General features: G+C 46.0%; 1 protein-coding gene across 1 annotated transcript; it reads left to right on the top strand.

Annotated features, from left to right (window-relative positions):
- The first annotated feature begins 24,018 nt into the window (after window positions 1-24,018).
- LOC130380919 (proteinase-activated receptor 2-like) lies at window positions 24,019-51,574 on the top strand. Its single transcript, XM_056588349.1, has 2 exons — window positions 24,019-24,384; window positions 50,439-51,574. The coding sequence occupies exons 1-2, from the start codon at window positions 24,156-24,158 to the stop codon at window positions 51,572-51,574; spliced, it is 1,365 nt and encodes a 454-aa protein (XP_056444324.1). The 5' UTR covers window positions 24,019-24,155.
- The last annotated feature ends 326 nt before the right edge of the window (window positions 51,575-51,900 follow it).

Raw genomic sequence — 51,900 nt, 5'->3', positions numbered from 1 at the left:
ATGTGGGGCGCATCTGTCTGCGTCACACAAATACCCGGAGCATTTACTGACGCAAATGACGTTCAGAAATGTTCATCGTAGTGTCCGAATTCTGTTCCCTATTCCCGATATAGTGCACTATATCATGTACACTATATAGGGATAAGGGAACCGAGTGTATAGGAACGATTTCGAACACAGCTTAGGTGAAGGGACCAGAGATTTTCAGCGACACCCGCGGACAGTCACGGGCTTCTGCCCGTGGCTGGAAGTAGCCAGAGTTATTATCTCTCACACGTGTTCGACACGATTCCTAGACTTTCATTCCATACCAGTTTTACCATACCGAACATGCCTACTTTAACAATAAGTCAGTTAAAGCTATCCCGGACTTGAACCTTTCCTTGAAGAAACTCAGCATTTGCAACGAACATTTCCAACGTTCTTGGAAAGAACTCGAACCACGCGGCCGTTGGACCGCATACAAGCTGGATGCAGGCGCCATTGAAAGGTAAACAGAACCTGTTGTTAATGACCAAACTCTGTAATGTTAGAATAGTAAACATTAGGCAAATAGCTTGTACTGCCTGTCTGGTTGCGTGGTCCCGGGTCTCGGCCATCCGATTGTAATTCAAACAGCCGTTACTTGACGGCCTCATATACGCTAACAGATTAAATTAAATAATTATATTAAGGAACGAAGGGCTAGGATTCTGTTTTTATGGTTTGTCGATAGACTGTATCCAATGTGAAAATCTAATGTGCAATTTTGATTAGTATACAACGCAGCCGTAGAGTGTAACCACGTGGTGTTAAAGAGACGGCGCGTCTTCGTGACGTGGTTTCCTTTGTCCAGACGTCCGCCACTTGGGTCTTGCGGGACCAAGAGCAGCGGGGAGCCCAACTACAGTGTTACATTCTCTCTCTCGCTCTCGCTCTCCCATCCCTCGCTCCCTCTTCCTCGCTCTTTCCTCTCTCCCTTTTCCTCTCTCTCGCTCGCTCTCTCTCTCTCTCTCTCTCTCCTCTCTCTCTCTCTCTCTCTCTTCTCTCTCTCTCTCTCTCCTCTCTCTCTCTCTCTCCTCTCTCTCTCTCTCTCTCTCTCTTCTTATTTTTTTCTCGCTCTCTCTCTCTCTTCTTCTGCAAGTACGGTAGGGGCCCTCTTGCTGTTTGTTAAGACTGCGTGGGCTCTGACCTGGGACATAGCAGACCTCTCTCGCTCTCTCTCTCACTTTGACATCTCTACCTCTCTCTCTAGAGATATGTTCTCTCTATCTCTCTCCAAGCACACACTTACAGAAGGCAACAAGTGTCATTTTTGACCTGGGTGCTCCTGCTGTTTGATAGGCAATGGTAGCCTGCACAAAGGGCCCCCGTGTGTTATGTCTGTCTGTCTGTCTCTGTCTCTGTCTCTGTCTCTGTCGTGTCTGTCTGTAGAAATATGTTCTCTCTCCATAATATATTCCCTTAAAATCAATCTGTTTCAAATGATAACAATGTTTTGACAGCTACTTATTCAGCAATGGTGCAAGTATAATTGTCACATTTCCTAGTCAATAGCTGGAAGTATTACCATTGTATATTTCATTCCAATATTTGAGGTATTTAGTTTGATTTTGATTTAAATCAATATCTAGTTCATAACTACAGTTTCCTCCGCACGCTCCTAAGTGCCATCATCCTCATCCTCTATGAATCAATAAATCCATAGCAATAAGTTGAAAACCATCGGTAAAGCAATAGTTTCCGACACATAATATTTTGGCTATAGTTTTGTAACTAATAGAATTCAACATCTATGGGAGTACAATATTTATGTATACATGTGATAAATCTGTAAATCCACTTTGTTTGTACAGACATATTACTTTTGGGCAACCAGGAAGGTTTTCCACAGTTTCAATATGGGATATGAAAAGTAATTAACGTTGCACAATCTTGTAACTCCCAATTCCTCGTTCTTTCTCTCTGTCTGCCTGCCTGTCTAAAGATAGGCCCTCCCTCACCCCTTTAATTCCTTCCCCATCCTTTAGTCCCTATCTCCCACCCCCCCTCATAAAGACCCCCCCCCACTTCCCCAGAGAATAGAATGAACCCCCACCCTTCCCACATCACCTCTCTCTATCTCTCTCTCTGTCGCTATTTTTAACAATGATAACTTCTATTTGTAGTTCCCCTTATCATCCAAGGATCTCATAGGGCTATCTGTGTACATATAAATGTACACAAAGCGCAGAAACAGAGTGTATTAAGAACACAAATTGCGGTTAAGTGGTAGCCTTATGCCATAAGGTACCACAGTTTTCAGCCGGACAGATAGAACTCTGAGAAGTTTCTGTAGTCGGCTGATACGTATTGTGGTATCCGGGAGTGAGGAATGCGCCGGGAGTAAGTGAAACACGTGGCAACGGATGGTTTAAGCCGACTTTCGGCGTTTATTTCAATAGCAAAAGAGGATAAGGGTGCGCTTGGGTCTCCGTGAGCCTCAAGCCTCTGCAGTCCATGCGTCTCTCTGCCTCTCCCGTCCATGCTTGTCTCTGCCTCTTTTGTAGTGGCTCCGGGCCTTTCTCCTCCCCGCCGCCAGGTGTCCCCCATCCCGCTGATTGGGGGGAAGGACCCGGTGCTCTCCGTCGCCGGCTGGTGGGTGGGGGTGGTACACCCCGTCCTTCACGGTTCCGCGGGCCCGTTCAGGCCGAGGCTTCAGGGGCGGGATGCCACACTCCCCCCCCGTTTGCTCAAGCCCCTGGTCTCCGGGGAACCCGCCCAGACAGGCATCCCGACGTGACAGGGCGTCGGCGTTGGCATGCTCCCGGCCCGGTCGGTGGTCCACCCGGAACCGGAAATCCTGGAGAGCCAGGAACCACCGTGTCACCCGGGCGTTTGTGTTCTTGGCCCCCGCCATCCACTTCAGGGGGGCGTGGTCGGTGACCAAGGTGAACTCCCTCCCCAGGAGGTAGTACCGCAACTTTTCCAGGCACCATTTAATGGCCAGGGCCTCCTTCTCCACGGTGGAGTAATTGCGCTCGTTGGGGAGGAGCTTCCGGCTGACGTAGGTTATCGGGTGCTCCTCTCCGGCCCGGACCTGGGACAAGACCCCCCCAAGTCCCACCTCCGAGGCGTCTGTGTGAACAATCACAGGGAGGTTAAAGTCAGGTGTGATTAGTACCGGTTCTGAGCACAGAGCCTCCCGGAGCGTCTTGAACGCCCGGTCCGCCGCCTCAGACCAGGTAACCCGGTCTGGTAAGGCCTTACGGGTTAGGTCGTTCATGGGGCTGGCCAGCGTGGCGTACCCGGGAATGAAGCGCTGGTAGTAGCCCACCAGCCCCAAGAACGCCTTCACCTGCTTCTTGGTCCTGGGTTGCGGCCAGGCCCGTATGGCGGCTACCTTGCCTTCCTGCGGCCGCACTGTCCCTCTCCCGACCCGGTACCCCAGGTACGTCGTCTCCTCTCTCCGAGGCGACATTTGGCCGGGTTAGCGGTGAGGCCCGCCCTCCGCAGCTCTCCCAGCACGGCCCTTAGCTGGCGGACGTGGATATCCCAGCTGGGGCTGTAGATGATGATGTCATCGATGTATGCCGCCGCGTAATCCTGGTGGGGCCTCAGGAGCTGGTCCATCATCCGCTGGAATGTGGCTGGGGCGCCGTGTACCCCGAAGGGGAGGACGGTGTACTGGTACAGTCCCCCCGGGGTGGAGAACGCCGTCTTTTCCCGGGCCGCCCGGGTCAACGGCACCTGCCAGTACCCCTTGGTCAGGTCCAGGGTCGACAGGTACCGTGCCGGGCCCAGACGCTCGATAAGTTCGTCGACCCGGGGCATGGGGTAGGCGTCGAACTCCGATGCCTCGTTCAGCCGCCTAAAGTCATTACAGAACCTGAAGGTTCCATCCGGCTTGGGCACCAGGACCACCGGGCTGCACCAGGCGCTGCGTGACTCCTCTATCACGCCGAGCTGCAGCATTCGGCGCACCTCGGCCCGTATGGCCTCCCTCCGGGCCTCTGGGATCCTGTAGGGCGGAACCCTTACCCTTATGCCTGGTGCCGTCCGGATGTCGTGGTGGGTGGCGGCAGTCCTCCCCGGCAGGTCGGAGAACACGTCCCGGTGCTGGAGGACGATCTCGTCCAGGTCGTGTCTCTGGGCCGGGCTGAGGTCCTCCCCCACCGGCACCTCCGGGATCTCCTGCCGGGCCGCCAGGGACAAGGGAGCGGGGTCGGCGGGTGTCGGCTCCCCCCCCTCCACTGCTTCAGGAGATTGATGTGATATAGATTCGTCGGCTTCCGCCTCCCTGGCTGGCGGACCCGGTAGTTCACCTCGCCCACGCGTTCCACCACCTCGTAGGGTCCCTGCCACTTTGCCAGGAACCGGCACTCCGCCGTGGGGACCAGGACCAGGACCAGTTCCCCTGGCTGAAAGGTCCTCAGCTGGGCTCCTCGATTATAGACCCTCGCCTGGGCCTGCTGCGCTTGCTGGAGGTGCCTCCGGACGATAGGCCACACCCGGGCCATGCGGTCACGCACCTGCTCCACGTGGTCCACGGTGGTGCGGTGGGGGGACGGCTGGTCTCCCAGGCCTCCTTGGCGATGTCCAGGATCCCGCGGGGCCTCCGCCCGTACAGCAGCTCGAAGGGGAGAACCCGGTGGACGCCTGGGGGACCTCCCGTACCGCGAACAGTACGTGGGGCAGTAGTTGGTCCCAATTCTTCCCGTCGGCCTGCATGGTCTTCTTAAGCATCTGCTTAAGGGTCTTGTTGAACCGCTCGACCAGGCCGTCCGTCTGGGGGTGGTACACCGAGGTCCGGAGCTGCTTCACCTGCAGGAGCCTGAGGACCTCCTTCATCACCCGTGACATGAAGCACGACCCCTGATCGGTGAGCACCTCCTTTGCTATCCCCACCCGGCTGAAGAGGAGCATAAGTTCACGGGCGACCGCCTTGGTGGTGGCGGCGCGCAGGGGAAGGGCCTCGGGGTACCGGGTGGCGTAGTCCACTAGCACCAGGATATAGCGGTGGCCCCGGCTGGTCTTGGGAAGGGGGCCCACGATGTCTAAGGCCAAACGCTCGAAGGGGGTCTCGATGATGGGCATGGGAATGAGGGGGTGTCTAGCGATGGCCCGGGGGGCTACCCGCTGGCACTCGGGGCATCCCTGGCAGTGGCGCTCAACATCCCGCTTAACCCCCGGCCAATAGAACCTGGCTAGGACCCGCTCCCGGGTCTTGTCCATGCCCAGGTGGGCCCCCAGGAGGTGGGTGTGGGCCATAAAAAGCACTTTACTGACGTAGGAACGGGGCACCACCAACTGTTCCCTCACTCCCCCCTCCCCGGAGGCTACCCGATATAACAGACCCCCCCTGGTGCTGAAGTGCGGGTGTGGTGTGTGACTCACCGAGTCTCGGGCCTGCCCGTCATGGACCAGGACGTGGCTCCAGGCGTGCTTGAGGGCCTCATCCTGGAGCTGTGCGGTGGCGAACTGGCCGGGTCGGGACGAGCCTCCCCCCCCCTCTGGTAAGAAGTCCGAGAACTCAGTAAGGGGGGAGCTCTCCGGGTCTTCCGGTGGGTCTGGTCGCTCGGAGGCTGTGAGGGTCTCCGGGTGTCGGGGGTAGGTTCCAGTGTCTCGCTCCGGACGGGTCCTCTCGCCGAGCGCGCCGGGGTCCCCGGTGGGGAAGGTCCGTTCCCCTCCGATCCCTCGTCCTCCGCCGTCAGCTCCCCCGGGGACGATGGGCGCCGGGTGGCCCCGTAGGCCTGCCGAACCCCCCGCGCCCCTCTGCGGGGAGGGCCTCTCCAGCTCCGTAGCTCCCGCGTCGGTCCCACAGCCGGTGGAAAATCGGGCAGTCCCTTCCGATTAACACGGGGACCGGAAGGTGGGGGACAATCCCCGCCCGGATCGTGAATACCCCATGGGTGGTGCGGACTACCACGTGGCATGTGGGGTATGTCCGGGTGTCCCCGTGGACGCAGGCCACCTCCATCGGATCCCCGGCCTTCCCGCCCGCCAGGTCGGGGCGAAGGAGGGTAACCGCACTGCCGGTGTCCAAGAGGGCCTGCGTGTCCTGGTTCATTACCCGCGCCGGGATGGTCGGACTCCCCGAGGTTCCCCGCGTCCAGCAGGTCGCCAACATGCACGTGGGGTCCGCCCCCGGGTCCGCGTACGCCGACGGCATCGACACATCACGTCCCCTCGGGCAGTAGCGAGCGATGTGGCCGTACTGGCCGCACCCGAAGCAGCGCCGCACCTCCCGGTTCTCCGGTACTCCGCTCAGGGGGGTGACGCCGGGAGCCGGGTTGCCGCTGGGGGGTCCCCTCGGGGCTTGGCCGGTCACTGCGCGCCGTGGGGCTGGGGCGGACCCGGCGTTCAGGAGCTGGGCCACCTGCCAGTTCTCCAGCTGGAGGACCAGGTCGTCCACGGTGGCAGGGTGATGGTGGGCCAGCACGCGGCGGGCGTCCGGCGGGAGTCGCCGCAGGGTGTGGTCAATGATCACCCGGTCGATCGGGCCGGGGCCCTCTCCCGCTGTCAGCCACCGCTTCACCAGCCGGCTGTGCTGGGCGATCTGGGTGCGCACAGCTCCCTGCGCGTCAAACCGCCAATCCTGCGCGCGTTGCGCGCGCGCCGCGAGGTTGTGGCCGTAGTAGGCCAGTATGGCCTGTTTGAGCGCCGGGTACTGGCGGGCGACGTCCGCCGGCAGGTCCTGGCTCGCCTGCTGGGCGGGTCCGGTGAGGAACGGCGCCACAATGTGCGCCCACTGCTCCTCTGGCCAGCCTTCCCTCTGTGCGGTCCGCTCGAAGACCTCGAGGTAAGCCTCCACGTCGTCTTCCGTCCCAGCTTCGTGAGGCGGCTGGTCGGGGCGGCGGTCGGCGCAGCACGGACGGCGTGCTGAGTCAGCCGCAGAACGGCTTCGCGGAGCAGGGCGAGGCTCTCGGTGGTCTCCTGCTGGTGTTGCTGGGCAGCCAGCGCCGCGGCTCCGTCCGGGTTCTGCATGGTGGGGTAGTAGTAGTGGGAACGCTCAAGATGCCTGCATTCTCCACCATATGTGGTATCCGGGAGTGAGGAATGCGCCGGGAGTAAGTGAAACACGTGGCAACGGATGGTTTAAGCCGACTTTCGGCGTTTATTTCAATAGCAAAAGAGGATAAGGGTGCGCTTGGGTCTCCGTGAGCCTCAAGCCTCTGCAGTCCATGCGTCTCTCTGCCTCTCCCGTCCATGCTTGTCTCTGCCTCTTTTGTAGTGGCTCCGGGCCTTTCTCCTCCCCGCCGCCAGGTGTCCCCCATCCCGCTGATTGGGGGGAAGGACCCGGTGCTCTCCGTCGCCGGCTGGTGGGTGGGGGTGGTACACCCCGTCCTTCACGGTTCCGCGGGCCCGTTCAGGCCGAGGCTTCAGGGGCGGGATGCCACAGTATGTAGTATGCACCGCAGCCATATTTGTAGTTCTTGGTAGTGCCCCTACTCGTTAACACGAGATTATTCCCAATTACATCTCAACATCTCCAAATGTACCACAAGTATATAACTATTATAAGTCCCAACTAGACGACCCCCAGCTTTCCAAGTAGCCGATCTCTTGCATTTGTACTAAATTTGTTCTCTTTTCTCGTCAGGCCTTGGCAACCCGAGCAGTAATGGATGCCCGACATTCATCATTTTTAATCGTTAACATTACTACAAATATTCTCTTTTCTAATCAGGGAGTGGCAACACAACGATCAGTTGCCCACGATCATCATTTTACTTCTGTGCATAAATATTAATTCTCTTTTCTCTTTAGGAGGTGGCAACACAAGCATTATAGTTGCCAAACACTCATCTTTTTACTTCTCTGCATTGATCTTAATTCTTTCTCTCTCCAGGAAATGGCAGTATAAGAACGAATGCCAAACACTGACAGTAGTTATTTATTTTTTTCAGGTTGCTGAGCCCTTCTGTCTATTCAACATGCAATTTGTGTAGCAAGACAAGTAGAGAACCAGGCTGGTTCAAATAGACACGGGGTTCAACTGCTAGAATAATATGTCGAATCAATAAATGGTGCACATGGTTTTAAACGGTGCCCAAGGAGGGAGTTAGCTCAACTGCGGTAGACACAATTACAATACGTTTTTTGCGAATATTAAATCTACATGGGTTAAATTCTGCTATAATCAGCTACTACATACGAATAAACACTGCGTGAAATGTTCAAAGGTCAACTATTGCCTCCATTGGAGCGATTGCAATAGATATAATATCGTACCACAATATGCATGCATTATCTTGTATTCAACAATTAGGAAAGCCGGATTCCAGAACCGAAAGAAGTCCTACAAAAGGGCACCAACCCAGGGGTCTTGCATCAACCAGATCCCTGTACGGCAGTTACACAGTGATCTTAAAATATAAATAATTATCTAGACTCCACATCATGAACGGTTAGCCTTTAAAGTTGTCCATAGCGTGCATACCGCTCGTCCACAGAAGTCCGGGGTTATCCAGGCCTGGGGATTCTTATTAGAAGAGTTCTGGGATAACCTCCAATAGAGGAGTCCCCCCCAATAGAGGATCCTGAGGACAAGCGGTAGAAATGCATAGTTCAACAGACCTGACGAGGTCCAAAATACCAAAATAAGAAAGAATATAATATATATTTCATTGCAAACTATGAAAATAATAAAAGTCTTCACGTAATCTATGGTTAATAATTGGCAATATTACAATTAAATTACATAAGTAATAAAATTAATCCATAATTCATCATAATTTTGATTAACAATATACGTGTTACGTTTTTTCTTTACACGCCAATACAGTGGATACGCGATTATTACAATATATCACAACCAGTTTAATGGTCAACCAAAACGCACAGCCGTACGTAACCCCGACTGTCCCCAACTGACAACGTTACGGTAACAACAGAAAGTATGATGCCTAATATTGAAATGGAGATTTTAATATTAAGATATTTTGCTAATGTTCAAATTTAAGTTTTGTATGTTTGTATTTTCCCATCTGGTCTTGTCACCTGTTATTCTGCAGGGTCCGTTCAAATCCTTTGAGGTTAGTGGAAATCAGTTCTCACTCTGTTCCTCTGTTGTCCAGTGTTGGTTTGGGGCCCGTTATCCTTGATCCCCATTGAAGCGCAGAGACGCAAGTGATTAAGGAACGGCCAACCCCATATTTATGACATCTTAAGGAATGATGACTTAGAAGACCATATGGTTAACAAAGGCTTTTGGTTTGTTGTGAGGCAGCTGTCCTCAGCAACACTTCTGAATGTGTAAGAACTCCTGGCCACTCAGCGGACCTCTCTGCGGACCCTTTAGAAAATGAAGGGCTCCGCAGGAAGAAATCCCATCTGAGGTCTCAAATTGTTGAATAATATGCTTATTTTTAGGTCTATTGATGCATGTTATGATGCATCTTCGTTTGTGCTTTTCTTACGAATGTGTATGTATAGATAAAAAATAAAATGAAAATAAAAATACGTAAAAATATAAAATGAAAACAAATGGTGGATTCATATACCATGTGTGAATGTCCTCTTGTGTGTGTCAGAGCCACCAAAATAATGGAGGTTACTCGACTGTTACATACACGAGGGGATATTGAAAGCATACCACATATAAAACTAAGATAATTAGAAAATGGTTCATTATAATTAACTTGCAATAACATTTGCTTCACCCAATAACTTCTGAATTTTTCTTTTAGGTTCAGGTTTTGTTTTGTTTTAGAATATCACCCTATATTTAATGCCCAGATGTGCATAATTCAGATTACTCTTATTCTACCTAGTTTAGATCGATTTGATGTTGACAAACAAAAAACTAGATAATTATAATAATAAATACTGTTCATGTAATGGTATAGTTAGGTCTGGGACCTGCGTAGCTAAAAAAAACTGTTTTGGAAATAGTAATGGACGTGTCCGGGACATGTATAGCTATAAATAAGTAAAGATAAAACTGCGTTTTACTTTACTTCACTTTGCTAAGACATATGCACGTTTGATGTGGTATGCAAAAGGCAGAGAATAAGGCGTATACACGTTTGATGTGGTATGCAATGTACATAGGAGTGAATCAAGTGTGGACAACATCAAATGCGAACAATACGTAGAATAAATGAAGATTAGGTCATCCAATATACATAGTTAGTGTAGGACAATCGGGTAGTATAATGAAGGTAACTGTTGGAACCAGATACGGTTACAAAGAAGTGATGTTGAACATACAAATTTTAACATTGTAATTTCCCTTTTTTTCATCATTTTGGGTTTATAAGATAAGAAATGGATTAGCAATACATCTGCTCGCCAGGGACAATATAGGCTCAATTTAGATTCAGAAGTAGTAGGTTAACCTTTCAAATGCCACTGCTACTGCTGTAACGCTTTGTTACAACGTCAGCGTCTCATAGTCTGATATTTATTTTACTCTGATAAGTTACGGCACACAGGTATACTGACTCATGAAACATTTACGGTTTACTGCATTTAACAACAGCGTGGTCTCAAGACGGCTGCATAGACCCACAACTATCGACCTTTGGTTTTGTATGTACTGGTCTTCATATATCTTCATAATGGATTGGTTTATGTACAGATGATTAAGGAAAGGAACTTCAACTTGGTTGCACTACACCGTTGTTAGGATTGGTTAATTCTAATGCGCATGGCTGAAGCAATGCGCAAGGAGGGATGTAGTGTGAATATTAAATCAAGGTTGAAGGTTGAAATCAGCTCAGAATAAGGAATGGGACACTCAAAACAAAAATTTAAAATCCGCACAAGCACTAAATAGATCAATTATAATACAAACATGTTTGAAACGCATACAATTTTCAGGTCCTATGTTTCCAGAAGCAAGGTGAGTACCGTGTATCACTCCTCTCTGACACAGCTAACTTTGCACGTAATGCTTACGGTTAGATTCATGCTTACACATACATTTCTAGGGTCCCATAATGGACTTCCATTAGAACAATTAAAAAATAGAATTATAGGAATGTTTTTGAACAACTAACTGCTGTACATGAGTTTGTATTTCTACAATAGAAACAAAAGTTCCAGAACCAGATGCAGACACACCCGGAGCCGATAAACTGCCTCCGCCGAGCAAGGAGTAACAGTCACATGAGGAGATCAAATAACGGCCAGGAGTTGAATTGGTTCTGTTTTGCTTGTCCACCATATAAAAATTATGTATATATATATTGTTTAGATAAATTACATGTATCATAATCAGCAACACTTCGTTCAGTTTAACAGATAAAGTTAAAAGAAATATATATAGATATGGAAATGTTATTGACAGAGCAAGGAGGGGTAAATGCGATGATAGGCACAAACGTGTTGTACTTTATCCCCAATAACACAGCTCTGGATGGGTTGCTGGCATAATTACAATCCCTCAGGTTAGAATTGGCAGAGAACTCCGGCATTAATGACCCTTTCACAGGATGGATGGAGAATATGTTTGGAGGTGGGAAAAGCATGATCCAGTAAGTGCCCGTCGCGGGAATAAATGCAGAGACCGTGTTAATTGGCACCGGCTGCCGTTGTATTCCTGTGCACGAGGGCTACTGCATCTGCTGATCCCCACAGCAGTGGGCGCTACAGAAGCGCCAAGTGCCATTCAGGCTTACATGGGGATCAGATATGATCCGATGAAAGTGAATGATACATCACCTGAGGGGCCCGACCATATCCAGCCTGTAATATGTACAATAGTCAACACCTATACTATTCTAGTAGAAGCGCCTGTATATAAGATAATCAATATCCCGGATTTACTTAAATAACAATTTCTAACAACCATACCAGGCTGTTTGTTATTGTATAGTGTTGTGAGTGCAACCCGTTATTTCTGAATCGCTGCATTGATAATGGTACTGTTTGATCTTTGAGACGGTTGTTTACAGGCCACCTGTTGCTGATACGACGACGACGGAGAACCTGTTTGGACATTCCCATGATGTAGGAGTAACCTCTCTGAGTTGAGCCCTTGACAAGGAGGGACGAGTCTTGGGTTCATGAATTACAGGCCCGACGGCGACAGAAAAAACAATGACTACGATAATAACATCGCACCAAAACCACCCACATGAACCGGCGCACCAATACACGAAGATCACCTGAACCCCCCAAATCCATGCTAGCCTATCATCATTTTGAAATTTTAAAATTGTATTATGACCACCAATTTTTACTTTACTTTTGCTCATGTTGAAAATTGTATGACCTTGTAGCACATTACCAAAAGTATTAGCTCAGGATTTCTATGGATAGTTTTGTTTGTGTGCTGTTTGGCCATGTGATTGTATGATAACAAGATTTATGTTCATTGTTGTATTGTTAAATAATGACCTGTATTTCCAATGAGACCACAAGGTGAATGCCGTCTCAGTATTATGAGCGCGTAGTGGTTTTTTTCCTCTATTCGAGAGTTTCTCCCACACGGTTGATGGTGTTGATGAATTATCCTACTTTGACTATGTTTTCGGTGTGGTAAATGGTGTTTATGATTTAAAATATTATTGTATGGTCATCTAAGATGACCAAGGAGGGATTGTTACGTATTTACGAATCTAAGCTACCCACACATAGACCCAATGAAGCAGGACCCAAACATATAAGCCGTAAATACTATACATAGCCACTAGGGGAGCAAGACCTTATTGAAGGCGGCTCCACCACAGAAGGCATCACCTGAAGAAGCCGAAGCCACCACGCCCACTAAGGCCACGCCCACTTGACGGTCCCTTACCTGTGCAAACTAGGTGAAGGGACCAGAGATTTTCAGCGACACCCGCGGACAGTCACAGGCTTCTGCCCGTGGCTGGAAGTAGCCAGAGTTATTATCTCTCACACGTGTTCGACACGATTCCTAGACTTTCGTTCCATAGCCAGTTACCATACCGAAACATGCCTACTTTAACAATAAAGTCAGTTAAAAGCTATCCCGGACTTGAACCTTTCCTTGAAGAAACTCAGCATAAGCAATAACATTGAACTGATTTTTTTAGGCCTACATACGTTTACTATGTTACTATGGTATTATATGGAGCAATCTTACATATTTATGAAGTTTCCAGATCAATAAAGTTCTATCTCTTTTTATTTGAACTGCCTGTATGTCCTCTTGATTATAGTATTACAGTGTGTACCTTGCATCACCTCTCAGCGCCTACCCAGCTGCATCTTATTCCATTTCGAAAAAGCGAGCATCTCACCAAGCAAAGTTTTGCTAATGCCTGCTCAAGTTATTTAAATACTTCATTCTATGGATATCTGAAAATATTTACAGATGGTTCTAAAGATCCCAAAGGACAATTGTGGTATTGGCATATATATTCCAGAATTTGAAAAAGGATATGGATATAGAGTGGGTGACTTTATCAGTATACTCAATCGAGATGGCCACAATAATAACCGCTCTTAGATGGGTTGTAGATACTAAGTTTTATAACAGATAATTCAATACGTGAAGATTTGGTGATAGAGGTAAAGCATCTTCTTTTAAATATTATAAGCCTTGGTTTAGTTATTCAGTTCTGTGGATTCCAGCCCACCATGGAATATATGGCAATGAAATTGCTGATAAATTAGCTAAAAGATAATAACCTAATTAGAAGAATTTAACCTTAAGTATATATATATATATATATATATGTATATATATTTTTTTTTATTCATTTCTTTTGTTTGTTTTATTTTGTTTCGTTAGTTTGGTTTTTTCTTTGAATTTATTTTTATGATTTAAAGTATCATTTGCCAACGTCCTTGTCACAAACTCCTGTGTAGTAGCAGAGCCCGTCTACGAAGAGCCTGGGCACTCCCTATACGCCCCATTGTACCGATTTTGGTTGTAGTTCCATGAGACATCCACTGGGGGTGATCGCGGGCGAGTCCAGATTGAATGGGAGTCAATGGGGCTAAACGGCTAATTATGCCTCTTTCACCTGCTTGTCGTTGAAATATCGCAAATGTTATTGTAGATTCCGCAAGTTCAATATAGATTATGGTTCAAAATCAAATGAGTGAGTACTTATGTCCTTTCGATTTCTTACAGTTTGGGCCGTTGTTGGCCATATACGCTAGCATTCTGCTAATGAATGCTGATTGGTCAGGGACGGACTTGCGACTGATTACGACCAGAGACCCCTCTTACGGCATCTGAAGCTGAAGAGCAATCTGAATCGTGTTAACTCAATTTTTGACTACTGTATTTATATTTTCCTGCAGGTCCTTTTATTTTTTAGATAGTATGTATGGTGAAAGTACATGGGCATCAATGGAATTTCTTCCATTTCATGTGTTCAATGTTCAATGTGTTATTCAAATTCAAATTCAAATTCAAAAAAACTTTATTTGTCCCCAGGGGGCAATTGAGGGCACATAGCAGCAGCATTACAAAGGACAGGGCCATGTCCAAACAAAAACAAACAAACAAAAACAAACAAAAACAAACACGGCTTCACCAGTCCATGTGGGGAGGGCACAAGCCCGGGTGGGGGGTTTAGGAGGAGTTGAGGAGGTGAACAGCCTTGGGAACAAAGGTTGCTTTTCTCCTCTGTGTCCTACAGCCGAGGCAGCGTAGTCGGCGCCCTGAGGGGAGCCACTCAAAGGCGGGGTGTAGAGCGTGTGAGGGGTCCTGCATAATTCTTTTGGCTAACCGGAGTGTTTGCTGGTCGTGGAAGGAGGAGAGAGTTCTTATTGAAAGTCCAATTATTTTAGAGCAAACTCTGGCCGTACTCTCCAGGCGGTTTCTGTTTTGGAGGGTGATGGAGTGGAACCAGCAAGTTATAGAAAATGTACAGATGCTTTCAATGAAGGAGTAATAGAAAGTAAGCAGTATGTTTTGCTGACTCCAAAGGAATTTAGTTTCCTTAAAGGTTGGGTAGGTGATTTGCGAAACGCCAGCAGATTTTGAAAATACACAACTCAAATGGTCCTACCCCCTCTCCTTCAACGCTGACTCTGACTCCACCCATTCCAAGTACCTGGACGCGCAATCATGCACGAGCGCGAACAGAGATGCGCGAGAGCGAGCCAGGCTAGCGTAGGTTTTCGTTTAACAACATGGCACTACATTCAGCTGTAAGTTGCACCCAGTACCGCGGAAGTAGGGGTGCTGGGGGTGCTGCAACACCCCCTGTCCGAGGCCCTGTCCTATCACAGAAACGATCATTTCTAAAAACTCCGGCCAGAGTGGAGATTTCTGAAAACGCCGGTTATGTGTTGTCGGTTCAACGGGGAGAAACGGGATTTTAGTTTCTGAAGCGTCACATTATGCACCAGGAAATGCTTAACGTCATGTGAGCGCCCGCTGTACCGTATTGGTCCGAATATAAACACAAACCCCATTGTAAGACGACCTATATTTGGAAAAAAGATTTGAAGACCAGATCCGGTTTTTATGAATAAATAAATTGTATTCATTGAAATAATATACGAAAATAAAAAGGCATCGAATAAAACACGGCATTGCCACTAAACAGTAGTGCAAATAGGCCGTACTGATGTGTACACCAAAGACTATTCCTGACACTCCTCTGCCCCGCTGTGTTCGCTCTGGCTGTGGTCGCTCCGAACTGTTTCGGCCCGTGGCAAAGCGAGTCATCCTCGCTGCTGTCCAAGGCATGTTGAGACGCAGCATTTATTTAATGCTCATATGACCTAGTGCTGAAAAAAGGTTATATGAAAAAGTGTGAGGGTAGCGGTGGTGCGCTAAACTTGTTCTGTGAGCAGCTGGATGTGAACGATCGATTTTCAACTGTGCGCGCATGCACTGGTGTAATTGAGCTGCGCTGCTATACATCTTTTTTTTATCAATGTAACGAGTTGCGAGTCTAGTGCAGGCTGAGTTTTTTTTTTCCCAGCACCCCCTGCTGAGAATACGTTCTCGCTGCTATGGTTGCACCAGATGTTATAAACATTAAACGGTCACATAAATCATTACTATTTTTAGAAAATGTATGTTTGTTTCATATAATTGTATTGGAAGTCCTGGTTTTCACTAGGGTTGCCGCGGTGTGGACATTTTCACACCGAGTAATACACTCGTCTCCACACCGGTATTACCGAGTATAAACGGTATAAACTTTGAAACTAGGTCAACCGCCACACAAGCATCGGTTTTTAGACCCTTCTCGTCCTTCAGTTGCCGCCAACGTTCGAAAGCAGCGCCTAGGATTATTCTTGATTTCAGTTTTTCTCTTTCAGCGTTTTTATTATCAATTACTCTCTGAAAAAGAGTTTTCCTTCTCTTTGCTGGTGGTGGTGGTGGTGGGGATGGTGGCGTCTTGTCTGCCATGGAAATTGTCTTCTACTGCTAGGTCCAAATGTGGATTAACTAGTTCCAGTAGCTACCGCAGGATAACAACAAACAGGAGCTTGCTCTGGGTCACGAGCTCTGGGTCACGAGTACTGCACGAAGGGGTCGCGCGCGGGGCGCGGGGGAGGGGGAGTGCAGTACGACCGTTTGATTGACGTACTTACTGTCCAATGAAACTCGGTGGCAATGGATATGATTGGCTGGAGTTTTTCGAGCCCTGCCCGTTCCACAGATGATTGACAAGTTTAATTTTCATGTCAGTACTTCTAACTCAGTGGCTGTAAGCGGGTTATGATAAGGATTTCAAGTAATTTTGCAAAAATGGCCAAAAAAGCAAATCACCTATGCAACCTTTAAGAGATACTTCCGCTGATGACACTTCCTAAGGATCTCTTCAGTGTTGGAGGAGAATTTCAACTGGCTGTCGAAGATGGTGCCCAGGTATTTATATTCCTCCACCAGCTCCACCGGCCTCCCGTGGATTGAGATGATGGATGCTGCGGCCAGCTCTCTCTGCCTCTTAGAAAAGGTCACCACCATCTCTTTGGTTTTACTCACGTTCATCTCAAGGCATGAGCTGTCGCACCACTCCACAAACTCCTGGAGAGCTGATCCATGCTGCTGTGAAGGACCTGAGAGCAGGGACAGGAGAACTGTGTCGTCTGTGTACTTCACCAGGTGACACTGAGGCTGTGTGGATCTGCAGTCATCTGTATAGAGGATGAAGAGCAGAGGTGAGAGCACACAGCCCTGAGGGGAGCCCGTCGAGGTGTGTCGGAGGTCGGAGAAGATGTTGTTGACCCGGACTCTCTGTGACCTGTCGGTTAGAAAGTCCATTATCCACCGGATGAGCTGGTCGTCTAGATGGAAGTAGGAGGTGAGTTTGTTCGACAGGATGTGGGGCTGTAGTGTATTGAATGCAGAGGAGAAGTCAATAAACAAGAGTCTGGCTGATGTGTTGGGCCGCTCCAGATGTTTGTGTACAGTGTCAATGATGAATGCTTTTGCGTCGTCCACACCTCTGCCTGTGCGGTAAGCATACTGTAGTGAGTCCATCAGGGTGTCGGTTACAGTGAGGATGTGTTTTTTTAACAACCCTCTCCATGGCCTTCATCACCAGGGAAGTGAGGGCCACAGGCCTGAGGTCGTTCAGAGTGTTGATGGTGCTTTTCTTTGGGATGGGGATGACTATAGAGTGTTTCCACAGCTGGGGGACTGTGCTAGTGTCCATGGATCTCTGAAACAGGGTTTGGAACACTCCCCCCAGCTGCTCAGCACAGAACCTCAGGACGCGGCCACTGATGTTGTCTGGGCCAGGAGAGCTGTTCTCCCTGGTCTTCCTGAGGGCTCTGACCACCTCCTCTGTTTTAAAGGTGAGTGTGGAGTCACCAGGTTTCAGTGTTGTTAATGTATCTGCCAGTTGGGTGGAGTTGTCAGTCTCAAACCTGGTGAAAAAGGAGTTGAGGTCGTTAGGGAGAGATGTAGAGCTACTACCCGCCACCTGGATGGTTTTGTGGTTGGTAGCAACGGTGTTAACAGCAGCCATGGTTTTGAGGCCCTGCCAGGCTGAGCGGAGGTTCCCCTGGATGAATTTTTCCTCAACCTTGTTCTTGTACTTCAGCTTAGCAGTTTTTATGGCGCGCTTAACTTCCCTGTTGACCTCCTTCTTTTCAAACTCTGAGCCAGTGAAGAAAAACCTTTTTTTCTTGTTAAGAATTTCCTTCAATTCTTTTGTAATCCAGGGCTTATTGTTTGGGAAGATGGTGACCGTTTTGGAGGGGATGATGTTGTCCACACAGAAGTTGATGTAAGATGAGACGGTGTCCACTTGCTCCTCCATGTCGTTTGAAGGGGTTAGGAGGTTATTCCAGTCAGTGGATTCAAAGCATCCTTGCAGCGCTTCGATGCCGTCGCTAGTCCACTGCTTGATGTTTTTAATAACCTTCTTTGCCCTCCTTATGACAGGTATGTAAGATGGAGCAAGCAGGATGGTGTCGTGGTCGGCAGTGCCAAGAGGGGGGAGGGCTATGGACCTGAAAGCATCTGGTACAGAGCCATAGCATTTATCCAGTGTCCTCCCACGGCGAGTGGTGCATGTTACATATTGTTGAAAGCCTTTGAGTGATTTATCAGGAGAGCAGTGGTTAAAATCACCCAGGATGAATTTTGGGGAGTCTGGTGAGATTTGTTCTAGTCTATTTAATGAGCTTTTGATGTGCTCAGTGGCAGTAACTGCGTTTGCTCTGGGGTGTATGTAAGCCAGGATGATAAAAAGTTGAGGAAACTCTCTGGGGAGGTAAAAGGGTCGTAGGGAGACAGCCAGGAGCTCGATGTCAGGGGTGCACAGTTTCTCTCTCACTACAACTGTGGAGCACCAGCGGGTGTTAACATAGAGACACACACCGCCCCCATGTTGTTTACCGGTGCGCTCACTGTCCCGGTCGAGTCTGAGAGGGGGTGCGAAGCCATCAATATGCGTCGTGCTTTCTTCATCGTTCTTATTTAACCAGGTTTCGGTGAAAGCAAGAATAGAGGCACTTCTGTATTCATGCATGTGGTTAACGTTGTCTTGTAACTCATCCATTTTGTTGCGGAGGGAGCGCACATTGGCCAAGATGATAGACGGAAGTGGCCGTTGTTTAAATTTCTCCCGTTTAAGCCTAGCTTTAATTCCTCCTTTTTTCTTTTTCATGTTATATACATGGTAGGTACGGTATGACCACCTTAAATAATACAGTCAATATCCCGCTCAATATCATTTAATCTGTCATTGTCTATTTTTCGAAAATAAAGATAGTTTAAAAAAGAAATGCCTCGTAAATGTGCAATGATAATGATAACTGCACTTACAGTGGAAACGGATTGTCCGTCCTTTCGTTTACCAAGGACAGAAAAACGTTCTTGCTTGCTCCTGTATGAATGGTCCTAGGCTACCTGAGGCTTCACCTGGTAAGGAAAGTTGCGCTGGAGCCCGGGTAATATCGCACATGGCTTATTCAAGTTGCACGCTAGACATTCTCTTAAGTGTCGAGACTCAAGCACTTAACTTACCTTAACCGATTGTTCCATACAAATGATTAGTTAACGATTTAACAACTTCAACATCTGCTATTACAGTCGTTATTTTTTTGTAGGACTTGGGCTAATGACCTTGCACAGAGGGAAAACCATCTACACCACCTGTCATTGATTTCTATGCATTCAATGATCTTTACAGATGGGTTTGTTTTAAGCCATTGAATATACCGTAATTGGTCTGCCATGCAACACATTATAAGCTACACAATGTTTGTTAAATGAGAAATATGGTCTGGGTCACATTGAAACAGTAACAGTTGTATAACAGTAATTATACAAACATTATACCAACATTGCAACAGGCAAGTTTATTCAAACATCACACTAACAAGAACACAATAAGAACAGTAACTAAAAAAAAAAGAGAAATGATTTAACAACACTGAACATACTGAACAGAGGCAGGGGAAAAGGACATAGGAAGAAGACTTGTCCGTTGTCACAGCATCAAGGTCCAACTGTAGAGATCAAGAAAATAAGAGGCATGAGGAGAACAACAGAACACTGCTCTCTAGCAGATTGTTTACTGATGTAAACTAAATTGATGCAGTCTTAAAATTATGATTCTAATCCAGGTTTCTATTTTAGGAGAAAGAAATGGCTCAAAATCGTTACTAAAAAAAAGTCTCTCTGTGAGTAACATACATATGTAAAACATTCGCGCGTTTCTTCTTTTTTTTACATTAGCTCACTAAAACTCTGTAACTAGGGCAAAAAGAAAGCCTTACCTCCAACAGCTGGTGTTATCGTTGCGGGACAAGGGAAGTGCTTTAGAAACTGCCGTAAAGCAGTACCTCTGACAGTATTACAGTGTGTGACGTCATCGCATGTTTTTAACGCCTTTTTAGAACAGATACGTGACCTTAAAAAATGTAATATTCAGCTGAGTTTATTATCTTAGCCCCACCCTTTGATAGCAACTTTAAAATTACTTGACAAAAAATTACATCGTGAGAAAAGTGGATTCTGAGGATAAAACCCCGTTGGCTCGCATTCATTCTGGACTCGCCTACGAGCGCCCCGCGTGGTCAAAGATTATTACTGCAACCAGTCCAGAAAACCGGAACTAACCCGCGAGTGCCAGTTCTCCTCATATTAGACATTCTCTGGTAGTAGTCAAGTAGGTGGCGGTATATGGGGAAAAACTATGATCCACCACTAAACTAGAAGAAGAAGAAGATCTCTGCATCCGGTACGTCACGGAATAGGTCACGTGTCTTGGCCCCATAACGCGGAAGCAAATCGCTCCTGTATGTTGCCCTGCGCCACTGAGCAGTTTGCATAGGAATGAATGGGCGGCCATTTTCGGTCTGTGGTCCATCCTTTAATATGTCCATGGTTTGTATAGGAATGAATGGGCGGCCATTTTCCAGTCCGTGGTCCATCCTTTATTATGTCCATGCTCGTTGCGCGCGACTGCTTAACACGCCATGACAGAGAATGCGTTCGTGAAGAGTGAGTAATATTGAACCACGTGTATCTACGTAATATATATGTTATATACATTCCGTAACTCGGTTCCTGATGGTGGCCGTGATTTGTGTGGATCTGCTGTGTTAATTGTTTCACTCACGAATTGGGTAGCTACGCTAGTGTATTAGCCTGCACCTCGTGTAGCATGTGTGCGTCACTCTGCCGCACCATGTCGGCCGTTATATTGCACTATTGCATTATTGTGTACGTGTGTATGTGGCAGCTATTTATGCCAGTTATGTTTATATAGCATTTATGGTATGTTGCTAGTACTAGAGCCCGGTGTTTTAGTAGGTAAATCTAGTAATAACTATTTGTCTATTTCTTATTCTGTCTTACAGAAAAAACATTCCTACATCATTCATACATCTGTTCATCCATTCCGTCATTCATTTGGTTACTTATTGAAGCCATCATTGATGTCATTCGTCTGCAAGAGATATAAACACTCTGAACTGTTCCCTGTGTATGCGTCTACTCTCTGACCGGAGTTACCGTCCTGGATAAAGTGATCCCAGCAAACACACACATACATTCTACAATAGTAGGAAAACATGTTTTATTCGTGATGTCATTTAAAAGTAGTACTACACTATCCACAATCCTAAAGTGTAACACAGATTGGCGGAGCTCGCTCTTACCATGGAATCGCACCCGCGAAAGTCAAGTCGCCGATGATTGCTACTGAACTCGATCACTTACCACAGCAATCAGGATTTAGATTAATGGAAAGTTTGGGATGTGGTTAGCTGTAGAGAAAATTAACTCTACATGTTGAAAAATATGATTACAGAGGATGTATGATAAAAAAATTATTTAGCACCAGCAGTGCTATTTAGTAATTTGGGTAGTAGGCTGGCCTATCACTATCAGCTATGAAGACATGTTGAATGAATACGTCACTGGAATACGAGACTGAATTCACATGAATAAAAAATGAGTAACTTTATTACCTTAGCGAACCCAGGGAGGTAGGGATGGGAATTGATAAGAATTTCACGATTCCGATTCCGATACTGCTTATCGATCCGATTCCTTATCGATTCTCTTATCGATTCTCATTGGGTGAGAAAATAAGTATAAATGTGTTTGTTTGCATTACATCTCTTTAATATCTGATCAATTGGTCTAGACGAAAAGATATATGTTTCGCTTTTTAAGCCCAAATGCCATCATTATGTGCCATACAACTAAAAACACAGACTGAAAACAGCCAAGTAAGAGCTTGTGCCTTTTGGAATTCTAACAGTGCTCATTTGCATTCAACTTGTAACAAAATTAAACTGACATAAACAAAATGAAGCATTGATTAGACAGAGATTTATTAGATGGGCCTACCTAATAAACCGTTGGAACACACAAGACCGGAAACCATAGCAATGCCGGTAAACAAACCCCGAGAAGCCCAATCTCTATGAGAGCTCCCCACGCTACGGCCATCCAGAGGCGACAGAGCTGTTGGCCGTGATATTATATATACAATTATAATATAGTATATAATATATTATATACTATTATATATAGAGCTCCGGGAGTCGCAAACTGCAACAATCACTTTCTCCTCCATTCCGCGGTTCACCCGGACTGCACTGCACTGAGTTTGACGGCTGAACGCGGATTGGCTGTTACGTTACACATGTCACTCAGTTATCACGCTGTTGAACGCTGATTGGCTGTCATCACGACAAAAACTTGTCATCGGTTTTCTCCCGCGAAAAACTCGCCCTTATACGCGTCTCTACGTTCACTTTGTATGGGATCTTGTCGCCCCGTCGCGTTTGGTGTGAACGCACAATGCGATTCTTCCTCGGCGGCGACGTGTTTGCTGCGTTCTGAACCAAATCAAAGCAGCGTGTGTGTGACGTCACAACGCATTTGCCGCGACCGGAACCGATAAGCGGAATCGTTAAGCAGGCTTGCTAACGATTCCAAGGAATCGGTTGACTCGGAACCGGTTCTGAACAAGAACCGGTTCTCGATTCCCATCCCTACAGGGAGGGGGGTTCGGACTATCGCCAGTTGGACCTTTGGCGCCCTCCTAGGTCCTTTGCGGCAGTGACATTTGTGTGGGGTGCAAGGGTTGGGGTAAACTAGGTGGCGGTGTGTTTGTGTAGTTGGCGTTTCCACCACCGCCACCAAGTAGATTGTTTAAGTGTGTTAGCAGAGTCACACTCTCACGGTGGAATAATAATTTTATTACATGACAAATAACTTCTCTCTTTAGTCTTTAGCCGTATAGCCTACTGGAAATTGGAGTGAACATTCCCTTATATGGTCACAGACATAGCGCAACAGCGCCTCCTTTTGGTTTTGAACAGGCAACTACAGTTACATGCAATCATACACATAGCAAGCAACATATCAGCAAAGTATGTTGTGTTTCTCTGTGTGTGTGTGTGTGTGTGTGTGTGTGTGTGTGTATGTGTGTGTGTGTGTGTGTGTGTGTGTGTGTTAACAATATCTGACAACTACACAATAATGACGAGAGATTTAGCAGTTAGATTCAGCATTTCGATTTAGGATTTGGATAAAGATTTATTATTTAGCTTATCGCGTTGTCCCGCGTGCTAATTAAAACTAACAAATGTAAAAGGATTTAATTGAAAGCTAGAGAGAGTCGAATTTTCTCTTTATATCATTCCTGGCGGCCCGCAATGACATACATAATTATGTAAGTTATAAAAAAATAAATAACTTTTTTATATTTATTAAATCAATATTAATTTAAATAAATATAAAGAGAAAATTCGACTCTAGCTTTCAATTAAATCCTTTTACATTTGTTAGTTTTAATCCGACTGTACATTATTTTGAAAGGGTGAACCTCAGTTTCGTGATTTAGACCTCACTTGACCTCACTCCCGGAGGTCCACAGTGCAATGTTTTTTTTGACCACTGGGATGCTGACGGCGTTTCCCGCCAATTTTTTTTTTTCCTTTGGCGGCCCTCAGCCAAATTTTGGGTTCCTAAATTGGCCCTCAGTTGTCAAAACTTTGAGAACCCCTGCTTTAAACGGATTGCTTTTAATAGAGGCTACTGCTACATTAAAGTGTTTATAACTTGTAGCCTACCCTAATGGGTGTCTCGGTTCGTGTCTGTCGGTTTCACTCTATAAAATCTATGGCTTCACTCAGAACTTTGACACGATTAAACTGTATTTTCATTAACATTGCTTGACAACATAACTCTGAAATAAGTAGCCTATATTGTTTTAAATTGTTTTAGCTATATTATCAACACCTAGGCTGTATTGCCGTGCTGAATTTGTTTCCCTCTCGTCCACTTGGAGGAATTATTGTCCTATTCTAAATAGCCTAAATGAAACAACATGAAATACCATCTCCAGCAACTGGGTGGGGATGGAGTGACATCACGACCATATAAATATAATGCAGCCTACAGGCAGCTCATAACGACTCATAACGACACACAGACAACTGCGGAAGACCGGGACCGAGTCTCTGAATATCGAAGACAAGCGATGAAGCCTGGTTGTGTATCTAAGTTCCTGGTACTATGTTTTATCCTCAACATATCAAAGTCTATGGCCGAACATGGTAAGTCCCTCCTGGCTGATTTGTATGGTTCTCCTGAGTAGACTAAGTAGACTGCAATCAGGCCGACTGTCAGTCAGGCCAGCTGTCAGTGTGAATGCTGATTGATCGTTGGTATTGTTTAAAGTAGGCCTATTGAGAAGACTATTATTATCTGCTTCATTATTGATTAAAGTGATCCGTTTCTTATGATCATGTTTTGAACCGTGCATCAAAAAACTGTCCCATCAATCAATGCTAATTTGCCTTATTTCCGGTTATCGAATTCCTTCAAAACAATTTAATCGATAGTAGTTATGATATGGGGCGTTCACATCACAGGGAATTATGGGGGAAACATTTTCGCAACGTCGGAAAGTTGTCGTTAACGACGAAAATGTTTTCCCCATGATTCCCAGCGATCTGAACGCGCCAGGAAATATGCTCATTAGATCTATCCATCCATCTTTCTCCATCTATTCGGACCGACTGCATTGATTGCGGTGCAGGCTGATCTACGCACACCCTTTCTCTGTTGATTTGCCGCTCCCTTGCGTCTTTTAGTTGCGCGTGAAAAGTGTTGAGTGAAAGACGCGCGTTTGGGAAGAAGAAAAAGTCTTGCTTAAGGTCTGAGAACGCAAATAAATGCCTCAAACTAGTGCTGTCATTTTAAAATAACAACGTAACGTTTGTTTTATTACTGTTGTTATTTTAACGCAATTAATGTGGACACTCCGCTATTTGGTTTCATTTAGGCCTACTACTTATTAGAGCATGTAGTAGACCTACTGCTCAATACTCAACCTAAAATTACGTCCAGGGTATCAAAATGAACAAGAACATCTAATGTGCATTTTTATGTGATTCCCAACATCTGAACAAGAGAGAAAAAAGGCAAAAATAAAGGCCTCAAAGAGCTTTTCAGAGACCTTCTCTAAAATGGCAGGATCCTTTCCCTCTCCCTCCCTCCTTCCATGTCTACTGCCTATCCGCCTCACTGTGTGGACTGTGGACCTTGTTGGAATTCAACCAGAACTTAGTTTTGTGTTACTTAGTCTATATATGCCTTTCGAGTAAAAAATGGCAAGAACAAGTCAATAGGCTTTACTTTACTGAATCTATCCATAGGCTATGTTACAGTTTAAAATATTTTTATTTGGCTATATCATTTTAATTCTGATTTAACATTATTTCCATGTTGTTACTTTTCAATATCTGTCATTAGGCTAAATAAAGTCACATTTGGCAATGAGCAGTGTCCAAGTAACCTATTCTCGCAATATAGTCCCTAAAGGTTTTCTTATGGTTTGACAGTCCTCCTCAAAACAAAATTACAAGGTGTCTTAAAGGAGACATATTATATAACCAGGTGTGAGTGTGATTAGCCTAACAAGCCGTTTGGAAAATCTGCCCCATATGACATTACAAGTGGGCGTGTCCAGCTAGATCTATTCCGGATGGATCAGTCTACCATCCTACCCAATGGACTGAAGGAAACGTTGCTCCACTAGTGATGTCATATGGGGCAGATTTCCGAAACGGCTTGTAAGGCTAATCACACTCACACCTGGTGGCATAATATGTCCCCTTTAAAGGTCCCATGCCATGAAAATCTCACTAATCTTAGTTTTCTAACATAAATATGAGTTCCCCTAGCCTGCCCAGTGGCTAAAACTTGTGTTCGGTGTAAAACGAGCACTAGGTGTTCTGCTCGCCTTTGAAAAAACGGAGGCTCAAGCGTGCTGATTTCGAATGTGGTCCCATATGCCGTCATAAAGGATCAAAGGTCCTCCCCTTTCTCTGCCTTGCCCGCCCAGAGAATTTGGCCCGCCAATGAGACATGACTGTGCGAGCGCCGTGTGTGTGTGTGTGTGTGTGTGTGTGTGTGTGTGTGTGTGTGTGTGTGTGTGTGTGTGTGTGTGTGTGTGTGTGTGTGTGTGTGTGTGTGTGTGTGTGTGTGTGTGTGTGTGTGTGTGTGTGTGTGTGTGAGTGATTGCACACACTGTAACTCAAGTGTTTGCTGTTGGTGTTATGGCCTATAACACATCGGCTCTTTGACGTCTCTTGTATTTCCACAACGAGACTGTAGTGGGGGTCATCTCAGCCATGGTTGAGAAGGAATTGGGGGAAAGGAACTTTGGCATTGACTCCTTGAAGTTCATGAACCACGACATGCGGCCTGCTGCCGTTTGCCGCGAGGCACCACCGCTGCGAAGCACCACCCGGCAGCCAGCAGCAGGCAGCGCGCGGTTCAGTCTACTTCAGATTGATGTGGAAGTGGAAGAACCATTGACGTCGGAGAACCCGACGCGGTCGTTTCAGATTTATAATATCCCCTGGAGGCTCACACAGCTATTGGCCGTGATAATATATATTATATGATATAGATATCTACGTATAATATGATATTATTTAGACATAGAGTTCCAGGTCTCCCGTGTGTCCTACAATATTTACAGAACACGGCTAAAGGCTGTGTGCGCCTCGCCATTGCGATACACCCACTGTAAACAGAGCGCATGGTCAGTGGCGTAAATATCGGCGGTGCAACCGGTGCAGCTGCCCGGGGCCCAGAGGGCGTCAGGGGCCCATGGAGGAAGAAAACAATATGTATCATTTGTAGGGATCGACCGATACGGATTTTTTAGGGCCGATACGATACCGATATTTTTTTATCAGCCTTAGCCGATACGCCGATACACCAATACCGATATTTAGAACCGTTTTTTTTTTTTCAATCATAAAAATTACCCTGATAACAAATGTTACAAGTCTCAATTTAAAAAAGGAACATTTATTGAACTTCAACATAAAAAAAACAATATTTAACAAATAGTAAAAACCGGTGAGGTAGAACAAGTAAGGTAGAACAAGTAAGAACATGTAGATTAACAACATTTAACAAATATCAAAAACAGGTGAGGTAGAACAAGTAAAAAAATTAAATAAATATATAAACATAAATAAAATGTCACTATTGCACACAGTAGCAACAAGAATATCAGGAAAATGTAATACAGAGTAAATAACAACTTTTTGTGCATATAAGAATTGTGCATTATATTCACATTGCCCCACTTTCAATACTCTTTACCCACACACCCCTCACTGAACGTGCTTAATTTAACAAATATTGAAAACAGGTGCGGTAGAACAAGTAAAAAAGAGTACCCACACACCCCTCACTAAACGTGCTTAATACTCCCAGTTTAGGAGCTGCAGGTTATAATGGAGGAAACAGAGACGCTCTGCATTTGCTCCCGTCAGCCTGTTTCTCTTTTTCTCGTATATCTGGCTGACCTCGCTGAATACCCTCTCACTGGGAACAGAGGAGGGCGGCGGACAGAGAAATCTTCTGGCGAGTGGTGCCAGAAGGTGAAAGCGGGATGCATTTTGTTTCCACCATTCAAGTGGTTGGCCCGTCTGCCTGTCGATCAACGGCTCCCGTAGGTATTGATTTAGCTGCTGAGTGAACTGCTGCTCCTCATCCTGATCAATCTCCTCAGAGGTTGGTCCTTGTGCCCTCAGAAGGTTGGCATACATCTTTTCAAGCATGTCAGACGGACTAGCGTCTTCCTCCACTTCTTCCTCCACCCTTATCCGTTTTGGATCTGGGCCTTGATCATCTGAGGAAGCCCTTTTCCGTTTCTCAGCCTCAGACAGAGCAGCATGCTCTTCCGTTATCCAGGCCTTTGCTTTGCTCAGTGCTTCCGGTGCCAAGGCATGACCCCTGTAACGTGGATCGATCAATGTTGCGAGGACCAAGCATTTGGTCTTGTCTGCATTTCCAAACCTTGCCTTTAAACTGTCTAGCATAGCGTTGCGGAGTGTTTTGATGCCCCTTGTTTTTGCACCCTCAACTTCAAGTAGCATTTTTAGGAAGGTGATGCTGGGAATTATGCATGATATTGATGAGTCTGATTTGCTAATTTCCCGTGTTATCTGTTCAAGCGGGCTCAGTGTGTCTATCAAATTGCCCACAAGAGTCCACTGATCTGCTGTTAAAGTATCAATCTTTCCATGTTCCCCTGCATATACGGTAAGTGCCCGCTTCTGCTCAAGCATGCTCTCCATCATGTAAAGAGTGGAGTTCCAGCGTGTTGGCACCGAATGGATTATTCTGTGCTCGGGGAGGTCCAAATCTTTTTGAATGGCCTTCAAACGCTGTTTGGCCAGTATCGAATGGTTGAAATGGGTAGCAGAAGATTTTAATTTTGCAACGATGTCCTTCACTGCTCGCTGGCTGTTGATCCCATCATTCACCACCAGCTGAAGCAGGACTCTCTCTGTGTCGATGCCCCAATGCCTCAGCAGACTGAGGAACACCTCGCTGATGTATTCACCTGTGTGAGAGCCATCCATGGCTTTGACATTGAGGACAATTTGTTTCCTTTCCCAGTCACTGTTAATGAAATGGCAGGTCAGGCTCATTAGCAGTGTTGGGAACGTTACTTTAAAAAAGTAATTAGTTATAGTTACTCACTACTTGTTCCAAAAAGTAACTGAGTTAGTAACTGAATTACTCTATAATAAAAGTAACTAGTTACCAGGGAAAGTAACTATTTGCGTTACTTTAAAAAAAAGAAAGTTCCTATATGTGAAAGATTTGGATTTTTCTGAGCAGTTTTCACTTGGTCTGAATGTGTTAAATGGTTGAACTGCCCATTCAAGGCCCTGATATGCTTCCAACTGAGGCCCCGTCCACACTAACCCGGGTAAATCTACAAATGCATCAATATTCATCCGTTTAGTCCTTCCGTCCAAACTAAAACAGAGAATTCCGACGCTGAAAACGATGCTTTTCGAAAACGATCGCTGAGGTGGATAAATGTGAAACCGGTGGGTTCGCGTTGTAGTGTGGACAGACGGAGGCTTTCAGAAACGATGACGTTCGATTGCCATGACACTGCCATGACACTGCCACAAGCTTGCGTTATAGACCGAGAAGCTCATCAAAAGGATGGCAGGTGAAATGCAAATGAGGATCTCTCTGTACATTGTACTAATTTATCTCCAGAAACAACTCGACATATTGAGTCAAACATAATCGTTGCTCCAACGCCGGAGGCGAGCGCTGTACTTAATGTTCTTAAGTGATGGTATAAAAAAACGAAAGACGACAGTTCAAACCGTCGCCTACTTGGAGCGGCGTTTCTGGACAAGACCGGGTCGAAAATGATTAACCAGCTGATCAACTGTGAATATCATCTGATCGTGCGCCTGTAATCTTAACAGAGAGGGGTGGCGGAGTAACGTAACCATGACAACAACTGTTTATCAAAATGATTTCTGTGTGGAACGTGGATGCAAAACATTGTGTGAAACGATAGTGTGGACGGTGATCTTTTTCATTGTGGTTGGGCGTTTTTACATTTACCCGGGTTAGTGTGGATGGGGCCTGGATTTCAATTTGCTTGGTTGCAAAGGCTGTGGAACATCTGCCAGATACTTCAGAAAATTCCAACTTTTCATCTGATTGCTCCGTACTCGCCATTTCTGCTGCTTCATCGATTCGGTTTGGTGTGTGCGTTTGCGTGTGTGTGGCGCGCGTGTCCTGGCTTGTGTGTAAAAACACTGGCTCCGATTGGCCACCATGAAACATGACTCTGCCTTAGCCAATCATAATCGCTTATCTCGTTGTTAAACCACCCGGTCTCCTCACTAGCAGTTTGTGTTTGGAGCCAGGGATGCGTTCGGATTACGCAGTTTATTCAATCAATTCATAGTAACGCACTGCATTTTTCGTACAGTAACGGTAACGGCGTTGTAACGACGGAAATAGTAATTAGTTAGAATACCCCGTTACTGAAATAATAACGGCGTTACATAACGCCGTTCTTTTAAACGGCGCTATTCCCAACACTGCTCATTAGGGATTCTGTGTCCCCAGACCAACAATCCGTTGTAAATGACAAATAGGGGCCTGCATTTTCTAACGTTACCAGCTCCTTGATTTTGTTTTCTACTTTTGTGTGAACATCATGAAAGAGGTCAGTGCGATAGAACTTTTCTGTTTTGAGGGAGTATCTTGGCTCCAGCAATGTCACCAACCTTTTAAAACCAACACCAGAGACAACTGTAAATGGCTGATTGTCTGTGGCAATCATCTGAACTATGGCAAGATCAGCTTGTTTGGACCTGGTGTCAGAATTACCCCATTTCTTTTGGGCATCAAACATCTGCACAATAGTAGGCTGTGTTGAACTTGATGCAGTAGAAGCTGATGCTCTATCATCCTTTTCTTTGTGTGCTTCATTATAGGTCTCAACGTGGTGACGCTTCAGGTGGATCCACATGTTTGAAGTATTTTTTCGTCCTCGCATTTCCAGCCCCCATGCTCAAACAAATTGCAGATGTTGCAATGAGCCTTTCCTGGAGTAGGCTCGGTGAAATGCTGCCACACTGGATTAGTTTTCCGCTCTGCCATTTCTTCAAAATAATAAACAATAACACAGATCAGTGTCAATCTTGTTGTGCAATCATCTTAGATTCATATCACCCAAATTATGTGTGCAATGCATCATATGGATGGATGCGTATGATTAACTGTGCAAGGGTAAAAGGCTTCCTTCAACATCTACAACACTGACTTGATTATGCATTGCCTGCTGACATATTGTAAAGGTACGGCCACGTTACGCGAGGCGTTGAAAATCGGCATTTTTGCAGAGGGAACCATTAACGCCCAACGCACCAACGCGCAAAGTTCAACAATTTGAACTTTTGACGCACCTACGAGTGACGCTTAGCCGCGATAGCCAATCAGCGTGGAGCTGACCCGACGTCACTGGCAGAGTAACGAGTGACGCTTGCACAGAAGCATATGGCGGACATCTTTCCTTATTCTGGGTGGAAATAGTAACATAGTTACGCCATTAAAAGCGTTTATGTAAACATTTTTAGCGAGAAATGTGCATTTTACTTTCATAATGTTCGCTCGGTGAGTGTGAAGGATGTTTGGTTTGATAGTTATGACGAAGAGGGAACGCTCCATTCACTTGCATAGGCAGCGTCTTTGGTTGCTAAGCAACCTCAACGTCTTAGGGGGACTATTTCTCTGCTGATCAACACTACGAATGCTGGAAACACACCAGACACACCATGTGAAGTTATTTAACCTGATTATTTTTATTTATATCCGAGATTATTTGAGCTAACCCGATCTAAACTGTATCATGCACCCAAACATGGTGGCGTTTGGGTTTCCTACCTCGGACTCCTAAATCCAGCGCAGCGATGGTGGCTGCGCTTCTTAACGCGAGTAACGCATGCAGTGTGGCCGTAGCATAAAACAGATATAATCTAAACTGCATCAACGTTAAAATGAATACATATTCAGCCAAGTATGGTATCTGACGCTGACTGAAAAACTCAACCACCATTGAACTCGATTGATAACGTCAGCAAACGGCTGTAAACACAAGTAAGGCCTACACGGTGCACTTATGTCTGGTACATGATAAACGTTAACACAAATTAATATTCAACTACGTATAAAACATATCTCTCATCATTAAAGCTCTTCTTGAGTGGGGGCTGCGCTCGATATCACTGGCAACTCTGCCCGCTCCAAGTAGGGAGAGAGGGAGAGACTGCAACGGGTAGAAGGGAAATCGATGATTTGTTGTGGTGGAAGGAGCATGCGAAAACATTTGGCAACGATTGCGCAGAATGTTCTCTCCATCCCGGCATCGAGAGCTGCGAGTGAGAGAGACTTTTCCACGGCTGGATTTGTGATTCAAGAACGGAGAACGAGATAACAATAAAGCTCCTTAATTTGAATGATGTTTAGCTTGTATGTGATTTATCCCGGGCACGGGTCGGGTAACGGGCCAAACATGAACGGGTCCGGATCTAGTGCTGAACTTTGCGGGGGCGGGTCTCAAAAAAATTGACCCGTGCAGGACTCGACACACACCACACGCGTCCAAACCTCAGCCAGCTGGTCGCTAAATAAAACTCACACAAACACCACGGAACAACGTCGGCATTACTTAATCCTATGACCAGTGTTCGTAACAGCTACCGCATCTAGCCACAATGGCTAGCCGTTTTATAGACGAGGCATTCGCATTCCCGTTTTCCACTTGGACCCACAAACTTGCTTAGCTATAGTTGCAAGCAAAGCACATATAGAGCATGCATTTGGCATTCGTGTTTCCATTTCCCCCCCACACACACACTTTCTTCCACTCTTAAAGTTTAAAACTTACCGTTGTTTTGCAGAGCAGGCTTCCAGCACTGCTCTGTACCGTTAGGGTCAGGGAAGGGGGGGGGGCTCCTTTTATATATTAGGTAAAAACATCTAATTTGCTTAATATCCTTAATACATAATGGGGTGCAGTAAGAATTAAAAGGCGTCTTCCAGTAGCGCTAATAACATGGATAATAAACAGTGAATCACCATTGTGCGAATTCCCTACTAGACCAAACGAGACTCGTAGTGGTGGGTAAAAACAATACTTTATTAAAGCTTGCAATTGTGATGTAGAATAAAAACTCGCCAAATGTGGACAGAAGCAGCCCAAATTGTATACACCCGCCCAAGGTATCTTTTCCCCGCCAGACGTAAACAAAAGAAGCCCAATTGGGCGGAAAACCGCCCAATCTGGCAACACTGCACTCTTCTATTGGGGGAGGGGCAATGCATGGTCTGCAGTGAACTGCAGCGTGGCTAGCAACACAGAGCTGCCTGTGTGGACGCCTGTTTGTAAATTATGGTGAAAAAAATATCGGCGAAAATCAGCCGCGTATCGGCCGATACCGATACACGTAAAAAACGCGAATATCGGCCGATAATATCGGTCGATCCCTACTCTCTACGCTCTCGTTCCCTGGCTGATTTTTTTTCTCTATCCTGGCCCCAACAACCGTTTAAGCTAAAACGTTTAAGCCCAGTTTATACCAATATTTCACTGTTTCTCCCGATCTATTATACATTTTTAGATCCATACACACTATTAGTTACTATTATCTAATATCACCGTAACCTCCTTGTTACTACACGTATATACATATTTATTAATGAATGCCTATTATTATTATTTATATATATATATATATAACACCAACCGCGCTTCAACGGGTTTCCCTTTACCGTTCCCGACAGACTCTAGCTGCCCTTTCTGTTACCTATATAGCCATATATATATTGACGGAACCGGAGCTTTACCGTATGTTCCTATAACAGAGTTTCCTTGAACGAGGCCTAAGTTCAGATATAAGTTTACGTATACCGAAACATTTATATACCGTTCCTGTAACGGATTTTATTTGGAAGCTTTGAACAGTATTGTGATCTCACCTGCTCGAATTCTTTTTCCTTTGGATACCGTACTGAATACCCCTACTTCATCCCCCACAGACACCCTTTCCTCGACCCCATTAGTCTGGTTACAGTCACCTGGAGGCGAGGTAGAGCTTTGGGACTGACACCGAATCCTCAGACCTGACTTGGCAGCCAACTAGGGATTTTTCACGGGATCTTCAGGTTTGGTATCCCGGACGAGCCCCCAAATTGTCGTGGCAATTTCTCTATCAGAGTTTGCGTCTAAGAAAGATGAGATATCTAGATGCAAAAAGCACACAATACTGTTGACAATTAGTGGTCACATATATTTGTAATAAAAGTACGAACAAAGATACAACACAACACGCATCAACAAACAACATAACAGGAATACATTACAATAATCTGAGGCCTCAGATGGGAGCTTCTCGTTGCGTGTTACTTCATACTTAAAGGTACGCTCGAGAGAAGTCCATTGAGTGTTCGAATCAATGAGTTCTTATTCACTTCGGTTGGGTTCTGGAGGGGGTGTGTCCCCCAATAAACCAAAAGCCTTTGTGTACCAGATGGTTATCTTTACAGCTGAAGCTGCCCTGGATGCCATTGGAGGGGGTAGCGGCCGTGCCATCTAACCCTCTGGCTTCGTTGACGCTAGCCAGGGGGTCGAGGAACAGGCCCATACATCAAAGGATTGCATGGAAGATGATTTACAACAAATGAAAACATAGGAGCAGGCAGGCAATAAAATGCATCACACGACCCTCGAAGATTCACGCTTTAGATGACCCACAAGGAGAGAGAAGGCAGGCAATATATGCATCACACAAAATAGTAACAAAACTTAAGTTCATAGCTAGACCAAAAATGTAACAACATGTAGATTTTCCATCACAGGATCCATCTCAAAACAGTGTCATTGTTCTTGTAATTCAGCACTCCGATTAATGAGGAGTCACAAGGGACACTGAAAAGTGGATCTGGGTGCTGGTGTACACGGCACAGCTGGCTTCCATCCCTCTCCTCTATGACCTCACAGCATTCGCCGCGATTCAAAATAAAATAAGAATTGGACCTCTGCCTACCATACTCTAACGTGTGATTGGTTTCAATATAATCTAGCCATAAACTGTCATTATAGCAGGCTTCAGACCAAAGATTTGTGAAGCAAAAGCAGGCTTCAGATCAAAGATTTGCGAAGAAAAATACATGCAAAATCCTACAAACCGGCAATATTTTACAACACAGATACCACAATTCAGAAGGGTTCACACCCATACAACCTCTCACTTTACTTTACTCTCACTTTACAATACCACTCACTTTTACTAACTAGCCTGCTGGTAAAGTTAACCAATAAAGCTTTAGCCAAAAGGTTATGTGATTTTATTAGCATACTTGTTACGCGACTGATGTTTTGCAAAGAGTAGTGTTCCTCACGCAAAGTGGATACGTCTTTTCTTCTACTCTCCTAATCATCGTGAAGCCCCTGCTGGACTTGACTGACGTTAATGGCAAGACGTCATCAACACTGAAGTAAAGGTGTTCTAAAACCTTGTAACTGCAATTCAACATGTCAACTGTCTTACGACGACTTGCAACGTTCAATTCACACTGCTGCAACCTCTATCTGCAACGGTTTTGTTACGTTGCATTGTGAATCTTTGTTCTGAATTGACTTTTTAAGGCTGACAAGGCTTTTTATACATACCTGACATGAATGAGGTCAACAGGGACTGGAGGGAATGATCTATGATGCAAAAAGAAATGTATAGGAAATGAATGTAATTGTTTTAAACGGTACAGTTCATGATACATGCAGTGTGTGAAACAGTACAGGACTAGGCCTAGGTTTCGTGCAGGTAAAGAAGATGGGAATGTGTAAATTCATCTTAAATCAAAACTGAAAGGTCCTAGAAAACATTGGGCCAGGTGTTACTATTATTAGCCTATTATAGTGATTGGTGGATTTCTTTAAACTTGACTGACAACAAGTGATGTCAAGATCACTGGTCGATTTTTGTTTCATTTTTTAGAACATGACGTCACACAAGCGTCAATCGCGTACTCGTTCATATTTCTAGCTTTTATGTATTTTCTGTGATCTTAGATAAATAAATAAGTGGGTAGATAAGCGGGTGGGGGGGATTTGTATTTGAGTGGAGCATTACATTTCTTTCTGTTTTCGATGCAGTTTTACTGGAGCCAATCACCCCCTGGCGCGCTATTGGCTGGTGTAACCCAATAAGGACAGGGAAGCGACGGCAAGCAGCTTTTTGATCGTAGGTCTGATTGGTTGAAGGACTATCCAATTGAGTACAGAGTCATTTGAACTACAGCAGTTGATCTAGATCTCGCCTCTTGATTCACAGCAGCCTCCCGTGTAATCTACGATGGAGCTGCCAGGCTCATTTCCTCCCATTCCCGCGAACACTTCACGGTTGAGACCCAGACCACAGTGATACGTGGTCGTTTTCGCTTGAAATCCTCAATAAGGTAAGTTAAGATTACCATTGGTGGCATTTAGTCTGCAGACAGAGGGACACATAGCTAACCAAATGCTTATGAAATTCTTGCAGTTTGGTACAACACCAGTGCTAAGTGCTACCTATCAGATTCAGTACCTAATGGTTCTGCGCAGGCGCATGATGACGTGTAAAATTGTAAAATCCATTGTACCCCTGAAATCTCCAATAAAGAAGTTTTAATACAGCATCAAATTATGCTCCCCATATTCTTATGTGTCAGGAAGCGTATTTAATCTATAGACCAACTGCCTCTATCAAACGATGCTCCCACTACAGAATCACGTTGTTGTACACCACTACTCACTCCATGTACACTGTAAGAATATGCGGTGCATAATTTGATACTGTATTATTATAACACCTTTATTGGAGATTTCAGGGGTACAGTATGTGTATTTTATACCACACCACGGATAAATAGCGTAATCATGCGCATACGCGGAACAAAGTAGGTAGCACAATATGATGGGTAGCAGAAATTGGCAGAACACCCAGCTTGACGGAGTAAAAGAAGACATGGCGAGGAACGGAAAGCTACGGTATGAAGCTATCCTTTGTTTAGACAAAGTAGATTTTTCGCGCCTTGTAGTGCTAGCACTACCATTGCAAGCTTGTGCAACAGCATTATAGTTAACAGATAAATGCAATGTTGGGACTGCACGCGACATCTTTGTTGATTCCCGCCCGATTTCGTCGATATTAGCAGGTTGTCATTGCACATCCAAAGGCAAGCGAAATTAATGCAATCTTAAAACTGTAAAAGCCCATTAAATCATAAACTACTCTGAATGAAAGGTTAAATGTGACATCAAGTTACAGAAGCTACAGCTGGCTCACAATGGCATTTTATAGCAAGGCCGATAGCCCCGTCGGCCTGTTGAGTTAGCCAAGTAGCCTGCTAAAGTTTGCAGTATTCTTGCTGTCTTCATCATACTTCGTGGTGTTGAATTAAACAATTACTAGACTTGGGTGTTAAGTGTAATTTGCCTCTGCCTATTGTAAAGTATTCGGTTACTTATAATAAAAGACGTCCACACATCGGTCCAAGTTAAATCAACGTCTTTACTTTCGGTCCGCGTCCGCCAAGGGCGTCAGTTTGTTTTTAGAAGTGGTGGGGACAATAACCATAAGCTTGAGTGTGGTCTGAAAAGTGCTGGGTACCCTTATGTAAGCTATTCATCCATTCAACGCTGCATTACAATATGCTCTACAGTGTATTGTCAGGTGTTGAAATTATTCGAATATTCGAATACTGGTTCAGAAAATTAGTATTTGAAGCTTAAATCAGTATTCGGAGCTTCGTTATTTGTTTTTTCCACGTAGGTGACTTTACCAGAGCGAGGGAGGCAAACTATAAGCGTCAGCGACACCAAGCAGAGAAGCGAGAGAGGTGGAGGAAGAATAGATATCTTGTTTCCCTTTACTTTATAACACAACATTAGCGGGATCTCTGGAGGAAAAGTAATACTTAAAACCTTAGCTTAGTTGTTTGTTTACGTTCGCTGTACAGCGCCGCGCCAATCAACTGTGACTGGCTTGCTGCAGAGCGTGAGCGTCTTGGGAATACCCGGTCAATATAATGGATATAATATGGACACATAAGACAATCAATATTCAGGATTTGTTATGGATTTATTGTACAAATTCCCTGAAAAGATGCACGTTCCAGGATGAATTGAAAAGCTCCCGTAAGGGCTGAGATGACAGAGAACAGCTGATTTGGAACGGAGCAACAGCTGTTCGCTTTCACGGGGAAAAACTAAGGAACTTCAACCTACTTAGGCCTACCAATTAACGTTCAAAAAGCTATTAAATCTTCAACAAAATATGCAGATACTGTCAAATCGGTTCCAGGGAGTATATAAGGATTATTAATGTTGTTTTTGATGGTGTTTTTTTCTGGAACGAGTATTCGAATATTCGCTCGGAAAAACCAACGAGTATTCGAAGCCTGAAAAATGGCATTCGGGCCAGCCCTATGAAGATCCTATTCGAACAATAAAAGTTGAAAACCACAGTTTGTGTTTTGGCTTGTTTTGCAAAACAGCGTTGGAAACACCAGGGTATTGGCTCGGGATATGTAGGCCTAATACTAATACACACAGGACAAAGAACAGTGTTGGCAATTTAACACTTATCTTGACATCAACAGAGTTTACCAGACAAACAATGCCAGACTGTAAAGGGGGTCAGCCTTCAGCATCAGCCTTTTGAAGACGCGCAAGGGCTGCTGGTAGCATATGTTATGCTGCATTAAAAAAAGAAAAATACAAGCACCCAGAGGAGAATTGCATCTGCCAAATCCTGACCACCAGTAAACACTTGCGAAGGACCAATGTAGACTTCACTCGTTACAACATCATAAGAAAATTGTCCGCAAATAAAATCCCCTTCAGTTTAGGATAATCACACAGGTTATGCGAGAACATATTTATGTCAGGATAGGCCTACCGGGCTCCAAGTCGTCACATATCTCAATCAGACAAAACCAACTATAACCACATTGGCATAGCAATCGCACCGTGTGTAGCTGCTACTAGCTGCAATCTATATATACAATGCATACTAACTGGAGCACAAACCAGAATCAGATCACAATCGCTTAGGACCGTGGGTAACCTTTGGCCAGGTCATCACGAGCAAACAGAACCAGCAGCAACGTTTACGTAAACCATACGTAAACGTTTCTTACCTTATGTGGCCCTCCACATGCAGGCTAGATGACGTATCCATATCGATATCCAGTGTCACAAACATGCTTTTTATAGGAAGCAAAAGGACCGGCTATTTTCTGAATAAAAATGTCAATTTTGGCTGTCTGTCTTGAAACTTCTCCAGTGCGTTCACCCCAAAATGCAACGGGACGACAAGATCCCATACAAAGTGAACGTATAGACGCGTATCGGGCGAATATTTTTGATTTGTCGCGCCACACTTTCGCCGTGCACAGGCAAGCGCGTTCACGAGGATTTGTGGCGCGAAAAATGTCAACTTTGACACGAATTTCGCGTGATGACAGCCAATCAGCTTTCAACAGCGTGGCCACTGAGTGACATGTGTAACGTAACAGCGTTCAACCGTCAAACTCAGCGCAGTGCAGTCCGGGGTGTACTGCAGCATGGAGGAGAAAGTGATTGTTGCCGTTTGCGACTCTCGGAGCTCTATATATAATAGTATATAATATAATATAATTGTATATATAATATCACGGCCAAAAGCTCTGTGTGCCTCCGGATGGCCGTAGCGCAGGGAGCTCATAGGGATTGGGCTTCTCGGGAGTCGGGGTTTGTTTACCGGCGTTGCCATGGGTTCCGGTTTGTGTGTTCCAACGGTTTATTAGGTAGGCCTATCTAATAAATGATGTCTTCGAGCGCGCCTATCGCATGATTTTAGACTCGACGATTTCGGTTGAGTATGTGGGGATTTTTAATTTTTTTTTACACATTTTTAAAAGTGGTGGGGACAAAATTCGTTTTTCAAATAGTGGGGGGGACATGTCCCCCCCGTAATCGACGCCTATGGCGTCCGCGCATGCGTGCCCCGTAACAACGTATATCCCGGTACGTAATTTACAGGTGATCATACAATTCTATTACATCTCCCCCTTGAGATTCTTACGACCTTAACACTGAAATTATCAACATTGGCTAGGAACATCACTTAAGGATTATTAAAGCACTATTCTGTTAATTCTATTACCAAACTAGGAAAATGTTTATGGACTTCTGGAACTCAATGTAAAACCAACCAATACATTCCGACACGGTATGATAGACATTTCTGGAACTCTTTTCACATTAAAGATGAAACACTTCTCAATGTTGGAACTCAATGCAATATTACCAATCTCATGTATCACAGTGCACTGTATGATATACATTTCTGGAACTCTTTTCACATTAAAGATGGAACACTTTTCATTGTTTGAACTCAATGCAATATTACCAATCTCATGTATCACAGTGCACTGTATGATACACATTTCCGGAAATCTTTTTCTTTCTTTCCTAGTGTCAAGTGACACGAACGCTCACAAGTCCAGTCTCTGAACTGGTCTACTGACCCTGCCTGACCTGAGTCAGGCCATCAGCAACTGCGCCCATGCTAGTGTCAACCGTTGTAGGGCTTCTCCCCGGGTCACTGGACGGCTGCTCTGGTGGAGGACCCAGTGTAATAGCTCTCCTTTGTTCCTGACAAGGCTGGCAGGCTGAGACTTTCTGCTTGATGTGAGCTGATATACCCGGCCACCAGACGGCAGAGTTAGCTCTGTCTCGGCATTTAGTCAGTCCCTGATGACCATCATGGATACGTTCTAACACGTCTGCTCTCAATGTCTCTGGGATTACTATCCTATTGCCCCTAATCACCAGGCCCTGGTGGACGGACAGCTCGTCTCTCACGGGGAAGAACTCTCTAACTGTTGGGTGTGTCTTACCTACGTGATCAGGCCACCCGGACTGTATGTATCTGGTCACAGCTTGTAGTGTGTCATCAACAACTGTGCCAGATGGGAGTCGTTTGAAACAGTACCTGGCAAATGGTTTGATAAAGGTTGTCAGACTCTGACAATCCTTGTCTAGCGGTATCTCCCTCTCCCTCTTAACGGCCTTGGTTAATTTTCGTAGGTCAACGCAGATACGCACCTGTCCTGATTTCTTTGGAGCGAGCACCATGGGAGCGCACCACTCCGTGGGCTCCGTCACCCTTTCTATGACGCCTTTGGTCTCCATTCTGTCCAGCTCCAGCTTAACAGACTTCATGAGGGGAATGGGGACTCTGCGGGCAGTGTGGACAGCATAGGGTTGGGCATCCTCCTTGGGCGCTATTTGCACCGGCTGTGTTTTTAGCAGGCCGAACTCTCCTCCGGAGCCACGGACCTCACAAATCCTCTTCACAAGCCCCATTTTCTGTGCCGCCGCTCTGCTAAGCATGTTGCTCACACTCTCTCCTCCAACTACCTAGACTCTGAATGAGTACTTTTTGTCCTTGTGCCACACGTTCGCTGTGAATTGGCCAATGCAGTTCAATCGCCCGCCTGGACTACACAGCATGGCCTTTGCTGGGTGTAGTTCAGTCACTTGGCTGAGACTTTTGAAAGTCTCTTCACTCATAATGCACACATCCGCTCCAGTGTCTATTTTAAAACTAACTGGCGTGTGGCAGATATTGAACTTTACTGTCCATTGCCCGCCACTGCTTGAGGATGTGCATTTTACTGAGCCTAGAAAGTAAGCTGCATTTTCTTTATGCTCGCTGACTTCATTCACTACCATTTTACTTTTGCACATTCTTCCCAGTGCCCAATCTTCTTGCACTTGTTGCATGTGGACTTAATTTCAGGACAATGTTATTGAATCTTGTGCGGCATTTTCCCACATCTGTTACATGTCTTACCCCGTTCGCTGCGTCTGCGTTGTTGGTCCGTTTCGTTATTTCGCCGTTCGTCCGTTTTGAATTTGCTAAAGCCCCGCGCGACCTCCTCTACAGCACATGCACCTTGCTGGCTAACCTGAGCTTTCACCTCCTCCTGTTGACGAGCCTCCTGAACTGTCATCTCTAACGTGAGATTTGAGATAAACTGCAGTTGCCGGGAGAGTTCTTTGTCCCTGATGCCCACCACAAACTGGTCCCTAATGTGCTCTTCACGAGTAACTCCGAATTCGCAATGCTCAGAAAGTTCATAAAGGGCGCAAATAAAAATCTCAACCTTCTCCCCCGCACGCTGCACACGTTGGTAAAAGCAAGCCCTCTCGTGGATGACATTCCGTTTCGGTATAAAGTAAGCATCAAATTTCCCCATTACTACCTCAAAATCCTCTCCGTCATCTTCTTCATCAAAATGGAAAGACCCGAATATGTTCTCTGCTTCCCCGCCTAAGGCGGACCTGTACCCCTCCGTCCTCTTGATCCAGCTTCGTAGCCGTTCGATACCGCATGAAGCGTTTCTTCCAATCGCTCCATTCTGCAGGTCTCTCGAAGCAGAAACTGTCCGGCGGATTAAACTTCGGCATCGTCGGCTCGAACTACTTCTGACACCATGTAAAGTATTCGGTTACTTATAATAAAAGACGTCCACACATCGGTCCAAGTTAAATCAACGTCTTTACTTTCGGTCCGCGTCCGCGCATGCGTGCCCCGTAACAACGTATATCCGGGTACGTCATTTACACGTGATCATACAATTCTATTACACCTATAAGCACATATCATTTGAGTTACATTAGTGTTTAACCAGCTAGTTCATTAGCTATTGGCTCATTAGCTAACGCCTGGATATCGTTGTCATGATAGTACTATAGCTAATTTAAGATTTATCGAATGTTATCGATATCAGAATAGTCTATACTACTAAAATTAAAAATACAAACATTGAAAATAAATAGCTACTTCAAATTGACTTACCTTACCTAATAATTAATAATTCTAGTAATTGTTTTAAGAATTTCTTCTGTCTTCTATCTCTTTCTCTTCTGTCTCAAAACCAACAAAGGCACATTTGGAAGTACTTGGTATTTAACCGTCTTTATTTCACGAGCTCTAACTTTGGGAGTACTTGGTATTTAACCGTCTTTATCGCACGAGACCTCTGAGGCCTGGTTCTATATTTCTATAAACGCCATTGCATTTGCGGGTGCCGTATGGTTGACTAACGCGACACGCGCTACCTTGCCAGCGGTATTTCTTGCACAAATTATTTCCCAGATTCTGGGAAATAAGTTTTGTATTGCTGTTCTAACAGCAATACAAAATCATCACTTGGTTTTTATGGCATACCAACAGTGAGTAAACGGCAAGGGACAGAACCAGAGGATTTGAGCCAGCGTTTCAACCTTGTTTTTGTTCAATTGTTCCTTTTGCGTCACTTTTGGGCATTCTGTTATTCAATTTCGTTTTGGTTCAATTCAACCACACAGAATAGACCATCATATTGCAAAGTACTGTTTAAATACAAATATTAAATTTAAAATGAAACGTTGACATAGAGATTCTTATTTCCTGTGTCATACTGTATACAAATCTTAAAGGCAGCTTTCTGTAACTTACGATTACCACAGGTCATGTTTTAGTGTTATCATTTTTTTCATGTGCTTTTAATGGTGTCACAAATTATAACAATAGAATTACAACAAACTGTAAAACAAAGTGTGGAAATGGTGCCATCGACTTTTTTTTAAAGCAAAATAAGATTTAGGTAAGCATAGACAATCGACTCTTAATCAAATGTTATATCGAAAAGGAAATTTGCATTAACAATGTTTGGTCTTCTCTGTGCCAAGTATTGCACAGGCTGCAGAGGGCATGGAGATTACTTGTAGCTGTCGCTCCTCATAGCTGTGAGCTACTGGCATAAAATCAAGACCGATTTGGTGAAACTCGGTAAACCAGACACAATTGTTCTTGTATAGCTGTCCTCGAACACTTTTTCATTTTGCTTGATGTGTTATCCAACTGTTCCTCAGTATAAGATACGTGTGTGTGAACAGAAAGTATTAAATACTTACATTTTTTCTTTTTCCAGGGACCGAACTGAAGACGCCATTTGGGAGACATCCGGAATCAACAGGACATCTTCACAACACTGACTCGGCATCAACAGTTGAGCCAGCCTCTCTGCAGCTTAAGGACAACTTCAGCTTGATCGAAAACTGGGGGGCAATTACCTTTAGGGTCTATATGTATTTCCCTGTCCATTTTATACCTTGTGAATCACATGGGAATCACTGTTTTAATTGGGAGATGACGGCTAGTCGTTTTGCCAGGGGATCAATGTAGTCCTGCGGTTAACTAGTCATATTCTCATTTGGCTGTATTGTGTTTGTGTGCAGCCAGCACATGGAAGTTCAGGCAGTTGCATATCTATTTTACAGCATTCAAATTGTGATAGACATTACTCTTGATGATTGAGGATTTCCCCTGCATCACATAATTGACACATGAACTGATGTTGGATTGGGACCACTTAATGACTTTTTGATTGAATAATTTGTTAAATGCAATAATTGAATTATAATATTTAAACTGGTGTTATAATGTGTGGTTATTTTCTCATGCAATTCCATACAACATATTGGTTCTGTGGAATTATTATACAATTAACTTAAAATTGCACTAGACAGCAATAACATTAGTTTGGATTGGATTCTGATTAGCAGTCACTGTTTTAGCTATACTCTCCACGTCAGCCTCTCCAAGGCCTTGCCCTTTATGCGCTGTCCTGGTTGAACAATTTATTCCTTCAATGTGTTTTTTTTCACTTGAATCCGTGAAACGCATGAAGTTTGCTTAAAATGTTGTGTTAACATTTGTCATGATTTGGTCCCTGTATATGCATTTAAAATAAATGATTCATCAATGCAGTATATGAATATATTTCATTTCTATTTTTCAACTGGATCAGAGTTTGTGGCAATGAGAATTGTTATGTAGTTCTGGATGGTCAACATTAATCCTAGTTGAGCACAAATATTTGCTGTGGGAATTGAGTCATCACTAAGTAGTAAATAAACAATACAAGTGGTGACATTTTCTGATTGAAGCTAACCTTTGTGCTGGACACAAACAGCCTGTGTAATTCTGAAGTTTGACATCAGGGTAAGCAAATGACCACACCACTACGTCGCCGCGACATTACTTGCGTTAAAAGTGGCAACGTTAGCAAATGACCACACCACTACGTTGCCGCGACATTACTTGCGTTACCAAGCAGCAACGTAAGCAAATGACAACACCACTACGTCGCTGCAACGTTTTTAACAGTACCAAGCGGCAACGTAAGCAAATGACCAAACCACTACGTTGCAGCAACGTATTTATTTTACTTGATGGCAACGTAAGTTACGGATGTAACTATGGATCTGTGAGACCGAGGGATGGCCGTCACTACGGTCTAAAAAGGGAATGAGTACATCGTTCTGCCTATCACCGAAACCATATGTCAAAAAACGTCATGCCCATGACCTCCGGAAGCAGAACATCCAGCGCTTGTAAATAGCATGGATTGCTACCGGGTCGTTCTCCTACCTTGATCGCCTCAGGCTGTTCTGAGCGACAGAAGATAGTGACGGTCATCGGTCTCACAGATCCATAGTTACATCCGTAACTTACGATCTGTATCGACCTCACTCTGACCGTCACTACGGTCTAAAAGGGATGACTAATACCAAAATGGTCGCGAGGAACGTGTTGCTAAAATTGTTAAAAAGTAAAATTAAAAACCTCGCTCGGTCATGGACATGAGGGCGGCATTGCCGACCGAAGCCGGGCGAGTTACATCCACCCTATAAAATCTTGTGAACGTGCATGGCGTAGACCATGAGGCCGCTGCACAGATGTCGTCAGCTGGCACTCCCCTAAGGGCAGCCCAGGATGTTGCCATACTTCTGGTTGAATGAGCCCTTAAACCAGGCGGAACTTGCATCCCGCTCGCTTTGTAGGCATGGGAAATAACGTCTACCAGCCAATGGGACAGCCTCTGCTTTGAAAGAGGTAAGCCCCTCTTTGCTGCCCCGTAGCAGACGAAAAGTTGGGAGTGTGCTCCCCTTAGTGGCTGTGTATGGGTCAGGTAAGCTCTCAAGGCCCTCACTGGGCACAAAAGTGAGCAACCCCTCCTGCTCTGCCTGTGAGGCAGAGGCGGGCAGAAACGCATCCACCTCCAAAACCTGATTGATGGACTGCCTATTAACAAACTTTGGCAGGAAGGCTGGATTTGGCCACTGTGACACACTGGTGCCACCTTCCCTCCACCTGAGGCAATCGTCACTGACAGATAGGGCACACAGCTCCCCAACCCGTCTTGCTGAGCAGAGGGCTAAAAGGAATGCTGTTTTAAGTGACAAAGAGCGTAGATCGGCATCCGCAATGGGCTCGTACGGAGCTTCAGTGAGTGATGCTAAAACCATCGGGAGGTCCCAGCCTGGTGCCCGTAGGGTACGGGCTGGGCGCAAACGGCGTGCTCCCTTCAAGAAGTGGCCCACCAAGGGATGCCTCCCGAGAGGCCCGTTGTTCGTGCCCTGATGGAAAGCAGAAATGGCAGAAGCGTAGACTTTCACAGTACTAACCGCCTTGCCTTGGTCCAGCTGGGACTGCAAGAAACGCAGCACGTGAGGCACAGGGCAAGCCGCTGCTGGCTCAATATCCATACTCTGGCACCAGCCTGAGAAAATTCTCCATCTGAGCGCATAGCTGGCTCTAGTAGATGGAGCCCTAGCGTTGTCGAGTGTCTCCCGAACAGATGCATCTAAACGCTCAGTGACGGGCTCTGTACTGGCCAAACCCAAAGGCGCAGGGCGACCGGGTTCGGATGCCATATCTGCCCACCTGCTTGTGCCAGCAGGTCTGCCCTGCTCGGCAATTGCCATGGCTGACCCTGCAGTAGCTGGAGCAGATCTGAAAACCAGGGTCTCGCTGGCCAACGTGGGGCAACCAGCAGGACTATGTGTTGGCCCTCCTTGATCCTCTGCAGAACCTGAGGGATGAGAGGGATCGGAGGAAAAGCGTACAACAAGCCTGTCGGCCACACTTGTGATAGAGCATCCAGGCCCAAACTGCCCCCCTGCCCCCTCAGAGAGTACCACTCTGGGCAGTGGGTTGTTTCCGCTGACGCAAACAGATCCACTTGCGCAACCTCGTAGCGCATCCAGATCTGTTTGACAACGTCTGTGTGAAGTCTCCACTCTCCCGGGAGTGGTCCCGTCCTGGAGAGCATGTCGGCCCCTTACTGAGGCAAGTCGAGGCCATGCCCACGTCAGTAGTTCCTCCGCCACCTGAAGGCATCTCTGGGACTTTGTCCCCCCATGGTGATTGACATGATACACCGCTGAGGTGTTGTCCGATCTCACCAGAACGTGGTTGCGCTGTATCGCTGGCAGGAATCGCTGAAGGGCGAGGTGAATGGCCTTCAGTTCGAGGACATTTATATGCTCTGACGTCCATGGAGGTTGCCAAATGCCCCTTACCGAACGTCCTTCCCAGACAGCCCCCCACCCTGTTAGGGATGTATCTGTCGAGATGACCTGTCTCCTGTGTGGAAGACCCCCCAGGGGGACACCTCTGAGCAGGAACTCCCTGTTCCTCCAAGGACGCAGGGCTCAAATGCAAGCTCGAGAGACACGCAGCTTGACCTGGCTGTTGTCTCTTGGGTGGAGTTGGAAAGCATTGAACCAGCACTGGAAGGGCCGAGACCTCAGCAGACCAAGTGGAACCACTACAGCTGCTGCAGCCATCAAGCCCAGCAGTCTCTGGGCTCTGTTGGCGGTAACCAGCTTGCCCAGCCGAGAATGCCTCAGGGTCTCGATCAAGCTGTACGCTCTCCGACCAGTGAGAGACGCTTTCATACTGGCTGAATCGAAGAGAATCCCCAGGAACACTGCCTGTTGACGGGGATGCACATTGCTCTTCTTCCAGTTGACTGTAAAGCCTAAGAACTGGATGTGGGCCAACAACGTATTGGTTGCACTACCTGCTCTCGAGAGGGGGCGCATATAAGCCAGTCGTCCAGGTACGGGAGTATTTTCAATCCCCGTGCCTGTAGTGGGGCTAGTGCGGCGGGGACCACTCGGCTGAAAACTCTTGGGGCCAGTGAGAGGCCGAAGGGAAGGACCTGGAACTGGAACGCCCTGCCCTGGAAGGCAAACCGGAGGTATGGCCTGTGTTCCGGGCAGATTGGGACATGGAAATAGGCGTCCTTTAAGTCCAGAGACGTAAACCACTCTCCCCGCTGAATTGACCTTATCACCACTGCGGTGTGGACCATTTTGAATGGCAACACCTTGAGGTACTGATTCAGGGGCCTTAGATCGAGAACAGGCCGCTGACCGCTGTCCTTTTTGGGCACAATAAAATATTTGGTATAAAACCCAACTTGCTGTGCGCTGAGTGGTACCTCTGCTATGGCACCTTTTAAAAGTAGCTCCTGGACCTCCTTGTCGAGCACTGACTTTAAAATTGGGTATCTTACAGGCGTTACCTTGACCCCTAAAAAAGCCGGGGGCCGCCGTTGAAATTGTAGCCGGTACCCACGGGCTACTGTTGCCACAACCCAAGGGTCTGGCACGATCCCCTCCCAGGAGATCCGAGACAACTGGGAAGGGCATCCGACAGGCAGCCCCTGACCGCTATGCAGCACCGCCGCGGCGGCCTGCGTACTTGCTCCTACTCGGTTTCTGTACCCGTCTCCCTCTGGAATGAGGATCTCGGGCTGGGCCTTGGTATGCCGCCTGAACAGGCCGGTCCCGAAAGTTACCAGCTGTCCGTGAAGGCCAGCTGGGCCGCTGTTGCCTGGGCTTACCCCTTGGCGCTTGGTTAGCGGCTAGCCCTGTTCTAATACATATGCGCTGGACCGCCTCCCTAGATGCTGCAGCACGTTCAGTGCGGTTCAACACCGCCTGGGACTCCGGATGAAAAACATGCCCAGGCGCCACAGGGAGATTGAGCAGCTCCGTCCTGATGGCCTCTGGCAGAGAGGTCTGCGCAAGCCACACCTGCCGACGGCACAACACTGCAGCAGCCATCGAATCTCCCATGTCACGTGTAAGCTGGGAGTGAGCCGATAGGGCAGATTCCACCAGGCCCATGGCATCTCCGTCCGCCGGGTCTAGCACAACGATGCCAGGAGGTAATGTTGCCATGACCAAATGGCGACTTATAGGCAACGTTGCTGTATGGTCGTGTGTTAGCTGGGCCTGACCAATCAGCATTCATTAGCAGAATGGTAGCGTGTACGGCCAACAACGGCCCAAACTGTAAGAAATCGAAAGGACATAAGTACTCATTCATTAGACTTTTGAACTATAATCTATATTGAACTTGCGGAATCTACAATAAAATTTGCGATATTTCAACGACAAGCAGGTGAAAGAGACATATTTAGCCTTCTAGCCCCATAGACTCCCATTCAATCTGGACTCGCCCGCGATCACCCCCAGTGGATGTCTAATGGAACTACAACCAAGATCGGTACAATGGGGCATATAGGAAGTGCCCAGGCTCTTCGTAGACGGGCTCTGATAGTAAGCATTATTGGCCCTTAACACTAATATTCGTAATCACTGCCTCAAAAAGATATTGGCCTAAGCAACACATGTTGAGGCTATACTTTTCCATGAACTTTTAAACGTTGCAAACGTGCAAAAATATATAGTATATTTATATACTTATGTGTTATTCAGTCCAATGCTTAAAATAAATCTGTGGCATTCAGTAGGCCAATGCTGCGGTAAAGTGTGTAAAGTATGACCAAGTGTATCTTTCTGTTCAATAGATAGAACTTTATCAATCCCCTGTAGGAGAAATGTGTTAATGTTTGTCCCTATAAAACAATAATGGCAAAAAAATAAATACAAAACCTGACGGTAACTCTAAAGTCAAACCGTCCAATTTGAAGACTCTACTTAACCACTCCCCCTACTCACTTCCAGCAATGCAAAGCGAACAGAACTGAGTCGGGGAGGGCGTAGCCTAAGTAGTTTGTGACCGACCCAGAGAAACGCAACGCAAATTCAATGTGAACATGTATGAGGCTTTAATAAAATCCCGGACGATTTTAAAATTCCGCCCGGACACAATTTTTGTCTCAAAAAGAGGGCATGTCTGGGCAAAAGAGGACGTCTGGTCACTCTTCGTAAGGGGAACCCATTTGATTCCTACCTGTTCCACTGTTAAATAGTGGCGCAAGTTGGTGGGCGCTATCCTGGTAATTTCTCTGCGTGAGGAATACGAAGTGTGGCGTGTGAGCGTGTGCATGAGTCGAATTGCGTGTGTCTCACGCCGAATGAGTGAGACTTGAGAGCCCTGCATCTATCTTCAACGTCCTCACTTTCTAGCCTCAACGGAATGAGACCAACTGCAAATGTACAAAGCTAAACTGTGATTCTGAAAAATGTAATCGAAATTCTGTTTGATATACATGAAGATACAAGTGTGTTGACTTGTTAAATGTTTGAATGAAGGTTAGAGGTTTTAAAATGACCAAGTTACGAAGGTTGAAGTGTCAGAGAATGGGGGGACAGCTCCACCCTCCTCCCATTGACTTCCAATGTAAGAATTTATATTGAAACAGTTAAAAAAATATATATATCTGTTTTGAATTGAAGTGCACGATTCCAAGCTAATCTAAACATTTTAAAATTAGAATGGAGTCTCTAGCTGAAAGATTATGGAAGGAGCATTCACCTAAAAAGTGAAAGTTGACCAGAGGCATTGAATATGTGTTTTAAAGTGGAACTTTCAGTTGGACACAGTAATACTTTCTTTGTATTTCATTCCAGACGACGGTCGAGGCTTTGTTGGCATCGAGAAGGAGAAGAATGCAAACAACAGAAGTGTGAATATCAGCGTCGGAAGTGTGATCATCAGCGTCAGAAGTGTGACCATCAGCGTCGGAGATGAAACGGTCTTGAAGAGTCGGCTGACCACAGTCTTCCTCCCCATCGTCTACATCATCGTATTTGTCGTGGGTCTGCCTGCCAACGCTCTGGCCCTCTGGGTGTTTCTATTCCGGACTAAGAAGAAGAACCCGTCCTCCATCTTCATGGCCAACCTGGCGCTGTGTGACCTGCTCTTTGTCATCTGGATCCCTCTGAAGATCACCTACCACTTAAACGGCAATAACTGGATCTACGGCGAGGGTCTGTGCAAGGTCCTGGTGGGGTTCTTCTACGCCAACATGTACTGCTCCACCGCCTTCATTGCCTGCATCAGCATTCAGCGCTACTGGGGTGTCATCCAGCCATTGTCCCGGCAACGAAAGGACAACACTGTGAGCGTGGCCGTCTCCGTGTTGATCTGGCTGGCGGTCTGGGTCCTAACCACGCCCCTCTTCCTGTACGACCAGACGGTGAGGGTCAGCAACATGGACATCGTTACGTGCCATGACGTCACCCTTCGTAGCCAGAGGGAGTTGGCGGCCGGCTACTTCCTGACCATGGGCATCCTGGGATTCGTAGTGCCGGCGGCGGTGTGCGTGGTGGCCAACGTGCTGATGCTCAAGGCCCTGCGGAGCTCCATGACGGACAAGGCCATCGCCAAGATACGACACAAGGCAGTGCTGCTGATCATCACCGTGCTGGTCATGTTCCTGGTGTGCTTCAGTCCCAGTAACATCATGCTGCTGGTGCACTACAGCCTCCTGCTTGCCCAGATAAGTAACACCAGCTACAACTTCTACATCATCACCCTGTGCCTGGCCAGCCTCAACAGCTGCATCGACCCCTTCGTCTACTACTTTATCTCGGAGGACTTCCGCGAACACGTACGAAACACACTCATCTGCCGCAGCCAGCGCAAGGCAGAGCGCATGCGTTTGTCCTTTAGTGCCTCGGTTCTCAAAGTGGGGTCCCCGGACCCCCGGGGGTCCGTGGCGCGTTGCCAGGGGGTCCGTGAAGAGCTTGTTGTTACAACATAAACATACCGGTATATATTGAAAAAAATTTGGGCCGGTCGTTATTACTCCCATCGGCGTAACGTTAAACCAATGAAAACTCTGCTTTTACATTACGTCAAACTCCCTCAGGCTTTACCTTCACATCTCGCACCTAAATAACTAAATGAAAGCCAATTAAACAGGCGCATTGTGTTCAGCCCACCCCCTGCTTTAATTTTCGGCCAATAGTAACTCTGTTAACATTGCGTCAACCTGTCAACGCATGTTCGAGTCTGCCCTGCGTTCACACCAAAAGATGCAAAAAGATGCCTCGCAGCACGATCCCATTCAAAGTGAATGTAGAGACG

The sequence above is a fragment of the Gadus chalcogrammus genome, chromosome 4 (assembly GCF_026213295.1).
Source record: "Gadus chalcogrammus isolate NIFS_2021 chromosome 4, NIFS_Gcha_1.0, whole genome shotgun sequence".
NCBI lineage: Eukaryota > Metazoa > Chordata > Actinopteri > Gadiformes > Gadidae > Gadus > Gadus chalcogrammus.
The sequence above is the reverse complement of the archived record's forward strand: the minus strand, read 5'-3'. Positions and strand labels throughout refer to the sequence as shown.

Coding starts and splice junctions, on each gene's coding strand:
- LOC130380919 (XM_056588349.1), top strand. CDS start 24,156: ATGAAATACCATCTCCAGCAACTGGGTGGGGATGGAGTGACATCACGA. Junction 24,385..50,438: donor AAAGTCTATGGCCGAACATG/GTAAGTCCCTCC, acceptor ATTTCATTCCAG/ACGACGGTCGAGGCTTTGTT.